General features: G+C 43.2%; 1 protein-coding gene across 1 annotated transcript; it reads right to left on the bottom strand.

Moving 5' to 3' along the window:
- Positions 1-14,139: 14,139 nt before the first annotated feature.
- LOC144591111 (bifunctional 3'-phosphoadenosine 5'-phosphosulfate synthase 1-like) lies at positions 14,140-63,964 on the bottom strand (the record flags this gene model as incomplete). Its single annotated transcript, XM_078395428.1, has 10 exons — positions 63,902-63,964; positions 61,910-62,024; positions 57,907-58,142; positions 55,786-55,924; positions 51,421-51,539; positions 46,025-46,138; positions 41,021-41,132; positions 40,273-40,478; positions 34,036-34,171; positions 14,140-14,408 (listed from the first exon to the last, which is right to left on the bottom strand). Coding segments are annotated over exons 1-10 (1,509 nt in total), but the record flags the coding sequence as incomplete, so codon positions are not given.
- Between the last annotated feature and the right edge of the window lie 4,444 nt (positions 63,965-68,408).

Here is a 68,408-nt window from a genome sequence, read left to right as displayed (position 1 = left end):
TACTTAAATATTGTCGCTCTGACTCAACCACTCCCTCAAAACATGCATTCCACTTTCCAACCTTCAGCAGGGTGCAATAAAATCCTTTCTCAAATTCCCTCTCGATCGCCCACTCCTTACCTCAACTTTATGCCCCCTGATTTTTGATACCTCGGCCATGGGTAAGTTTCTTCCTATTTACCCTATCTCTACCCTTCATCATTTTGCATCTCTCAATCTGGTCTCCCTTCAGCCTCCTCTGCTCCAAGAAAAGCAGCTTATATAGTCTCCCGTTATAAGTGAAACACTGCAATCCATGCAAGTCTGGTGAATCTCCTCTGCACCCTCTCTAATACAACTGACGTCCTTCCTATGGAGTGGTGCCCAGTGCTGTACACAGTATTCCAGATTTAATATCACCAATTATTATGCAATCTGCAAACCTCCTAATGATACCTCTTACATTCACATTTAACACACATCAGGGTCCAAGCACTGATCCCTGTGGTACACCATTGACCATGTGCTTCAAATCACAAAAATAACCCTTCACCTATTATCAAGCCAATTTTGGATCCAATTTGCCAACTTGCCCTGTATCCTAAGGGCTCTAACTCTCTGGATCAATCTCTTATGTTAACATTTATGTAGACATCATGAACTGGAATACACTCATCAATACACTTTGATATGTCTTGGAAAAACACAATTAAGTTGTCACAATAGAGTTTTTCCTGAACAAAATCATGCCAAATACTTTTGATTAGGCATTGCCTGTCCAAGTGCAGAGTATTCTTGTTCCTTTTCCAACAACTTCCCCATGTTATATTCACAGGCCTGAAAGTACTTGGCTTATCCTTGCTGCACTTCTTAAAAATAGGAATCACATTTGCTGTTCTCCCATTATTTGGCACCTCTCCCTGTGGCCAGCAAAGCTTTAAAAACTTGCCCAAGGCTCATCAATATCTTCCCTAATCCTCCATAGTGACCTAGAACACTTCTCATCAGACTCTGGCATTTATCCACCTTTAAGCTCATTAAGACATGACACAACTTATTTTTAAAGGTAACTTCTGGGGCGGCAAAGCAGTGCAGCTATAGAGTTGTTGCCTTACAGCTCCTGAGACCCGAGTTGGATCCTGATTACAAGTGCTGTCTGTATGGAGTTTGGATGTTTTCCCTTTGATTGCATGGGTATTCTCTGGGTGCTCCGGTTTCCTTCCACATTCCAAAGATGTGCGAGTTAATTGGCTTCTGTAAATTGTCCATCGTGTGTAGGATACAATTAGTGTACGGGTGATCGTTGGTCAGCATGAACTTGGTGCGCTGAAGGGCATGTTTCACACTGTATCTCTAAATCAAACTAAACCTAGAATTTCACTTTCTTCCTCCCTAAATTCTCCAATTGCAATGTCCTGCTCCTTAGTCAAATAACGATGAGTATTGATTGGACTTCATCAGTCAGAGTATTGAGCACCGAAGTTGAGAGGTTATGTTACAGTTGTAAAATACATTGGTGAGGCCAAATTAGAGTATTGTGTTCAGTTTTGGTCACCCTTTTGTAGGAAAGATGTTGTTAAGCTGGAAAGATGGCAGAGAAGATTTACGAGGATGTTGCCAGGACTCTAGGGCCTGAGCTAAAGGGAAAGGTTGGGCACACTAGGGCTTTATTCCTTGGAGCGCAAGAGGATGAGGAGTGATCTTATAGAGGTGTATAAGATCATGAGGGGAATAGATAGGGTATAAGAACAAAGACTTTTACCCAGAGTAGGGGAATCAAGTACCAGAGGACATGGGTTTAAGGTGAGGGTAGAAAGATGAGGGTAGAAGGAACCTGAAAATGATATGGGTCAAATGCAGGCAGGTGGGACCTAACATCGCCCGGTGCGGCTCGGCCGCTGGACTTAACAGTGCCCGGTGCGGCTTGGCCGCGGGGCCTTCCATCGCCCAGTGCGGCTCGGCCGCGGGACCTAACATCGCCCGGCGCGGTTCGGCCGCGGGACTTAGCTGCACACGGCTCGGCCGCGGGGCCTTCCATCGCCCGGCTCGGCCGCGAGACGTTTCAGCGCCCGGTGCGGCTCGGCCGTGGGGACATCCATCCCCTTGCGGGGACTGTGCGGGTCGGTCGGGGACGAGCTGTCTGTCCGTGGGCGTGGGGAAGAGAGTGGAAGTTTTGTTGCCTCCATCACAGTGAGGGGGTGTTTGGAGTCACTGTGATGGACGTTTGTGTTGGGGTCATGTTCTTTTTTTTTGTGTGACTGCTATGTAATTTCGTTCGGTACCTTGGTACCGAATGACAAATAAAGCTCTGTTGACTGTTGACAAGTGTTATTGGGGCATGTTGGTTGGCGTGGGGAAGATGGGCTGAATGACCTGTTTCCACACTAGCCTGTTTCCACACTCTAGTTAAGCACCCATCTGGCTCCATGCCCAGACTATACCTTTGTTCCCCACTAGGCACTCTTGCCCTCAGTGTACTTATAAAATGCTTTGAAATTTTTCTTAATCTTTTCTACCAGTGGTGTTTCATGCCCCATCTTTGCCCTTCTAATTTATTTTCCTTAAGTGCCCTACCTTATAGAGTAATAGTGTGGAAACAGGCCCTTCGGTCCAACTTGCCCACACTGGCCAACATGTTCCAGCTACACTAGTCCTACCTGCCTGCACTTGGTCCATATCCCTCCAAACCTGTCCTATCCATATACGTGTCTAACTGTTTTTTAAACGATAGGATAGCCCCAGCCTCAACTACCTCATCTGGCAGCTTGTTCCATAAACGCACTATCCTTTGTATGAAAAAGTTACCCCTCAGATTCCTATTAAATCTTTTCCCCTTCACCTTGAACCTATGTCCTCTGGTCCTCGGTTCCCCTAATCTGGGCAAGAGACTCTGTGTATATACCCGATCTATTCCTCTCATGATTTTGTACACCTCTATAAGATCACCCCTCATCCTCCTGCGCTCCAAAGAATAGAGACCCAGCCTACTCAACCTTTCCCTATAGCTCACATCCTCTAGTCCTGGCAACATCCTCGTAAATCTTTTCTGAACCCTTTCAAGCTTAACAATATCTGTCCTATAACATGGTGTCCAGGACTGAACACAATATTCTAAATGCGGTCTCACCAATCAATGTCTTATACAACTGCAACATGGTCTCCCAACTTCCAGACTCAATACTCTGACTGATGAAGGCCAATGAGCCAAAAGCCTTTTTGACCACCTTTCTATCTGCGACTCGACCTTCAAGGAACCATGCACCTGCACTCCTAGATCCCTCTGCTCTACAACACTCCCCAGAGGCCTTCCATTTACTGTGTAGGCTCTGCCCTTGTTAGATATCCCAAAATGCAACACCTCACACTTCTCTGTATTAAATTCCATCAACCATTCCTCAGCCCACCTGGCCAATCGATCCAGATCTTGCTGCAATCTTTCACAGCCATCTTCACTATCTGCAAAACTACTCACTTTTGTATCATCAACAAACTTGCTAATCTTGCCCTGTATGTTCTCATCCAAATCATTGATGTAAAATACAAACAGTAATGGGCCTGGCCCCGTACCCTGAGGCGCACCACTAGTCACAGGCCTCCAGCTGGGAAGCAACCTTCCACCATCATCCTCTGCTTCCTTCCATGGAACCAATTTACTATCCATTCAGCTATCTCTCCTTGGATCCCATACAATCTAACCTTCCAGAGCAGCCTACCATGCGGAACCTTGTCGAATGCCAAACTGAATTCCATGTACACAACATCTACAGTTCTGCTCTCATCGACCTTTTTGGTCACGTCTTCAAAAAAATCAATCAGATTTGTGAGACACGACCTCCCACGTACAAAACTATGCTGACTATCCCTAATCAGCTCTTGCCCATCCAAATGCCTGTATAACCTATCACTCAGAATACTCTCTAGTAACTTTCCAACTACAGATGTTAAGCTCACCGACCTATAATTCCCCACATTTTCTCCACAAGGGCCTCTCCTATTATCTTTACTCTTAAGCCTACCTTTGCTCTTTTCAGATCTCCATCACTGCCCAACAGAGCTGACATGGTGTAACATGGCCTCAGTGCTGGAAATACTGGCGAGATTACAATGACGTTAGTTTGTTTACTATTCAAGTGAATTAGAAGTATTCTGCACAGCAAGCATCAGCAGTATATTTTATGCCTAGTGGTGCCTCGTAGTCCAGGAAAGCAAGGATCACTGCGACCCAGAAAATGCAGATGCTGGTTTACACGAAACGGTACAAATTGTTGGAGTAACTCAGCAGGTCTGGCAGCATCTCTGGAAAACGTTCAAGAGTCTGACCCGAAACATCAGAACCATGCTCTCCAGAGATGCTGCCTGACCCGGTGAGTTACTGCAGCATTTTTTGTCTATATTTGCCAGAAAGGTTTACATGACCGATATCTGGAATAGAAGGTATACTGAACAGGAAGAAATTGGGTTGACTGAACTAGTATTGATTGGAGAAATGGCAGCAAATCTAGTTGAAAGATTCAAAATGCCTGACCCACTGTGTTACTCTAGTAATTTGTGCCCAGTCTTATTTGATGCAAGTCTTCACCAAGATCAGCTCTACGTAATTGTGTCTTGTATGCCATCGTGATGCAAACCCAAGATAGAAATTCTAGTCTGAATTAGTTGATGGAATCAAAAGGTTGAAAAAAAAGCCATGGGACAGAATTTACACTGTGGTTCAGAGAGCAGCTGTGAAGTCACTCACTAGGACATTGATACAATTGAACAGGTGCCAGTGCCAGAGCAGGAGAGTTGCTACAAGGTCTTGTGCTTGTCCCTTTCTCAAAACAGGATGTTTGTTAAGGAAATGCTGTACCTCAAGCATTTAGTCCAGAGGAGGGCCCTAGAAAAGTTCCCCTTCTCCTTCCTTGCCAGTCATGGTTTGCCAGAGATATGCTTCTCCAGGAAACGTCCTCCTCTAGGATTATTTTCCAAGGTCGGAGATATAGTCCTCCTTAGTGTCAATGGAAGTGTTGGGGCCTATACACCGATGTCCGCAGTATGATGGTTTTGAGGTAGAATGGACAAAAGGGCATAAGGTGCTCAATTGTTCTGCGAGATGTTGAACTAACTCATTCTTAATGGCAAAGCTCACTCCGCAAAGTTAGTGTTCCTCTTCCTGTTTACTCCATTAGCTCCTTAAATTGTCCATCTCTTGTGCGTCATGCCTCGTTTGGGATGATAATGCAGTTGTTAAAGGATCCGAGTTCTCAAGCTATGACAGAACAGCATGCAGTTCTGTCACTGCTGGGAATGTCCACGAGAGCCCTGAGGTTCTGAGGAGATGCAACAGACTACAGTTGCTGGAATCTTGAACAAAAAGCAAAGTGGCTGAGGAACTCAGCATATCATACAGCATCTGTGGAGGAAATGGGCAGACAAAGTTTTGGGTCGGGACCCCTTTTTCTGGCTGACTTTCTTTTTATTTCAGGTTTTGATGTTTATGCTGTGAAGAGGAAAGTTTATTGTGCATGGTTTCTGTTAACATGGGTAGCCATTTGCCCAAGGTACCACACAGACCTAACAGAGTGCGGTCTTGATCCAGTGGCAAGCCCAAGGCGACTGGAGGCCAATCTCTGTTGCATGGATATTAATGCTCACAGGCCTAAGTGTGATGTGGATAATACATACACATACATCAAAGGTTATGGGGAGAAGGCAGCAATATGTGGAGAAGAAAAGATAGATCAGCAGTGATGGAATGGCAGAGTAGACTCCATGGTCCGAATGGCCCAATTCTGCTCCTATGACCTATGCACTTACACTGTCTCGCATGTCCTCTCAGTCAGACACACCAACTCCTGGCCAAATTTCTTGTCCATGGGTTCCAATCCTGGCTGAATGTTTAGCACCATTCCCCAGTCCTTGACTGCACATCTACCCACGTTCCCAAGTCCCAGTGGTGTTCATACACCACCTTGCCAATATTCCTGCCTACGACTACCTATGCCACCATTGAATGGATTTACAGGAGTCGCTGCCTCAAAAAGGCAGCCATCATCAATAGAGACCCACACCACCCTGACCACACACTCATTTCACCCATGTCATCGGGTTGAAGGTACAGGAGCCTGAAAACTGTAACGTCTAGGTTCAGGAACAGCTTCTTCCATACAGCCATCGGGCTATTAAACACTACAACCTCAAATAAGCTCTGAACTACATAGACTTGGGGGCATTGGTTTTGTCTTTTTGCACTATTATTGTTTGTTTTGTTATGCCGACATCGGGAGCTCCGGCAGCGGCAGCTTGTTCGCCCGCCCCGGATCGCGGGGCTTGGACATTTCACCGTCCGGCGCGGCCTAAAATATGCCGCGGGATTTTTCTCTGCTGGGCGGGGGCTTGAATGTCGGGAGCCACGACCGCCCCGACGTGCAGCAACAGCAGCAGCGTGTTCGCCCGCCCGGATCGGACTTATCATCGGCGGAACCGGCCGTCTTCGGAGGCTGCGGGAGCGGCTGGGACTCGCCATGGGCCGGCCCGCTGCGGACCGTCCGGCGCGGCCTGCAACCACAACAACCTGACTGCGGGAGAGGACGGCAGGAGAAGGGAAAAGACATTGTGGCCTTCCATCACAGTGAGGAGAGGACTGGAGGAGACTCACTGTGATGGATGTTTCTTTGGTGGATGTTTCTTTTTTTGTGTGTTTTTGGGGTTGTGTAATTTTAATGCCTATTTAATGCTTTTATTGTTGGACTGTGGGTGACTGAATTTCGTCCAATATTGGATGACAAATAAAGCTATCTTGAATCTTGAATGTGAGCATGTGTGTGTGTGTATATACATATAAACATAGCACAAAAAGTAAGGAAATTTGTGTTTGGTAGATTATTTCTTTGTTGTAACAATGCTTCTTGGCAATAAATCTTATACCGTTGGAAAGCCTGTTTATTTCCCTTTTAAATGGTGCCACATTTGTAAGGAACATGCATTTGTGGGATGAGCAGCAGAGCTGAGTATATGGGTTGCGCCCATGAAAAATTTGCCAAATCTTCTCTGTCAATGCCAAACAGCTTATTCTGCTGTTGCTATTGACTCTTATTTTGAGCTTCTGGTACCCCCAGGTGCTGACAATCAGGTGCCTGATTGGCAGCATCTGTGAGCATGGGCCCTGCTACAGTGGTCAGTAGGTGTCTGCTCCAAGAATCGGCATGCCACATTTGACTGATCTGGATAGGGCCCGTGCGATAGGGCAACTTCAAACTGGTGTTCCGCAAAACCAAGTTGCGGCATTATTTGGAGTGAGCCCTAGTACCATCTCCAAAGTGAAGGCCAAGTTCCATATAACGGGGGATGTCAGAGACAGGCCGCTAAGTGGGCGTCCCAAGAAGACGACACCCGAAGAAGACCGTTTCCTCACCCTGTCAGCACTTAGGAACCGTAGGCTGTCTTCTACAGATTTGCAGTCAAGGTTTGCAGGACGATATGGCCGACGGCTCTCTGCCCAGACAATTCGGAACAGACTGCACGCAGCTGATCCGGTCTCAAAGGGCTGCCAGAAGGCCTGCCATGACTGCCCTTCACAGTCAGGACCGTTTGCGCTGGTGTCGGCAACACGTGCACTGGAACCTGAACATGTGGAGGAACGTTATGTTCAGCGATGAGTCCAGATTCTGCCTACGGCAGTTGGATCATAGGGTCAAAGTGTGGAGAAGACGCGGAGAACGCTATGCTGATTGCTGCACCGATAGAATAACATCTTTTGGTGGAGGCAGTGTGATGGTGTGGGGCGACATCTCCCTCATTGGAAAAACGAGGCTTGTCATCATTGGAGGCAATCTCAATGCAGAGAGATATCGAGATGGGATTCTGCAACCAGTGGCAATCCCACATCTCCACAGTCTGGGACCGAACTCTATCCTCCAAGATGACAATGCTCGCCCCCACAGAGCAGGGTTTCTCAGAGACTACCTCCAGAATTTGGGAATGGAGAGGATGGAATGGCCTGCCAGCAGTCCTGACCTCAACCCCATTGAACACTTGTGGGATCAGCTTGGGCGTGCTGTTCGTGCCAGAGTGACCAACACAACCACGTTGGCTGACTTGCGACAAATGCTGGTTGAAGAATGGGATGCCATCCCACAACAGTGTGTGACCAGGCTGGTGACCAGTATTAGGAGGAGGTGCCAGGCTGTTGTGGCTGTGTATGGTTCTTCCACACGCTACTGAGGCTCCTGTTTATTAAATGAATAAATTGTTAAATTGCCAATATGTCTTGTTTCTTCAGACAATCCACCAAACAACACCGAACAAGAGTCAATGGCAGAATAAGCTGTTTGGCATTGGCAGAGAAGATTTGGCAGGTTTTTCATGGGCGCAACCCACATACTCAGCTCTGCTGCTCATCCCACAAATGCATGTTCCCTACAAATGCGGCACCATTTAAAAGGGAAATAAACAGGCTTTCCAACGGTATAAGATTTATTGCCAAGAAGCATTGTTACAACAAAGAAATAATCTACCAAACACAAATTTCCTTACTTTTTGTGCTATGTTTATATATATATGTATGTGTGTGCATGTGTGCGTTATATATGTATGTACGTATACATGTGTACATGTGTATATACACACAGAACTTATTTTTCTCATTTATTATATTGTTTACGGTGTATTATCTTTACATATTCAATTGTGCTGCTGCAAGTAAGAATTTCATTGTTCTATCTGGGACATATAACAATAACTCTTGACTTTTGACGACTACAAACATCAGCTCCTGATTAAATTAAATCTTTATATGCCTAGTCACCTTCCCCTAACTAACAATGATCTATTCTACATTTTCCCTGACCTGCGTCCTTTTTGATATCTTGTTTTCACACCTTACCCTTCCATATCTCTGTGTCTCCCTCTCCCCTGACTCAAAGTCTGAAGAAGGGTCCTGACTGGAAACATTACCCATTCCTTCCATCTAGAGATGCTGGCAGCCAACCGTGGGAGCCTGCGGACTTTAACATCGTGGAGCTCACGGTCCCTAGATAGGGACCCATTTTGGGAGCTCCAAGCCGCAGGAGCTTCGACCACCCTGATCGCGGGGGCTTCGATCGCAGGCTGCGGGAGCTTCGATCGGCCCGACTGCGGATGGTTCGACTGCCCCGACCGCGGGAGAATAAAGAGGGAAGAAGCTTAGACTTTATTGCCTTCCATCACAGTGAGGAATGTGGGGAATCCACTGTGGTGGGTGTTTATGTTAAATTTTAAGTAGTTATGTCTTGTTGCTTTTTTGTAGTATGGCTGTATGGTAAATCGAATATCACCGTACCTTAATTGGTACATGTGACAATAAAAGATCTTTGAACCTTTGATCATTGGCATAAAAATGTTTTTTTCAGATCTAGAGTTTGAGATAGATGCATGCTCAATCCTGTAAGTTCTGTCTCATATATAAACTTACTACAGTTTGTGCAATGTATTAAAATAGGCAAGTGCCAGCTTTTACCCAATACTTCCCAAGGCTTCACTAATTATTTCTGTAGTATGGATGTTTTGCATAATTACCACCACAACAACATGTGCATTTATACATAAGGATGCATTTTTCCAAAGCTCTCTCAAGAACTGGAAGGTTAACTTCCTACAGTATTGCACTCTCGGTGTGAAATGCCCTGCTCTCACTATGCTGTTTTGTTGCTACAAATGTCAAGCACACCAAAACCAATTTCCCATCTGTGCAGACTAGCAACACAGGATGTGGCAATTGCCATATCCACAAATATGGCAGCATAAAGAAGGCTCTACCACAAACTACTCTGGAAATGAGATAATATGGGTGGATTCAAGAACAACAAAAAAGGCAGCACATTGGCTTGATTAGTTTTTTTTGTGCATGGATACAGCAACAACATGAAGTTTCTAAGTCCAACAGAATAGGAAGTCACACTTGTAACCGTTTGCAGCAGCCTCTTGTCTGTTTTACAGCCTCGCTATTCAATCTGGCATTTTATTCCAACAGGAAAATCACATTTGTGATATTGATCTGAGAAACCACCAAACGTTCACAGGTGATCTCAACAAGTGTGCTGTTATATTGGCGTCTTTACGCTGAGAGGGTACTCAGTGTTGTGGAAATGATAAACCACTGTTGAAAACACTGAGAAAAACAACTATCCTTTCCAACATGTTTCTAGTAATTCATATATAGATTTCCCACCATTTCATTAGAGATCATAAATTTAAAGTTAATCCTATTAAAGAGTTACTATTCGATTAGACAAAAAACATTAGGTAAATCTACTTTTGGCTTGATATCCTTTGTACAAAAGTGTACAGGATGAACACCCAAGGACTGCAGTGAAGGTATTATTTCATACATTAGTTGTAAAAACATAAATTGGAGCAGAGATAGGCTAATCAAAGGAGCTGTTTCCTTGCATTATGACACTATCAATCAATCTTTTCTGCACAGCCTCCAAAAGAAGTTAAATATGGAGAGAAAAGTGTACACAGAACTGTAAATGTGGTCTCACCGGTGCCCTATAAAGTTGCATCAAAATATTACTACTTTTACACTCCACATTCCTTGCAATAAATCCATTGATCTTCCTAATTACTCACTGTACCTGCATGCTGACTTTATGTGTTTCCTGTTCTAGGTCTCACAGACTCCTTTGTATTGAAAGATTTTACAATTTCACTCTATTGAAAGTGTAATTTGCTTTTTCATTCTTATTTCCAAAATGGATAACCTCACATTTCCAAAAGAGATAACCACATTATACTCCTTCAGTTTTTACTAATTTCGGGAATTCCTAATGATTTTTTAGTGTTAGCAAAGTTACATTTGCCCAACAGTGTGAGACAGATAGATTCCCATTAAGATAATAACATTCAAATATATGAAATCAGGACAAAAAAGACTTTAAAAGAAGTAAAAATGTATAATTCCATGCCCAATCTCCCATCTTCTAACCCCACTTCATTTGGATTCAGGCTCGTAATAGGATGGAGCCATTAAGCTTCTGCACATCTTGGCAACTCTTTTCCCTCAATCTTGTAAGTTAATTGTTTCTCTCCAGAATAGACATGGCATACCTTGCAATTATATTCAGGACCAGAGAACAGTAATTGCAGAGGAAACTCCACCTATGAATTATACACAAAGTGCTAGAGTAGCTCAGCGGGTCAGACAGCATCTCTCTAGGATGTGGATAGGCAACGTTTTGGGTTGAGACCCGAAACGTCGCCTATCCATGTCCTCCAGAGATGCTGCCTGACCCGTTGAGTTACTCCAGCACTTTGTATATTTTCTTGTATGAACCAACATCTGCAGTTCCCTGTATCTACTCTCGATGAATTAGAGAGACACAAAGCATCAATCTATAATAAACAAATCAAATAGATTACCATATGCCTTTGGGCTGCAGCTGAACTGGAAGAGTGACAATTGAAAACAGTATTTCCATTGTTCACAGATTAAATCATTCATTTAGCTACTATGTTGCCTTCCCGCACCCCCCCCCTTTCCTTTGGTAATCACTCAGTGTGTGTTTTTAAATATATTTGAAGTTGTTTACTCAGAACATCAGATATTTCAATCAAAATATTGAATGACTAGCTATCTTGGCGGGTGAGACCCACCAAATTTTAAAACTATTTGACAATAGTTTGGCAAGGGTTGCTCTGAGATTTTATATTGAACGCTTAAAATAAACAGCAAAACTCCATTGGCACATATCTGGTTAGCCTCATGCTGTCAGGAGTAGTCTGGTTAATGCTATAGTCAGTGAGATCTTTGAATACTTTTCCATTCTTTTTCTAGAAACTTCTAATTACTGATGTCATAACACCAATTATTATGAACAATCTGAGGAAAAATTACAAAAGTATGATGAATACTAAATGGTGCAGATTGCTCTCTCAATGGACACCTGCTAAATTGGACTCAACATTGGATTGTGCAAAGTTGCTTAAAAACAACTCACGTGAGGCGGCTCACGTGTGGCGGCGCCTAACGGCTGCGGCTCGCTGGCAATCTGTTTGTCTTTTTTCCTTTTTTTTTTGTTATGTGTCGGTGTTGGGATGGTTTTTGTTTTTGTTTTTTGGCTGTGTATGTGTGGGGGGTGGGGTGGGGGGTGTTGGGGGAAACCTTTCCTTTTTAGGTCTCTTCCTCACGGCGCGGGGCGCGGCTCGGCCGCGGGCCTTCCATCACCCGCAGAGCCGTCCATCGCCCGGTGCGGCTCGGCCGCTGGACTTTACATCGCTGGAGCGGCTCGGCCGCGGGACCTAACATCGCCCGGCGCGGCCGTGGGACGGTTCAGCGCCAGGTGCGGCTCGGCCGCGGGGCCTTCCATCGCCCGGCGCGGCTCGGCCGCGGGACTTTACATCGCTGGTGCGGCTCGGCCGCGGGACCTAGCATCGCCTGGCGCGGCTCGGCCGCGGGACCTAACATCGCCCGGCGCGGCTCGGCCGCGGGACTTTGCAGTGCACGGTACGGCCGCGGGGCCTTCCATCGCCCGGCTCGGTCACGGGACGTTTCAGCACCCGGTACGGCTCAGCCGCGGGGCCTTCAATTGCCCGGCTCGGCCGCGGGACTTTTCAGCGCCCGGTGCGGCTCGGCCGCGGGGACATCCATCCCCTTGCGGGGACTGTGCGGGTCGGTCGGGGACGAGCTGTCTGTCCGTGGGCGTGGGGAAGAGAGTGGAAGTTTTGTTGCCTCCATCACAGTGAGGGGGTATTTGGAGTCACTGTGATGGATGTTTGTGTTGGGGTCATGTGTCTTGTGTTCTTTTTTTTTTTGTGTGACTGCTGGAAAGTAATTTTGTTCGGTACCTCGGTACCGAATGACAAATAAAGCTCTGTATTCTGTATAACTCCTTCAATTTAAAGAAACCAAGAAACATAGAAACACCCCAGAGAGTTGTGAATTTGTGTAATTCTCTGCCACAGAAGGCAGTGGAGGCCAATTTACTGGATGAATTTAAAAGAGAGTTAGATAGAGCTCTTAGGGCTAGCGGAATCAAGGGGTATGGGGAGAAAGCAGGCAAGGGTTACTGATTGTGGATGATCAGGCATGATCTCAATGAATGGCGGTGCTGGCTCGAAGGGCCGAATGGCCCCTCTTGCACCTATTTCTATGTTTCTATGAGTTCCTTGTGTCTCCAACTCACCTTATTCACTGGTGATTCCATGATAATTCAATGATAGTTTATTGTCACAAGTCTCCAGGTACAGTGAAATTCTTTGTTCTCAGTGGCCCCCCACGCCGGGTCCCTGTTTGTTCTCAATGGTGCGGCTCGACCTCCTCTCCACGTCCCGACCGCCGAGACCCTGTGGCCCGTCCTCCTCAGCCCTACTGCCTCTCTGCGGCCCGTCCTCATGGACCTGTCCTCGGCCTGACCAACTGTGCAGCCCTATGTCCATCGTTGCCGGTGCTCCTCAGCACTTCGGGATGAACGAGTTTGGTGGCGATTCCACTCGACAGGCTGGGGAAGTCCTAAAGGCGTCTGGCCGCACGGCCCGCTGGTCCTAGAGCGTCCAGCCGTGCGACCCGTTGGACCTAGCAATTATTGTTCCTCGTTTTAACGACGACCGTCGTGGAATCAAATGTACAACTAGGAAGCTCATTGTCTCAGGTCGAACAAGAGCTGCCTTAAGTAACACCAGCTGCCAGCACCAAATCCATAATCCTGTAAATTACTACTCTTCAAGTAGAGATCCAAGTATTTTTTAAGGGGGATGGTAGTATCTGTCTCCACCACTGTTTATTCTAATGCAGATGGAAATATTTTGCTTCATCTTCCCACTACTTTTGGGAATTGTTACCACTTTGACAACGGGTAATTGGATTCCTATCACACTTTAGGGTAAAGGAGAAAGAACAGGTTGGTGTGTGTAATTTGATCACTCTAACAGTGATCCGATCCAGGGACACGCATCAAATGGCTACTGTGCTGTAAGAATCCATGGCGACCGCATATAAGTGAATTTCCTTGTCCTTGGCATTGTGTTTGGGACCAAAGAGAATCTTACGGCAGAGGACATCATATTTGTGGATTTGGCAAACCTATCCATTTGAAAAAGGGCAGTAAATGTCAAATAAAAGGCAGACCATTAATGTGATCTTAGACCTGTTAATGCAGAAGAAGATTAATTAGTACAAACCAAAAATATGGGAGAAGAAATTACCTCTGTTGGTCCAGCATACATCATTGGAGAAGGGAAGATGGCCACAACGGTAGATTCTTGTTTAAGAACTCCCTCCTCCAATACAGCAGTATGTTGTTTCATTCTCCACTTTAAAGGTACATCGTCATCTTTCGTCCAACCGCCTAGTGGATGAAGAAGAAGAACTGGACGCCTGTAGCCACGGTCAATCAATTGCTGAAAAGTATCTTGCATCAGGAGAGCATGCCCATTGTGCACGGGGTTGCGTAATTGAAATGCAAAGACAGCATCTGGAGGGTGGAAACAATTAGCACATATTTATCTCACTGGAAAAGATCCATTTTAGAAATATTTTAATTACCATCGCTGCCACTCATTGGAAAAAGTCTCCAGGGTGGTCCGCAACTCAAACCAGTGAAGGTCTCTGTACCATGTGCAATGCACATCATGCACTAAAATCTTGAGTTTCTATTCAACTGCTTTATTTATAAAATACGGCACAAAAGACTATCAGTACAAATAATTACAGTGTTTTAAGCCCAAACTGCATTTAGCACAACTCAAGTTTCTGTAGCCTTTAGCAATGATTTTTAAAGCCTGATCCATCCATAAAACCAACCACGGCCAAATAATCACTGCTGGGAATTTCCACAAATTATACTTGCTGTAAACTTAGAGGTGGGTTCCAAAATTCAGCTAGCTATTTAAGACACACATTTATAATAGATTATGTTCCAAATTATTTTAATTTGGCTCCTATATATAAAAAATAATATCCACACCCCATCTAACTAGAGAGTGACACAAGCGCTGGAGTAACTGAGCAGGTCAGGCAGCATCTCTGGAGAACATGGATAGGTGTGCTTCAGGTCAGAGTCCTCCTTCAGGCTGATTGCAGGGGGGGCAGGAAAGACATCTGGAACAGAGATGGGGTGGGGCAGAGCATGGCCATTAATAGGTGAACATGGGCAAGGAGGTTTTAAGTAGAGTGATGTCGATACCTTATTGAAGTAATTTTGCGTCATTTAAATTCTCACGTTGGGCAGATTGTCACTATGAGTTTAAGTACTTTGTGATTATCTCATTTTCAGCTGTATTAAGTAAATTTTTGCCATATAATTTTAAAATAATTAAGTTATATTATTCAAAACATTTTTAACATTAAATAAATTATTTTATAATGCTCTCCATTTGCTTTTGTTCATGGCAGATAGTGTTCAGTTAAATGCAACTGAGTTTTGAGCAATTGATGGCAAAATACTTTGAAGCAGGTAGAATCACCAACTTTATGCAAAGCAGCTTCTGGTACACCTTAAGAGTTTGCATGCATGCTATAACATAAGTGCAACTGCAATATAAACAGAGCACAAAAAGTAAGGAAATTTGTGTTTGGTAGATTATTTCTTTGTTGTAACAATGCTTCTTGGCAATAAATCTTATACCGTTGGAAAGCCTGTTTATTTCCCTTTTAAATGGTGCCACATTTGTAAGGAACATGCATTTGTGGGATGAGCAGCAGAGCTGAGTATGTGGGTTGCACCCATGAAAAATCTGCCAAATCTTCTCTGCCAATGCCAAACAGCTTATTCTGCCATTGACTCTTGTTCGGTGTTGTTTGGTGGATTGGATGATTGAAGTCTGAAGAAACAAGACATATTGGCAATTTAACAATTTATTCATTTAATAAACAGGAGCCTCAGTAGCGTGTGGAAGAACCATACACAGCCACAACAGCCTGGCACCTCCTCCTCATGCTGGTCACCAGCCTGGTCACACACTGTTGTGGGATGGCATCCCACTCTTCAACCAGCATTTGTCGCAAGTCAGCCAACGTGGTTGTGTTGGTCACTCTGGCACGAACAGCACGCCCAAGCTGATCCCACAAGTGTTCAATGGGGTTGAGGTCAGGACTGCTGGCAGGCCATTCCATCCTCTCCACTCCCAAATTCTGGAGGTAGTCTCTGAGAAACCCTGCTCTGTGGGGGCGAGCATTGTCATCTTGGAGGATAGAGTTCGGTCCCAGACTGTGGAGATATGGGATTGCCACTGGTTGCAGAATCTCATCTCGATATCTTTCTGCATTGAGATTGCCTCCAATGATGACAAGCCTCGTTTTTCTAGTGAGGGAGATGCTGCCCCACACCATCACACTGCCTCCACCAAAAGATGTTATTCTATCGGTGCAGCAATCAGCATAGCGTTCTCCGCGTCTTCTCCACACTTTGACCCTATGATCCAACTGCCGTAGGCAGAATCTGGACTCATCGCTGAACATAACGTTTCTCCACATGTTCAGGTTCCAGTGCACGTGTTGCCGACACCAGCGCAAACGGGCCTGACGGCGAAGGGCAGTCATGGCAGGCCTCCTGGCAGCCCTACGAGACCGGAGATCGGCTGCCTGCAGTCTGTTCCGAATTGTCTGGGCAGAGAGCCATCGGCCATATCGTCCTGCAAACCTTGACTGCAAATCTGTAGAAGACAGCCTACGGTTCCTAAGTGCTGACAGGGTGAGGAAACGGTCTTCTTCGGGTGTCGTCTTCTTGGGACGCCCACTTCGCGGCCTGTCTCTGACATCCCCCGTTATATGGAACTTGGCCTTCACTTTGGAGATGGTACTAGGGCTCACTCCCAAATAATGCCGCAACTTGGTTTTGCGGAACACCAGCTTGAAGTTGCCCTATCGCACGGGCCCTATCCAGATCAGTCAAACGTGGCATGCCGATTCTTGGAGCAGACACCTACTGACCACTGTAGCAGGGCCCATGCTCACAGATGCTGCCAATCAGGCACCTGACTGTCAGCACCTGGGGGTACCAGAAGCTCAAAACAAGAGTCAATAGCAACAGCAGAATAAGCTGTTTGGCATTGGCAGAGAAGATTTGGCAAATTTTTCATGGGCGCAACCCATATACTCAGCTCTGCTGCTCATCCCACAAATGCATGTTCCTTACAAACGTGGCACAATTTAAAAGGGAAATAAACAGGCTTTCCAACGGTATAAGATTTATTGCCAAGAAGCATTGTTACAACAAAGAAATAATCTACCAAACACAAATTTCCTTACTTTTTGTGCTATGTTTATAACAAATCATTCTTTAACATTATTCTATTTTGCTTGGTTTTCCAGTGGACAGATTACGTCCACTTTTGTTCTTTAAAAAGTGATCTTTGCTGAGTTTGCTGTCAGAGTAATCTCTGGCCTGGGAAGAGCAGTTTAATGAAAAATAATGAGGTGGAAATGGGAGCCTCCATCACATTCAGCAGGAGAAAAGGACACAAAATGCTGGACTCCGATTCTGAAGATGGATCCAGACTCTAAACGTCATCTGTCCGTGTTCTTCTGAGATGCGGCCTGATCCCCTGTGTTACTCCAGCACCTTGTGTCCTTTTGTGCAAACCAGCATCTGCAGTTCCTTGTTTTTTTCATGCAATGAGACTGCAGGATCCAAACAGTCTGTCAACACATGGACTGTACCAGGTGCTGCCACCTCTAGCCATGGCCTACACTCACTGTGCTAGAATGCAGCTGTGAACCTCACATCTCAGTGAATCTCAGTGGCTGACTGTAACAGGCAATATCTCCATACCAGGCCATGGGCGATTCAATACAACAAGCCTGCAAGAACACCAGGGGAGGGCAGGGATTCACACCATGCCCCTGGCAAAACAGTGCACAGTTGGTGGGCATTTGCTCCAGATTCTTTCCAGCAGCCAGAATTTTTGAGTATCTCAAAAATCAAATATTATAAATCCTTTTAGCATTGGTATCATTAGCATTAATTCCTGGGAATGCATTCAGAGCACTGAGCAAGATGCTAATGTATTTTACTCATGTACAGTGGCTATGCCTCTTTGCAGTTTCCAAATCTCTCAAAATGATGTAAATGCTATTTCTATTTATTCAGAACATTGTTACAGATATTGAAGGCTGTGTGAAGAATTGTCTAAATTCTATAGTACAGTTCTAGCAGAGTGGATTACCACTTAAAGGATAGAGACAGCGCATGGAACAATAGACCAGTTAGCCTGACATCAGTACACAATTACACAGTGATAGAGAAAATGCTGGAATCTATTTTGCAGGAAGCAGTAACTTGAAAAATAATAATAGGGCTGGGCAGAATCATCATGGACTTATTAAAGGAAAATTGTGTTGACAAATATGTTAAGTTTTTTTGAGGTTGTGGTTCGTATAACAGATTAGGGGGTGGGTTGACATGATATTTTTGGACATTCTTTGGCTTGTCAGTAAGGGCCACACCAAAGATTATTAAACAAAACTGAAGTGTAGAGCTTTGGAGGAAATGCACTGGCACTAATTGAAGATAGAAAATGGAGAGTAAGAATAAGATGTCCACACACTTGCATGGGTTTTCTCCAGGTGCTCTGGTTTCCTCCCACTCTCCAAAGATGTGCAGGTTTATAGGTTAATTGGCATTGGTAAAATTGTAAATTGTCCCTAGTGTGTAGGATAGTGCCAGTGTACGGGGTGATCGCTGATCAGTATGGACTCGATGAGCTGAAGGGCCAGTTTCCATGCTGCATCTCCAAATTCCAAAGTCATTTTCTGCAGCCTTCTTTGCGCTTGAGCATTCAAATTTCTGAACCAGGTCGTGATGCGATAAGTATGTTCTCTGCCACACTATTGTCGAAAGTCGATAGAGTATTCGGTAACATGCCAAATCTCTATCAAACTTGAGGAAGTAGAGGCGTTGGAGTGCTTTCTTTGTGATTGCTTCAATGTGCCGGGCCCAGGACAGATCAGTGGAGATGTGTACACTGTTAACTCTCTCCAGTGTCGTCCCACTAATGAAGACACGTGCATGGATGTACTTGTTATGGAGGGAGTGCAGCAAAGACTAGCCAGGTGGGGAGTATTTGAGGAGATATTTAATAAAAGGCCTATGCTCTGTAGATTGTAGAAGAATAAGAAATAATTTAATTGAAACCTATTATATTCTTCTAGGGCTTGAATAGGTAGTCGCAGAGCGTTGCTGCCAGAGGCTGAGTTGACTAGAACCATGTGCCACAGTTTCAAGGGTTAGAAATTCAGGGCAGATGAAGCGAAGTGTCTTTACCAAGATGTTAATAAACCTTTGGAGTTCTCTACCCAAGAGAACTGTGGGAACTCAAGTCACCAAGCAATATCAAGAGGAGGATAGATTTTTGGATCATGTGGCATTCACAGGGTATGGAGTTAGTGCAGAAAGACAGCACTATGGTAAATGATCAGATAGCTCAGGGAACAATAAACCAGTTAGCTTGACATTAGTACATGATGAGACACAAAATGCCAGAGTAACTCAGCAGGCCAAGCAGCATCTCTGGAGAAAAGGACCCTTCTACAAACCCAAAACGTCACCTATTACTTTTCTCCAGAGATGCTGTCTGACCCACTGAGTTACTCCAGCATTTTTTGTCTATCTTCGGTGGAAACTAGCATCCGCAGTTTCCTCCAACACATTAGTATCTAAAGATGGGTCCCGACCCGCTGAGTTACTCTAGCACTTTGTGTCCTTTTTTTTTATCAGTACACAATAACACAGTTATAGAGAAAAGGCTGGAATCTATTATGCAGGAAGTGATAACGAAAAATAATAATAGGACTTGGCAGAACCATCATGAATTTATTAAAGAAAAATTGTGTTTGACAAATATGTTAGAGTTCCCTTTGAGGTTGTGGTGAACATTATAGATAAGAGGATGGATTTACATGGCAGTTTTGGACATTTTTGGCTTGTCAGTAAGGGCTGCACCAAAGATTATTAAACAAAACTGAGCTTTGGAAGGCAATATACTGGCATTAATTGAAGATTGATTAATGGATTGAAAACAAGTAAGAATAAAATGTCCACCACTTTCTGCAGTCTTCATTCTTGAGCATTCAAATTGGCCATGATGCAATCAGTCAGTATATTCTCCACCACAAATTTGTCGAAGGTAGAGTATTCGGTGATATGCCAAATCTCCGTCAAACTTGAGGAAGTAGAGGAATTGGTGAGCTTTCTTTGTGATTGCATCAATGTGCTGGGCCCAGCATAAATCGGGGGAGATATGTACACGTTGGAATATGAAGCTGTTAACTCTCCCCACTATCCCACTTATGAAGACAGGTGCATGGATATACTTGTTATAGAGGGAGTGCAACAAAGATTGCCTGGATGGTGGGTTTGTTATTTGAGGAGGTAATTAATAAATTGGCCTTTTTTTCCTCTAGATTTAGAAGCGTAAGCGGTAAGCTCGTTGAAACTTATTATTTTTTCTTGAATAGGTAGTTGCAGAGCATTACTGCCAGAGGCCGACGTGATGAGAACTGGGTGTCACAGTCTCAAGATAAGGGTTAGTCATTCAGGACAGATGAAGAGAATTGCCTTCTGCAAGATGTTAATGAATCTCTGGATTCCTCTACCCAACAGAACCGTGGAAACTCATTCACCAAACAAAATCAAGAAAGAGGATAGATTTTTGAATCATGTGGCATTCACAAGGTATGAAGTTAGTGCAGGAAAGCAGCGCCAAGATAAATGATCAGAGACAGCACAAGGAACAATAGACCGGTTAGCCTTATATCAGCAGATAAGAGCGTAATAACAGAGAAATACTGCTACACGGGTGGGTTCAAACTAAAAAGTGGGGGGGTGGAGTCAACATCGTGGACACATATCCGTGCAGCTAACGGGAAAGAGAGTGTAGGAAAGCTCACGTTTAAACTAACAGGGCAGGGGGATGGGAACCAATGCAAGAAGACAGAGGGCCATAAAAGGAGGACAGAAGCAAAAGGTAGAAGGGAGATAAGAAAAACCTGAAAGCTCTGTGCCTTAACACGAGAAGCATTCGAAATAAGGTAGATGAATTGAAGTTAGTAGCTAAGGGAAATGATATAGTTGAAATTAGACATGGCTCCAGGGCGAACAAGCCTGGGAGCTAAACATGCAGGTGCATTCAATATTCAGGAAGGATAGACAGAAAGGAAGAGAAGGTGGAGTGACATGGCTGGTTGAAGAGATTAATGCAATAGCAACGAGAGACATTAGCTAGGATGCTGTAGAATCGGTATGGGTAGAACTGTGAAATAGCCACGGGCAGAAAACACTTGTTGGAGTGGTATACAGAACACCAAACAGCAGTAGGGAGGTAGGGGATAGCATCAAGCAGGAAATTAGGGATGAGTGTAGCAAAGGTACAGCGGTTATCATGGGTGACTTTAATCTACATATAGATTGGGCCAACCAAATTGGTAACAGTGCTGAGGAGGAGGATTTCCTGGAATATATACCGGATGGGTTTTTAAACGAATATGTAGAGGAACCGACTAGAGGGCAGGCCATCCTCGACTGGGTATTGTGTAATGAGGAAGGATTAGTTGGCGATCTTGTTGTGCAAGGCCCCTTGGGCAACAGTGACCATAATGTGGTGGAATTCTGCATTAGGATGGAGAGTGACACGGTTAATTCAGAGACTAGGGTTCTGAACTTGAATAAAGGAGACTTTGAAGGTATGAGATGGGAATTGGCTAGGATAGACTGGAAAATTATACCTAAAGGGTCGACAGTGGAGATGCAATGGCGAAGATTTAAAGACTGCATGGATGAACTCCAGAAAATTTTCGTCCCTGTCTGGCGAAAAAATAAAACTGGGAAGGCGGCTCAACCGTAATTAACGAGGGAAGTCAAGGATAGTGTTGAAGCCAAGGAAGAGGCATATAAATTGACCAGAGGAAGCGGCAAACCAGAGGACTGGGGAAAATTTAGAACTCAACAGAGGAGGACAAAGGGGTTAATTAAGAGGGGGGAAAAGAGCACGAAAGAAAGCTTGCAGGGAATATAAAAACTGACTGTAAAGGGTTCTTTAGATATGTAAAAAGGAAAAGATTAGTGAAGACGAATGTAGGTCCCTTACAGTCAGAGACATGAGAATTTATATTGGGAAACAAGAAAATGGCAGAACAGTTAAACGTATACTTTGGTTCTGTCTTCACTAAGGAAGACACAAGCAATCTCCCGAAAATACTGGGAGACCGAGGATCTAGTGGGAGGGAGGAACTGAAGGGAATCCACATTAGTCAGAAAATGGTGTTAGGCAAACTGTTGGGACTGAAGGCACATAAATCCCTAGGGCCTGATGGTCTGCATCCCAGCGTACTCAAGGAGGCAGCCCTACATATCGCGGATGCATTGGGGATCATTTTCCAAAGTTCTATAGACTCTGGATCAGTTCCTGGGGACTGGAGGGTAGCTAACGTAACTCCACTTTTTAAGAAAGGAGGGAGACAGAAAATGGGGAATTATAGACCAGTTAGTCTTACATTGGTAGTGGGGAAGATGCTGGAGTCGATTATTAAAGATGTTGTAGCAGCGCATTTGGAAAGCAGTGACGGGATCGGTCAAAGTCAGCATGGAATTATGAAGGGGAAATCATGCTTGACTAATCTTTTGGAATTTTTTGAGCATGTAACAAGTAGAATGGATAAGCGAGAGCCAGTGGATTTAATATATTAGCATGAATTCAGGATTGAATAATGGTTAGAAAACAGAGTATATTAAGTCAGTGAAGTAAATCGCTAACTTAGCAATTCCAGTCTTGCTATTAAGAACACCCTTTCTCCATTTGAAGTAAATAAAACACTAGGCTAGGGGTGGTACAGTGGCACAGCTGTGAGAGCTGCTGCCTCACAACGCCAGAAACCCAGGGGTTTGGTAGTCACTGCTTCTCAAAAGGCAATGAGGGATAGGTAGTAAATGTTGGCCTTGCAATTAATACCTAGATCCTGAATAAATTGCTCATGAAGAGCATGTTGGTTGCCCCATACACACCTTTGTATCGTGGGGAACACAGGTTTATCATGATCTCGGGTGATGACTGTGTGGAGTTTGCACGATTTCCCTGTGACCGCATGCGTTTCCACCAGGCGCTCGTTTCCTCCCGCATCCCGAAGGTATTTTTTTAAAAATAGAGATACAGCACGGAAACAGGCCCTTCGGCCCACCGGGTCCGCGCCGCCCAGCGATCCCCACAACATTAACACTATCCTACACCCTAGGGACAATTTTTACATTTGCCCAGCCAATTAACCTACATATCTGTACGTCTTTGGAGTGTGGGAGGAAACCGAAGATCTCGGAGAAAACCCACGCAGGTCACGGGGAGAACGTACAAACTCCGTACAGACGGCGCCCGTGGTCAGGATCGAACCTGTGTCTCCGGCGCTGCATTCGCTGTAAGGCAGCAACTCTACCGCTGCGCCACCGTGCCGCACATGTGGGTTTGTACGTTAATTTCCCTATGAAAATTGGCCCAAGTGTGTAGGGAGTGGATGAGAAAGTAATAATACAGAATTTGTGTGAACTGGTGATCGATGGTCAGTGTGGACTCAGTGGGCCGATGGGCCTGTTTCCGTGCTATATCTTTCAATCAATCCATGAATTTCTCACCATTTCCCCAAATTCATTTTGAATCTCCACTATTTGGAGCTTAAACAATAATTTTTCAGATTCTACTGTGCTGGAATTGTGAGGATTTGATGAACATGGTCATTTCTTTTTCAGAGGATTTGAATATCAATCTATTTCACAACGTGATCGAAGCCACGAAAAGCCATGATTATATCTGGTCAACCTGTTTTCCCCACGATACAAAGGTGTGTATGGGGCAACCAACATGCTCTTCATGAGCAATTTATTCAGGATCTGGGTATTAATTGCAAGGCCAACATTTACTACCTATCCCTCATTGCCTTTTGAGAAGCAGTGACCACTAAATTGCCCGTTAGGCCATTGTAAGAACCAAGAATGTGGGGAGAGTCATACTTCATATATTGGACAGACTGCGTACAGATGGTAAATTTTCTTCCCTGGAAAACATTAGTATTCCAGATGGGCTGTTACGACATCCCTTTAGTCTTTGTGGTCGTTATTACTAAGACCAGTGGCTGCTGTTCCAAATTCTAGATTATTAATTAAATTTAAATTCCACAGACGTCATGACAGAATATGGTCTCCAGATTGTTAGTCCAGCCCCTGGATTACTGGTTCCGTAACTTAAAAGCTACATCAGCATCGTATGCCAAAGCAAAATAGTAGAGATATTAGAAATCTGATATAATACAGTGAAATGCCGCAGCACGTTAGGGAGAATCGTAGGCGGGACAAACAGAGTCAACGTTTCAGCCCAAAGATATTTCGCAAGAGCTGATTCAATTTACAACTAAATATCACAGGATTGCAAAACTTTGTCATGAGTTGGCAGTGGAGTCTCTTACCTTATCTACTTTCACCATTTAGTATACAAGCAGCTTTTGTAAGTTAATATTTCACTTTTAGCTGTGTCTGCCTTTGCTCCCAGCATGACCCTCTGCACTCCTCACTGAACCAGTGGATGCCCCATCTGGGTTACAGAGCTAGATCAGGGGAGAAAGTGGGCCACAAGGTTACAGATTGTGGCAGTGTGCATCTCTGCTGCTGCTCATAGTCCACAGCAGCTCATGGATGCCCCGTTTAGAGTTGTTAGATCTGTTCCAAGTCTATCCCTTAAGCGCATTGGTGCTGTCAAACACAATGGCGCTGGGTGTCGCTCTGGGAAGATAGGACCTCGTCTGTATTGTCACTGCATTTGTCTTTCCTGCCAATGCTGTCAATGATCAGATGCACCTACAACAGGTAGAATAGTGAGGAAGAGATTTAGGATTTTCCCCTCACGTTGGCCTACACCGTGCTGTCATACAAATGGTGCGGCAGCCAAATCCTTCAAGACCTCACCAGCTCACTCATCGGTGGTGATACTATCTAGTTTCTATTAGTGATGAACAATGAAGTCCTCTTCCACGAGTACATTCTACATCCTTTCCACTATAAATAGTTTATCCAGTGTTGTTTGTCCATGCCAATTCAGGAGGCAGGGAGATTTTCTTGCCCATGTTTGACCTGACATCCAAACACCTAATAGCATCTGAAATCAATACAGAGAAAGCCTGGGGAAACTCCCTCCTGCCTATGTACCAGTGTGCTGCCTCTTCTGTACTGCTGGTGAGACAGGACATTGGCAGGGATGGTGATGGAGGTGTCTAGCACCTTCTCTGGAAAGTATGATTCTGTGAGGATGACAATGTCAGACTGTTGCTCGACTATACTGAGATAGTTCTCCTAATTTAAACACCAGCTCCTAGATTATCGTGGGGTGGACTTTACAAGATGAATGGGCCTAGAGCATGCTTGACATGCCCTGTTTCAGTGTCTAAGGTGGACGTTAGATGATCCTTTTAGTTTTCTCATTTACCCGTTTTTAAATGGTAATTTCGACTAAACAAAGTTTGGCGCAAAGGTAGAGCTGTTGCCTTACAGCGCCAGAGGCCTGGGTTTGATCCTGACTGCGCCTGCTGTCTGTATGGAGTTTGTACTTTTAAGAGGCAAACCTATCGCTTTCACATTGGGAGTCATATAGGGCAGACCTGGCAAGTATGGCACATTTATTTCCTCCCCTGAAGATGGCCATCACTATTTAAACTAACCTTTTGTTTCATTTTCAATTCCAGATTATTAACTTAATTCAAATTTAAAATCATGTCTCTGGATTGGTAGTCTAGACTAGTTCAGGAAGTTAACCGCTACACCAGCACTATACCCTGTTTCTGTTCCACTAGAATTAAAATAACCTGTAACTTTTGGTCAAATTGAAAACCCTGTTCACTTTCTTTTTATCTCTTGGTTGGTGTTTTCAAAAAGTGCAACTGCTCTTCAAACTATTTCTTTTCAGGCACTCTAAATAGATCCTTAATCTATTCTCTCACATTTCCATTATTATCCTGAATTACTTCCCCACTTTCAATGCCACCCCTCACAAGAGTAAAATATTTGTACAGAAGCTGTCATCCTCTCTGCCAGTCAGAAATACAAAATCTTCACAACACCACTGGCTCAATGACAAATTATGCTGCCACTTCTAGTCCAAATGGCCATCTGTTTCTGATCATTACAACAGATGTTGGCGGAAAACAAACAAATGGAAAGCTACAAACTAAAACAATGCAAAAGAAAGGATTGTTCTAGGATGTTCCAAGGCAACAAACATGGCTCACAACATGGCCGGAGCTCCTGGTGCAGTCTTGCATCTCTGCGAATATCCAGAATAAGAACCATGTCACAAGACATATGGCTGCCAGGTGAATGCTCCTATTAAATGTGAAACTTCAGCAAGATCAGAACAATGTAACCTGATTTGCTTAGAAAATGAACTTTCTAATTGCATAAACAATATGCTCTAGAGAGGAATGCTTCTAAGTGAACTAAACATGCAATTATTTTGTTGAATGGACGCGCATGAATTAAGAGGTCTTGGAGGATCCCAATATGCAATCTACTTTCAATAACTATGCAGAATAAGCAGATGAACAATGTTACACTGTATTGCTACACCATGAAGAGGTAAGATGATGAAAAGGAGGCAAATGATAAGAGAAAGTTTACATAATTGAGTTCAATGATTTATGAACCAAGTTCCAACTGGATTAAGAATGTGACTAATTTTGTAGCAAGATAATTCACAGTGCTTTCTTGGGAGGTTCTACCGAATCTGAGGGAGTAATGCAATTGAAATCTATTCATCCCATTTTGGCTTCATTCTTCACCTTTGGAAATCTATGGGTTATTAAACCAATTGTAGCTAAAATCCACAAATCCACTTTGTGTAAATATAGCTACACTGAGATTCTGTTTGATGCTTCCCAGTTTATAGGCTCAAGAGGGAAATCAAATCAAGCATAAATAGTGCTGGTTATTGTGGTTCAACTGTAGATAAGAGCTTCTTTGTAAATGAAAGTTGTCAGTTCATTTTTAAGTATGTGGTTAGTTGCCCCAGCATGTTTGTGAGGAACATCATTTCAGCATGATTATATGGCTGAATGACTCCAGTATGTTTTTTCTCACATACCATCACAATAAAGCTTGCAACTCAAACTAAATAAATACTAAATGACGTCAAGATGTGGAGCAAGTAGTCTGGTGGACAGAAGATAGACACAAAAAGCTGGAGTAACTCAGCGGGACAGGCAGCATTTCTGGAGAGAAGGAATGGGTGATGTTTTGGGTCGAGACCCTTCTTCAGACTGGTGGACAGATACTGAACTAAAGTGGAACTTGGGCATTCTGTATTGTTGCACTCGTTAACTACTCAGCACTCAAAGGGCAACAACAATTTGATACAGAGCAGAATTACTGACAATGGAACGAAAACAATATAACTGCATTAGTGCAAAAATATGCCATTTTCAAACAAGAGACACAAAACATTCTCCACAATAATTCTTAACAGTGGCACCCTGCAAGGCTGCATTCTCAACCCGACTATAATTCCTAGACATTCATCGACTTCAAGATGCAGCGTGGAGTACCAGTCTGTTTAACTGGTAATGAAGTATTGATAGTCGTAGAATCATAGAAGCATGGAAGCAGGCTCTTCGGCCCAACTGCCCATGCCAACCAAGATGCCTCGTCTACACTAGTCCTTCCTGCCCATATCCATCTAAACCTTTCCTATCCATGTCCAAATGTCTGTGAAATGTTGCTAAAGTACTTGCCTCTGTACTACCTGTTCTGACTGCTTATTCCATGGTTGAAAGCTTCAAGTCCTTAGCAGGACATATCATAGTCATAGAGTGATACAGTGTGGAAACAGGCCCTTCGGCCCAACTTGCTCACACCGGCCAACATGTCCCGGTTACACTAGTCCCACCTGCCTGCGTTTTGTCCATATCCCTCCAAACATGTCCTATCCATGTACCTGTCTAACTGCATCTTAAATGTTGAGATAGTCCCTGCCTCAACTACCTCCTCTGGCATCTTGTTCCATATGCCCACCATCTTTTCCTCTTCACTTTAAGCCTATGTCCTCTGGTCCTCAATTCACCTACTCTAGGCAAGAGACTCTGTGCATCTACCTGATCTAGCCCTCTCATGATTTTATACACCTCAATAAGATCACCTCTCATCCTTCTGCACTCCTAGGAATAGCGTCCCAGCCTACTCAACCTCTCCCTATAGCTCACACCCTCTAGTCTTGGCAACATCCTTGTAAATCTTGTAACATCCTTGTAACTTCCTTATAATATCACTAACAATTCAAACAAAACACGGAGGACAGGCTTGGATAGAGCAGATGTGGAGATGATGTTTCCACTATTGGGCGACTCTAGAACTAGAGGTCATAGCCTCAGAATTAAAGAACGTTCCTTTAGGAAGGAGATGAGGAATTTCTTTAGTCACGAGGGTGGTGAATCTGTGGAATTCTATCCCACAGAAGGCCGTGGAGGTCGTCAATGGATATTTTTAAGGCAGAGATAGATAGATTCTTGATGTCCAGGGTTAGAGGGAGAAGGGAGGAGAATAGGGTTAGGTGTGAGAGATAGATCAGCAATGAATGAATGATGGAGTAGACTTGATGGGCCGAATTGCCGAATTATGCTCATTTTTCTACTTATGACTTTATGACAGAAAACACGACGAGTCTCTAATAACTTATCAATTTCCAAAGATGCACCATAGAAAGCATTCCATCCGAATGCATCAAGGCTTGGTATGCTAATCCCTCTCTCTAACACCACTAGAAATTGCGGAGAATTGTGAACACAGCCATCATACAAACCAGCTTCCTCTCTCATTGACCCCCTGCCTCTTGCTGCCATGGGAAAGCAGCCAACATAATCAAGGACCACTAACACCCCAGTCATTTCCTCTGCTTCCCTTTCCCCTCGGACAGATACAAAGGCTTGAAAACATGTGCCACCATATTGAAGAACAGCTTCTTCCCCACTGTTATTAGATTCTTAACAAACCTCTCATATGCCACGGATGAATTCATGATTTTCCAATTTACCTCGTGTCCATTGAAGTTTAGTTTTATCTGCACGTACTCTGTCCTATAACACAATATTCTTCACTCTGTTCATTTTCTTTTATGCACTACCTAATAGAGTCAGAGTCATACAATGTGAAAACAGTCCCTTCGGCCCAACTTGCCCACAGCAACCAACATGTCCCATCTGCACTAGTTCCACCTGCCTGTATTTGGTCTATATCCCTCTAAACCTGTCCTATCCATGTACTTGTCTAATTGCTTCTTCAACGTTGCGGCATTCCCTGCCTCAACTACCTCCTCCGGCAGCTCGTTCCATACACCCACCACCCTTTGTGTGTAAAAGTTACCCTTCAGGTTCCTATAAAATCTTTCCCCCTTCATCTTAAACCTATGCCCTCTGCTTCTCGATACCCCTACTCCGGGCAAGAGACTCTGTGTGTCTACTCGATCTATGTACTCATGTATGAAATGATTTGATATGATATGATATGACTTGCCTGAAGTGCACTCAGAATGTTTTTCACTGCACATGTCTTAATATAAACCAATACTAATACTAAGTGCAGAAGAGCAGTCCAGGTTCTTGTGTTTTGCTTCCACCTTGTGGAGAACTGACCGACTCCAATTTGATTATTTGTAAGGAGGGTACTTGGAAGTAATAATTAACTTTGAGGGGCAATACTTTTGGGATGAAGCAACCGGGGTTTTATAATGTTATGTTTCTTCTTTAATTGTCGTCCTCAAAGCATGGACAATTTTGGAAGAAAGCCCATTCTTTCGTAAGTGGGATAATTCCAGTTTGTTTTCTACAATGGTATAAAATGGAGAATTCCGGGAAATTTACGTAGCAATAATCAAGGGACGTTGGTATTGTTGGAATCGGGATAGCTAAAGATGCGGAAGATATGCAACCATACCATTGGGTTGACTCAGGTTTTAGTCACAAGAGTTTGGAAGTTTGAAAAGGGACTTTATAATCTACATAATTATAACAGATTAGATACAGAAGGATGTTCCTGATGACTTGGGAGTCCAGGACTATGAGTCACGGTCTAGGGATAAGGTGTAACCTATTTACAACTGAAATAATGCAAAATGTATTCTTCTAGAGAGCAGTGAACCTGTGGGTTTCCACATAAAATAATTGAAACCACTAAATCTATTCAAGAGAAATAGATCGGATAGATGCACAGAACCTCTTGCCCAGAGTAGGTGAATCAAGGACCAGAGAACATAGGTTTAAGGTGAAGGGGAAAAGATTTAATAGGAATCTGACGGTTAACCTTTTCACACAAAGGGTGGTGGGTGTATGGAACAAACTGTCACAGGTGGTAGTTGAGGCAGGGACTACCCCAACATTTATGAAGCATTTAGTCTGGCACATGGATAGGACAAGTTTGGAGGGATATGGGCCAAATGTGGGCAGGTGGGACTAGTGTAATTGGGGCATGTTGGTCGGTATGGGCAAGTTGGGCTGAAGGGCCTGTTTCTACGCTGTATCACTCTATTACTCCATAAAAACCTGGGGATTAAGAGATATGGAGAGAAAGCTGGAACAGGGTTTTGAATTTGGATAATCAGCCATGATCACCTTGAATGGTGGAAAGGCTTGAAGGGCCAAAGAGCCTACTACAGTACCTATTTTCCTGCCTTCCTATTATTCTTCGCTTTCTGCCATGGAACTGGAAGTGCACTCAAGGTAAGCTCAGTGAATTGCTGCATTTAATCCTGCTAATAGCAGCCAGAGTAGATGAACTGTTTCAACTGATGAAGTAATTTTCTCTGCCATGCCTAAATTAACTATTCTAAATGAACAAACATCTTTTTTGCCGGTGGCAATGCTGCTACATTTCAAACAGCTTTCTATGTCATCCCATGCAAATGGGTGGAAGAATCCGTAAGTTAACGCTGTGGACGTGAATTCAACAATCTCAAGGCACTTTAATGTTGGTGTTGTGTCAGGTTATCATCCCCAAACAGCAATGCTGCTCCTACTTGTCAGCTATCAATCAAAAGTAACATCACCAAGACTGCCAGTGATTCTGACAATACACCATTGACAAAGTAGTTCAGAGATACAGCGTGGAAACACACATTTCGGCCCACCAGACAGGGTTTTCATTGTGAATGGCACAGCCCCGGGGGAATGTTGTAAAGCAGAGGCATCAAGATGTGCAGGTACATAGTTCCTTTAAATGGTGTCACTGGTTGATAGGGTGGTCAAGAAGGCTTTCTGTACATTGCCCTTCATCAGTCAGAGTAGTGAGTATAGAATGCGGGATGTAATGTTACAGTTGTACACATTGGTGAGGCTGCATTTGGTGTATTGTGTTTTGTTTTGGTCATCCTGCTATAGGGAGGCTACACTCGTCCCCCTGCAGGACCTATATATCAGGAGGTGCAGATCCAGAGCAAGCAAGATCATGAGGGACCCCTGCCACCCCAGTAACGGACTGTTCCAGATGCTACGATCAGGCAAACGCCTCCGCTGTCACGCTGTAAAAACGGAGAGGATGAGACGGAGTTTCTTCCCACAGGCCATCAGGACTGTCAACTTTTATAACCCCAGAGACTAAATTTTTGTCTACACTATAGTAACTTATTAACTTTATTTATATGCTGTAACTGTAATTCTTTTTTGTGTACAATCCGCAGGCATTGCCACTTTTATTTCACTGCACATCGTGTATGTGTATGTGACAAATAAATTTGACTTGACTTGACTTGACTAGCTAAGCTGGAAAGATGCAGAGAAGATTTATGAGGATGTTGCCAGGACTTGAGAGCCTAAGCTATCGGGAGAAGCAGGACAAGCTATGACTTTATTCCTTGAAGTGCAGGAGGCTGAGGGGTGATCTTATAGAGGTGTATAAAATCACAGTGCTGTAAGGTAGAAACTATACCACTGCGCCACCGTGCTGCCCAGTGAATTAAAAATTAGTATAAGTAGAAAGGACACAAGACTACCAAGTAGAAGGACATAAAGTGTTGGGAGTAACTCAGCGGGTCAGGCAGCATCTCCACAGAACATGCAACGGTGGAGTTTTGTATTGGGACCCTTCTTCAGACTGAGTCCTTGACTAAGTAGAAATCCATTACTACCCAAAAATCAGTACATTGATGAGCTGCTGAAGATGCAAGCTCACATGTATGAAGTATCAAGCTGGTGCATTACCGCCACTGCACCATCAGATCATCTTCAAATACAGAAATAAAAACCTAAGCTGGAACTCCTCTGAGGTACTGAGAAATTGTTGGAGGTGGCAATTTTCAGATAAAAAAGTGATGAACTAAAGACCTATTTGCTCTCACAAATAGATGCAAAAAGATTCCAGGCCGTTGTTACAATGAGCATGCAGTTCTCATTAGTGCTCGGGAAGTATTTATTCTTGATCAACATCACTCAAGACAGATTGTATGAATATCATCACACTTTAGTTTGTGGAAGCTTACTGTGCACATAATGATTGCCACGATTCTACAACATATCATTGTGTAGGTTTGTAAACCACTTGTGTAGGAAAATAACTGCAGATACTGGTACAAATTGAAGGTATCACAAAAAGCTGGAGTAACTCAGCGGGTCAGGCAGCATCGCAAGAAAGAAGGAATGGGTAACGTTTCGGATCGAGACCATTCTTCAGGCTGAAGAAGGGTCTCGACCCGATATGTCATCCATTCCTTCTCTCCTGAGATGCTGCCTGACCCACTGAGTTACTCCAGCTTTTTGTAAACCACTTTGTAGTTTCCTTACCTGTGTTGTGGACAATGGATAGGTTACAGCTTTGGAAGCTGACAAAGGGCAATGTCATTAATTCATTCTAGATCAGCCTTGGCAATCCTCAAAGGTCATGCATATTTTGACGTTTAGCTTGACTACTAAGTTTAAATGATTTTGTAGATGCTTCAAATATAATTGATCTTCCAATACCAGAGTAGATTAATTGAGGACCAGAGGACATAAGTTTAAGGTGAAGGGGAAAATATAAATAGGAAACTGAGGGGTAACTTTTTCACACAAAGGATGGTGGGTGTATGGAACCAGCTGCCAGAGGAGGTAGTTGAGGCTGGGACTATCCCAACATTTAAGAAACAGTTAAGATAGGTACTTGGATAGGACAGGCTTGGAGGGATATGGACCAAACGCAGGCAGGTGGGACTAGTGTAGCTGGGACATGTTGACCGGTGTGGGCAAGTTGGGCTTTGGGGCCTGTTTCAACACTGCATCACTCTATGACTATGACATTGTTAGTTTAGTTTAGAGAAAGGATGGAAGCAGGTACTTTGGCCCACCGAGACCGTGCCAACCAGCAATCACCCATACACTATTCCTATTCTATACAATAGGGACAATTTTCAGAAGCCAATTAACCTACAAACCCGCATATCTTCGGAATATGAGATGAAAGCAGAGCACCCAGAGAAAGCCCACGCAGTCACAGAGAGAACGTACAAACTCCATACAGTCAACACGCATAGTCAGGATCGAACCCGGGTCTCTGGTGTTGTAAGGCAGCAACTCTACCACTGTGCCGCCCTGCTAATGGAATAGTGGGAAGAAGGGAATGAAAGAATCTATATTTTGTTGGCTTGAAGGAGCAGATGTCGTTTTGCTTGTGGTTCCATTGTAACTTTCATGCATTTAACCTTACTTTGTGGTCACTTGCGTAATCCACAATAATATTTTGCAACCTCTGGGTCCAGAGGAAAAAATGCTGGCAGGTTGAGCCAAGCAGAAACAGCAAACCACATGAATGGTAAGGGATTGGAATGGCAAGTCTGAACAAAAGGTTGCTAACTTTTAAAACCAATTAGCCATCACAAAGGAACTGGCAGTTTCCCAAGTTTAATGTTCATCATCAAACAACCTACAAAAGCTTAAGTCTCTATGACATTTGTTTTCAAGCGACCATACTGTAAATAATATAAGAAAATAACTGCAGATGCTGGTACAAATCGAAGGTATTTATTCACAAAATGCTGGAGTAACTGTAAATAATGATTATGTTTATGAATTTGAACCATCATACAGAGTATGGAAACAGTCAGACAAAGAAATATATTGAGACTCACCGGCGTTCATTGCTTTAAATTTCTGCTTTAGTTCCCGTGGTGTGAGGCGATATTGATCGAGTCCATCATTCCAATAAACACGGTCAAGAACTTGCAAATCTCCACCGACCAACCATTTGCCACTCTGCATCACCATCTGTTGGTTCCATAAGGGTAGAGAAATCAATCACTGTTACGTTTCAAAACAGCCAAGCAATAACAAACTATAAGCAGGTGAAACTCAAAAAGACTCTAGATGCTGGGTCGACACAAAATGCTGGAGTAACTCAGCGGGACAGGCCAGCATCTCTGGAGAGAAGGAATGGGTGACGTTTTGGGTCGAGACCCTTCTTCAGACTGATGTCAGGGGAGTGGGCGGGACAGAGATAGAATGTAGTCAGAGACAGTAAGACTGGTGGGAGAACTGGGAAGGGGTAGGGGATGGAGAGAGAGGGAAAGCAAGGGATATTTGAAGTTAGAGAAGTCAATATTCATACCACTGGGTGTCAGCTACGCAAGCAAAATATGAGGTGCTGTTCCTCCAATTTGCACTGGGCCTCACTCTGACAATGGAGGAGGCCAAGGACAGAAAGGTCAAATTGGGAATGGGAGGGGGAGTTAAAGTGCTGAGCAACCAGGAGATCTGGTAGGTTAAGGCAGACTGAGCGGAGGTGTTCAGCGAAACGATCGCCGAGCCTGCGCTTGGTCTCGCTGATATACAGGAGTTGACACCTGGAACAGCGGATACAGTAGATGAGGTTGGAGAAGGTGCAAACGCTCAGTCCGCCTTAACCTACCTGATCTCCCTATCGAGACCCTTTTTCAGACTGATGTCGGGGGGGGGGGGGGGAATAGGTAGATAAGAAAGTGAGAAGGTGTGAAAACAGGACATAGGGAATGGAGATCAAGGAAGATGTAGAATAGATCATTGTTAGCTGGGAAAAGGTAATAAAGCAAACATGTACACTACATGCCGACGACATTATATCTCTATTTGCTTTGTTGTTACCTTCTCCCAGCTAACAATGATCTGTTCTACATTTTCCTTGATCTCCATTCCCTTTGCCCTGTTTTTACACCTTCACATTTCCTTATCTATCTATCTCCCTCCCCCGACGTCAGTCTGAAGAAGGTTCTCGACCCGAAACGACACCCATTCTTTCTCTCCAGAGATGCTGCTTGTCCCTCTGAGTTACTCCAACATTTTGTGTCTATCGTAGGTATGCAGGCAGTTCTGTTGTGCTGCTGCAAGTAAGAATTTCATTGTTCTATCTGGGACATATGACAAGAAAACACTCTGAACATAGTTCCTTGAAAGTATCGTCACAGATTGATATGGTGGGCAATAGAGTGGTTGAGGGATAAATAAGATCTCTGATACAACTTAAGTCTTTGATCAAATTTTTGGACATCAGCATTCAGGAATCGCTTCTTCCCTTTTGTTATCAGACTTCGAAACTTTCCTTTCATAAGGTAGGGTGCAGTCCGGATTCTGCAGACATTGGACATTTTCTCTGGAACAGTTATGCTATGATGCTGAGAACTATATTCTGCACTCCGATATCTTTCTCTTCATTCTAAATTTTGTACTTGTGGCTGGCTTGATTGGTTCATGAACTGTATTATCTGATCTGCTTGGATAGTGTGCAAACAAAAGCTTTTCACTGTACCTCAGTACATGTGTCAAAAATAAACCTAAACCTCTTGTAACTAAGTAGATTTTATTTGAAAATGTACGTGTGAAGTGTCTAGATTAGTTAATTTTGTATATGGCTTTGAGAGATATTTTGTGGCTTTGTGTGATACTCGTCGACTCCAGTAGTACATTGTGGACTGACCAAATCTCATTGCTGCATTCACATTTACTACAGAAACCTAACTAGTGCATACTGCTGAGGGATAAATAATGTTTCAATTCAACATCCCCAATCACCACTTATTCAGATGTCACTCACTCATGTGGCCAATTCAAATTCCTGCATTTCTTACATGAAGCATACGCAGTCACAAGTTATAGGAGTAGAGTTAGGCCATTCGGCCCATCGCGTCTACTCCGCCATTCAATCATGGCTGATCTCTGCCACCTAATCCCATTTTCCTGTCTTCTCCCCATAACGACACCCATTCTAATCAAGAACTTGTCTATCTCTGCCTTAAAAATATCCATTGATGGTTTCCACAGCCCTCTGTGGAAATGAGTTCCAGATTAACTACTAGACTGTGGGCCGAGGTGCCTTTTTGTTTCATGTCATGACCCACATCCCATATAGACCTGTATTTATAACATATTGTGTAAAATATTATAGAAATTATATCTGAAACTCGTCAAGAACAAAACCTGCACATATTTTTAAAATAGGGAAAAAACCTCCAAAATCTTGTCAATTTTCCAAGTAGTAATTGACCAATCAAAGCACATTTGCCATTGAGTCGGACGCTAATTGACCAATCATGTGCTACGTTTCAGGCTAGCTAGGCAGGGAGCCCACTGAGATCATGACGGAGAGTATTTTGTCTATCTTCGGTTTAAACCAGCATCTGCAGTTCCTTCCTACGCACTAGCACAAAGGAAGATGGTTGTGGTGACTGGAGGTCATCTCAGCCACAGAACATCTCTGCAGGAGTTCCTCAGCTTCGTGTCCAGGGCTCAGCCACATTCAGCTGCTTCATCAATTACCTTTCTTTAGTCGTAAGGTCAGAAGGAGGGATGTGCGCTGATGATTGCACAATGTTCAGCACCATTTATGACTCCACAGATACTGAAGCTATTCTACGTCCAAATGCCGAAAGACCTGAGCCATGTCTGACAATAGGCTGATGGCGGCAAGTAAGATTCACCCACACAAGTGCTAGGCTGTGACAATAACAAACAAGAAAATCCAACTATCATCTCCTGAGGTTCACTGGGATTTACTTAACCGAATCCGCAATATAGATATCTGGGGATTATCATTAACCAGAAACTGAACTAGATTACTCTTTACACAAAGTGGCTAAAAAAGCAGGTTGGGGGCTAGTAATCTTGCAGCAAGCAGGGTGGCATGGTTGCGCAGCAGTAGTGTTGCTGCCTTACAGCACTTACACTGCCAGAGACCCAGGTTCAATCCCGACTATGGGTACTGTCTGTAGGGGGTTTGTACGTTCCCCCCGTGACCTGCGTGGGTTTTCTCCGAGATCTTTGGTTCCTTCACACACTCCAAAGACGTAGAGGTTTGTGGGTTAATTGGCTTGGTATAAATGTAAATTGTCCCTAGTGTGTGTAGGAATAGTGTTAATGGTTTGGTATAAAAGTAAATTGTCCCTCGTGTGTGTAGGATGGTGTTGAGGAGCGGGGTTCGCTGGTTGGTGCGGACTCTGTGGGCCGAAGAGCCTGTTTCCACACTGCAACTCTAAACTAAACTAAAGCAAGCAACTCCCCTCCTAACTCCCCAAAACCTGTCCCCCATCGACAAAGTTCAAGTCAGGAGCGTGGTGGAATACTCTCCATTTGTCCAGATAGACAATAGACAATAGACAATAGGTGCAGGAGTAGGCCATTCAGCCCTTCGAGCCAGCACCGCCATTCAATGCGATCATGGCTGATCACTCTCAATCAGTACCCCGTTCCTGCCTTCTCCCCATACCCCCTCACTCCGCTATCCTTAAGAGCTCTATCCAGCTCTCTCTTGAAAGCATCCAACGAACTGGCCTCCACTGCCTTCTGAGGCAGAGAATTCCACACCTTCACCACCCTCTGACTGAAAAAGTTCTTCCTCATCTCCGTTCTAAATGGCCTACCCCTTATTCTCAAACTGTGGCCCCTTGTTCTGGACTCCCCCAACATTGGGAACATGTTATCTGCCTCTAATGTGTCCAATCCCCTAATTATCTTATATGTTTCAATAAGATCCCCCCTCATCCTTCTAAATTCCAGTGTATACAAGCCCAATCGCTCCAGCCTTTCAACATACGACAGTCCCGCCATTCCGGGAATTAACCTAGTGAACCTACGCTGCACGCCCTCCATAGCAAGAATATCCTTCCTCAAATTTGGAGACCAAAACTGCACACAGTACTCCAGGTGCAGTCTCACCAGGGCCCGGTACAACTGTAGAAGGACCTCTTTGCTCCTATACTCAACTCCTCTTGTTACGAAGGCCAACATTCCATTGGCTTTCTTCACTGCCTGCTGAACCTGCATGCTTCCTTTCATTGACTGATGCACTAGGACACCCAGATCTCGTTGAACTCCCCCTCCTCCTAACTTGACACCATTCAGATAATAATCTGCCTTTCTATTCTTACTTCCAAAGTGAATAACCTCACACTTACCTACATTAAACTGCATCTGCCATGTATCCGCCCACTCACACAACCTGTCCAAGTCACCCTGCAGCCTTATTGCATCTTCCTCACAATTCACACTACCCCCCAACTTAGTATCATCTGCAAATTTGCTAATGGTACTTTTAATCCCTTCGTCTAAGTCATTAATGTATATTGTAAATAGCTGGGGTCCCAGCACCGAACCTTGCGGTACCCCACTGGTCACTGCCTGCCATTCCGAAAGGGACCCATTTATCCCCACTCTTTGCTTTCTGTCTGTCAACCAATTTTCTATCCATGTCAGTACCCTACCCCCAATACCATGTGCCCTAATTTTGCCCACTAATCTCCTATGTGGGACCTTGTCGAAGGCTTTCTGAAAGTCGAGGTACACCACATCCACTGACTCTCCCTTGTCAATTTTCCTAGTTACATCCTCAAAAAATTCCAGTAGATTTGTCAAGCATGATTTCCCCTTCGTAAATCCATGCTGACTCGGAATGATCCCGTTACTGCTATCCAAATGCTCAGCAATTTCGTCTTTTATAATTGACTCCAGCATCTTCCCCACCACTGATGTCAGACTAACTGGTCTATAATTACCCGTTTTCTCTCTCCCTCCTTTCTTAAAAAGTGGGATAACATTTGCTATCCTCCAATCCACAGGAACTGATCCTGAATCTATAGAACATTGAAAAATGATCTCCAATGCTTCCACTATTTCTAGAGCCACCTCCTTAAGTACTCTGGGATGCAGACCATCAGGCCCTGGGGATTTATCAGCCTTCAGTCCCATCAGTCTACCCAAAACCATTTCCTGCCTAATGTGGATTTCCTTCAGTTCCTCCATCATCCTAGGTTCTCCGGCCCCTAGAACATTTGAGCACATCTTCAACGATACTCAAGAACCTTGATACCAAACAGGGCACAGTGGTCCTCTTAATTGATACCCATTCACATTCATCCACTCACCCCACCCCTGACACAGAGTGGCAGCAGTTTGCACCATCTACAGGATGCTCTGGAGCAAGTCATTGAAACTCTTGAGAAGGCACCTTCCAAATCCATAAGAAGGACTAGGGCAGCCAAAGCATGGAGACACCACCACCAGGAAGTTGCCCTGCTAGACAGACACCATCCCCACTTGGAAACGTGTCCCTGTTCCTTCACTGTTGATGGGTCAAAGTCCTGGAACTCACTCACTCACGAACAACACAAGGATTGCAGCGATTCAAGAAGGCAGCTCACCTGCACCTTCTCAAGAGCATCTAGACATGAGTAATTCAATGCTGGCACAGCCTGTGATGCTCACATCCCTTGAATGAATGTTTTAAATAAAGAGTGCATTCATCGATACCAATTTAAGAACGGGAATTCACAGATTAAGAAGTTCTCTGTCCAATTTAGTTTTCATATCAACACAAACAGAATATCTCTGCAGTAAATCCTGGCAAAACCCCGCAGTTCGTGTTCAGAATTCTCTCTCTGAGCTCCCGGAAAGCCGTGGAAAAACCAGGACTGGAGCAGGCCAGAGCGGGGTCTCGTGGATCGACAGAGCCCGCGGCTGACTTTTTCTAATTAGCTTAATTAATTAATGTGCAACTTTTTGCACTGACGAGTGATGAATTCCTTCTCAATGATTTTTTTACCTAAATCTGTGCCAGATTTCAAGTAGGTACCAGCGATGGGGCACAAAAGTCATAATCTAGACACATTTTCAATGTTCGGCCCGCCTCACCTTGGAGCTCACCTTTTTAAAAGAACACCCTTTAATTCTGAGACTAATACCTCTGGTCCTAGTCTCTCCCACCATTGGAAACATCCTTTCCACATACACTATCTATGCCTATAACTTTGCCTATGCCTATACTATCTGCATTATATCAACAGTTATCTTAACCTGAATGTCATACAGATCAAAAGATAGGAATAAAATCTTATATTTAGCAGAACCTTAATGTAAGGGTGTTCTTTGCAGGTTGTGCCCCACTGACGGGCACAGCGCTCCTCATTCCTGTGCTCGTAGAATTCCGGGTTTCGAAGGATAGCCACTCGGCGCCCATCATACACCAACGCAAAGGCAGTACAACCATCCAACCGTTCTTTGTCTTCGTCCATCACTGTCAGGACAATGGGCACTGACAGGTTAATGAGACCTCCTGTCAAGGAGCAGAAGAGAGCATTAGCTATAAGGAGGTTGCACAAACTATGATTGTTTTCTATGAACTTCAGAGGTTAAAGGGGAGACCTGATAGAAGCTTATAAAATTATGAAACATGGAAAAATAGGTGCAGGAGTAGGCCATTCGGCCTGTCGAGCCAGCGCCGCCATTCATCATCTAAAACCAGTACCCGTTCCTGCATTTTCCCCATATCCCTTGATTCCAAATATGAATTCCATTTCTCTCTGCATAGCTGATATAGCTGTTGCCTCACAGCGACAGAGACATGACCTCCGATGCTGTCTGTGTGGAGTTTGCACATAAAGTTGGATGAGTACAGGAATATAGTGAATGGTTACATCTGCATTTATAGCAGCTGACATTTTATTAAACTTCTACAAGCAACATTCACAGTTTCTCACTCCATGAAATTTACAACTGCCACAATAAGAATGTGTAAACTTACATGTAAGGGAAAGGTATTCGTTGTCTGCAATATGATTTGAGCTTTAAACTCACACCTAACGAATGAAATCTTACCATCCAACAAGCAGCCAAAATGAAGACACTGCAAAAATTCTCGCTCTCGCATGAAGCCATTGAGTGGGGTAGCCCAACCCTCAGCCAGAACCTGCACCCACTGCATATCCACCTGGAACAGAAAAAGAGAAGTTGCAGAGGATTTATTTTCAAAATAATTGTGATCAGCTTTTGTCAGAACAAAACCGTGCAAAATAATATCTACCGTGGTCCTGAACATGTAGGGGAATGATTCTAATAAATTACTTGGTCCAGATCCAAAAGATAGCCTATCCATCTTCTCTGGAGATGTTGCATGACCTGTTGAGTTGCTTCAGCACTATGTATCCTTTTTATCACACAGGAATAGGCCTTTTGGTCCACAATGTCCATGCTGAACATGGTGCCAAATTAAACTAATCTCTTCCTGCAAGTATTCCATATCCTTCCATGCTCTCCACATGCTTAACTAAAAGCTTCTTAAATGCTACCGTCGTGTCTGATTCCACCACCACCCCTGGCAGCGCATTCCAGGCACCCACCACCCTCTGAGTGGGGGAAAAAAAACACCTTTATGTATCAGGCTCTCCCACTAGTGAAAACGCCTCAGCATTTAACCTGTCAAGCTCTTTAGGATCTTATATGTTTGAATAAGGTTGCCTTATTCTTCTAAACTCCAAGAGATACAGGGCCAAACCGTTTAGTCTCTCTCAGTAGGACAACCTCTCACCTTCAAATTAGCCCAGTGATTCTCTTTTGTACTGCTTTTTTTTGTACTATCTTTTTTTAAGGCAAGGAGTTCAAAACTGTAAGAAATATCACAGGCAAAGCCTCACCAAAACCCTGTATTATTGCAACAAAACCTTTCTATTTTTAAACTCCAACTTCTTGGCAACAAGAAGTTCTTGGCAACGTCAAATTTTTAAGCAGAAAACAAGGTGCTGGAGGAACTCAGTGAATCCAACTGAACCATTCCCTCCACAGATGCTGCCTGACCAGCTAAGTTTCTCCAGCACTGTATTTTTCACTCAGGATCCAGGATGGTTTTTTAAACCAATATATAGAGGAATCGACTAGAGGGCAGGCCATCCTAGACTGGGTATTGTGTAATGAGGAAGGAGTAGTTGCCGATCAATGTCGTGCAAAGCCGCTTGGGCAACAGTGCACATAATATGGTGGAATTCTGCATTAGGATGGAGAGTGACACAGTTAATTCAGAGACTAGGGTCCTGAACTTGAATAAAGGAGACTTTCAAGATATGAGACAGGAATTGGCTAGGATAGATTGGCAAATTATACTTAAAGGGTTGACGGTGGAGATGCAATGGCAAAGATTTAAAGACCGCATGGATGAACTGCAAAATTCGTTCATCCCTGTCTGGCAAAAAAAAAACGGGGAAGGCGGCTCAACCGTGGCTAACGAGGGAAGTCAAGGATAGCGTTAAATCCAAGGAAGAGGCATATAAATTGGCCAGAGGAAGCAGCAAGCGGACTGGGAGAAATTTAGAACTCAACAGAGGAGGACAAATGGGTTAATTAAGGGGGGGGGAGGAAGGCATGAAAGAAAGCTTATGGGGAATATAAAAACTGACTCTAAAAGCTTCTTCAGATATGTAAAAAGGAAAAGATTAGTGAAGACCAATGTAGGTCACTTACAATCAGAGACAGTTGAATTTATAGTGGGAAACAACAAAATGGTAGAACAGTTAAACGAGTACTTTGGTTCTGTCTTCACTAAGGAAGACACAAACAATCTCCCAGAAATACTAGGGGACCGAGGATCTAGTGGGAGGGAGGAAGAAGGGAATCCACATTAGGCAGGAAATGGTGTTAGGTAAACTGTTGGGACTGAAGGCAGATAAACCCCCAGGGCCTGATGGTCTGCATCCCAGAGTCCTCAAGGAGATGCATTGGTGATCATTTTCCAATGTTCTATAGACTCTCGATAAGTTCCTGCGGGCTGGAGGGTAGCTAACATAACTCAATTTTTTAAGAAAGAAGGGAGACAAAAAACAGGGAATTATAGACCAGTTAGCCTTACATCGGTAGTGGGGAAGATGCTTAAGTCGATTATTAGATGTTATAGCAGCGCATTTACAAAACAATGACAGGATCGGTCAAAGTCAGCATGGATTTATGAAGGGGAAATCATGCTTGATTAATCTTCTGGAATTTTTTGAGGATGTAACAAGTAGAATGGATAAGGGAGAGCCAGTGGATGTGGTGTATCTGGACTTTCAAACAGCCTTTGACAAGGTCCCGCAAGGGATTAGTGTGCAAAATTAGACCACATGGTATTGGGGGTAGGGTATTGACATGGATAGAGAACTGGTTGGCAGACAGGAAGCAAAGAGTAGGAATTAACGGGTCGTTTTCAGAATGGCAGGCAGCGACTAGTGGGGTGCCGCAAGGCTCGGTGCTGGGATCCCAGTTATTTACAATATATATTAACGATTTAGACAAGGGAATTAATTGTAACATCTCCAAGTTTGCGGATGACGCAAAGCTGGGTGGCAGTGTGAGCTGCGAGGATGCTATGAGGCTGCAGGGTGAATTGGATAGGTTGGGTGAGTGAGCAGTTGCATGGGAGATGCAGTACAATGTGGATCAATGTGAGGTTATCCACTTTGGTGGCAAAAACAGGAAGGAAGATTATTATCTGAATGGTGTCAGATTAGGAAAAGGGGAGGTGCAACGAGACCTGGAAGTGCTTGTACATCAGTCACTGAAAGTAAGCATGCAGGTACAGCAGGCAATGAAGCAAGGAGGTCCTACTGCAGTTGTACAGGGCCCTGGTGAGACCGCACCTGGAGTATTGTGTGCAATTTTGGTCTCCTAATTTGAGGGAGGACATTATTGCTATTGAGGGACCGCAGCGTAGGTTCACCAGGTTAATTCCCGGGATAGCGGGACTGACATATGATGAAAGAATGGGTCGACTGGGGTTGCATTCACTGGAATTAGAAGGATGAGAGGGGATCTTATAGAAACATATAAAATTCTTAAAGGATTGGACAGGCTAGATGCAGGAAAAACGTTCCCGATGTTGGGGGAGTCCAGAACCAGGGGTCACAGTTTAAGAATAAGGGCCAGGCCATTTAAGACTGAGATGAGGAAAAACGTTTTCACCCAGAGAGTTGTGAATCTGGAATTTTCTGCCACAGAAGGCAGTGGAGGCCAATTCACGGGATGTTTTCAAGCGTTAGATTTAGCTCTTAAGGCTAAAGGAATCAAGGGATATGGGGAAAAAGCAGGAACGGGGTAGTGATTTTAGATGATCAGCCATGATCATATTGAATGGCGGTGCTGGCTCGAAGGGCCAAATGGCCTACTCCTGCACCTATTTTTCTGTTTCTATGATTCAAGTATCTGCAGTTTCTTGTGTTGCCAAAATTTCAAGATTTCTTAACTATTTGCCAGACCTGCCTGCTAGCTTTTTGTGACTCATGCACTCGAACACCTAGATCCCTCTGTACTTGACTCACTTGCCATCTCATTTCAATAATAATCTTCCTTTTGAATTCTCTTATCAAAGTGCATGGCCTCACCCTTCCCCACATTGAACTCCATTTCCCCTTCTTTTTACCCACTAGCTCAATCTGTATCCTGAGGCAGAATCACATATAGTTTTTTCAGCTGACTGGATAGCATGCAACAAAAAGCATTTCACTATACTTCAGTACATGCGATAATAATAAACTAAACTAAACAATATCCTTGTCACAACATGCCCTTCCACCTAGATACAAGGAACTGCAGATGCTGGTTTACAAAAAACACATAAAGTGTTAGAGTAACTCAGCAAGTCGGATACCATCTCTGGAGAGCATTTGACGAAGGGTTCCATTTTGGGTTGGAACCCTTCTTCAAATTTGGAAACCTTACATACTGTTTCTTCCTCCACATCATTAATGTAAATATTGAACAAATGCTGGCCATTGTTCAATAATTGAAATACTGATCTCTGTGCTATTTCACTAATTACTTCCATGCTGTCTGATAAAGGTCCATTTACTCCAACTCTCTTTTCTATGAGACGAACAGTTTTCAATCCATTCTAATGTACTTACTCCAAAACTATGGGCTTTTAAATTTATGCACCAGCCTCCCAAGCGGCACCTTCTCAAATGCCTTTTGGAAATCAAAATACACTACATCTACAGGTTCCCCTTTAACAACTCTCCCTGTTAATCCTCAAAGAAATCAAGCAAATTTGTCAGACATTATTTACCTTTCAAAAAATTCACGTTGGCTTGGTTTAATTATGTTCAGCTTTCCTAAATGATTACACTTAATTTCTCTTTGATTATTGACTCTAGCATCTTGCCAATTATAGCTCTTAAACTATTGTAGTTCCCTGCCTTTTGCGTTTTTGAACAAGGGCTTCACTTTGGTTGGATTCCAATCTTCTGGTACTCTCTTCTCCCGAGGTAACTAGGTAATCTATTTTGTGCATGTTTTGCTTCTGGTATTTTTATAAGAATACTAAGGGAACTGGTTCAATGAATCCTAAAACCAATGCATCAAAAATGCATCAAATCCTTAAATTGTTCTTCCCAAAGAACAATCCTCTTTCTAGGGATTAAGTGTTAGTCACAGAGGCAACACAACAAATTATATTTGGCAAACTAACAGAATAAGAAGGTAAAGTGTTAGCGGCTTTGGAATAGAAGGTACTGAGGGAATTGCATCGGTCGAGAGGAACAAAAATCTTCACTGAAATAATCAGTCTTCATACAATAACTAATCATATCAAAAGGTGTAAGGTACGACATGAGATGCTTTAATGCTTATGATGCATGTTAAACACTAATCCCCACATCTACCAATTTCTATCTTGGGATCTTTAACATCCACCTCCACCTGGTTTAGCAGCTCAGTTGAAGGTACGGGTCCAACACAGATGATAGCCTAGGTTACAGGTTCAACTTCTGGTACAGGGATTGAACTTATCATCTTCTCTGAGGCAAGAGGGCCACCACCACCAGCTGGACCTGTGAAAAGTGGTACGAAGAATGCTCCTACCTTCCCGATTTCCAGGGCTGGCAAGGTGTCTGCATCGGCTCTAGCGAGGTCAATCTTGTTTTCTGGGACAAACAGTTCCTTTATTTCGGCATAAGAGTCTACAGGAACAATGTCCTATTTGAAACATTAAAAAAAAACAATACCATGTTAGTAGCAACACTGGATAACTTAACAGCCTGTCCCACTTAGGCAATTTTTTTGGCGACTGCCGGCGACTGTCAAAGTCGTAGCAGATCGCTGAACCTTTCTTTTACCCGACGACAATGACCACGACAATGCCGATTCAGGTCGAGATTACAGCTTCTTCTGAAACACTGCGAAAATTCCCACGCTGTCAATGCTTCTCCGGCGTCCTGGTTTTCGTCGAAATCACTGACAAGTCGGTAAGTACTTGAGAGTTTTGAACTATAACACCTTGTATGGGTTACTTAAAAACCAAGCTTCACTGTAACAAGGAATAAAATGGATTTACCTCCAGTTTACTAATAGCTGTATTAAAAAAAAAAAAGTGGTTCAGTGGATTTTTGTGAAAAGTGTGTGGGCATTCTTTGAAAATATAAGGGAGATGCATATCTGGTTTCTGGGTTGAATATCTGGGTTTGGAGCCCACTTTAAATGTAATGGCTGAGGCCAAAAACATCGCAAAAATTCCCACGCTTACCTGACCGTCAAACTGTCGCCTCCAATCTACCTGTCAAATGTCCTGACAGTAAATAAACCCGTTAAACACAAGCATTTAATGGTATTTTGTAATGACTTTGCTTATTTTAATATTATATGCTTCTAAATGCATCTTAAGAGAACCGATCAAACCTGGGGACAGCATGCGACAGCGACCGCAATAAGCTACGATACCTGGCGACAAGCCAGCTGTCGCCGAGAAATTTCAAACTGTTTGATTTCTCAGCGATGCGCCGAGATCCACTACGATCCACTACGATCTTTGGAAGACTCCTCACGATCATGCCCGCGACACCCTGGCGAACTGTCGGCGACAGCCTAGTCGCCGGCAGTCGCCTTAAAATCGCCCAAATGGGACAGGCCGTTTAAGCTAATTTCTACAGCACAAAAATACTGGAAGTTTTGGGCCTATAGTGCCATCCTGTGCTCACAGGCAGTATAACAGGTTGTTAATAAAAGCAAATCAACAAATTACAGACTTATTAAACCACTGTCACAAATACGTCATTTACAGGTCCATGGAGCAGACGATATTTCATAAAGATCCGTGACTTCAATCTACAAGTACGGCGACTTTACAAAGATGAGTACAGGGAAAGCAACAGCCAAAATCATGGTCAACCTCGAAGGAAAGGTGAAAATTCTCCATCACAGAGACATCCAACAAGACATTGACTTAAATCCGCTTCATGCTAGGGGCTAGAGGGTGTGGCTGGGTGGTAAGCCACAACATTACATCACTTTGACTACCTCGTTAACTTACAAGTGCATCAAAACAGATGTATACTGAAGGATAAACACATTAAATGCAGAATTCACTCTTTTTTAAAAGTCAAATCTTTAGATTGTTCTCCCACCACTTCCCCAATGAACACCCTGTTCTCCATGAGAAGATGCAGTGCAGGAGTAACTCAGCGGGTCAGGCAGCATCTCTGCCCCAGTACTTTGTGTCCTCTTTTGTAAACCAGCATCTATAGTTCCTTGTTTCTACCCTATTCTCCATGGATTGGTATTAGACATCAAGATGAGAAACTGATAAGTAGGTTAGATTTATGCCATGCTACTCAAGAAGTTGCATTGCAAGAGCAACTGCAAAATATTCTGCTTATTAGAAAAATATTAAGTAAAACAAAGTGTTGGTCTGCAAAGAAATGAGCAGATTTAGCATTGATGGAAAAAAACAGAGTGTTGTTCCTGGAGAAGAGAAATAAAAGCAAAAAATACTGCAAATGTTCAGGATATCAGGCAGCAAAAAATACTGCAAATGTTCAGGATGTCAGGCAGCAAAAAATACTGCAAATGTTCAGGATGTCAGGCAGCACTGTGATGCACTTTGGAAAGTGGACATCCTTCATCGGAACCCAGGAAACAAAACAAGTCACTTTTAAGTTGCAGCAAGGGTGGTGGAGGTTTGGATACGACAAAGAGAATTTCTGAACTTTCAGCAAAAATGGGAAAAGTGAAAGATACAATGAAAAAATCAGGGAAAAAGGTGGCATCAGGAACAGTAAGGATAGTCTGCGCGGTAGGCAGGATAGACTAAGTGTCAAAAAAGAATGTGAAAGGGAGACAGATATACTTACATTATTATATTGATTGCCGTGTACTATCTTTACATATTCTGTGGTGGTGCTGCTGCAAATAAGAATTTAATTGGTCTATCTGGGATATATGACAATAAAATACTCTTGATTCTTGATACTAGAACAAAAAGCAAATCAATAGATAATTCTGCCTTATGTTATTCACTACTTCATTTTCTCCTGCGTTCTATCCTATCACACAGTGTAAGTCTTTTATTCTCTCTGCAACTGAGCACCAACTCTCCCTTTACCTTTAACTACAGGGTGGCACAGTGGCGCAGCGGTGGAGTTGCTGCCTTACAGCACTCACAGTGTCGAAAACTCGGGTTCGATCCCGACTACGGGTGCTGTCAGTTTGTACGTTCTCCCCGTGACCGAGTGAGTTTACGCCGAGATCCTCAGTTTCCTCCCACACTCCAAAGACGGCCAGTTGTGTAGGTAAGATAATGTTAATGTGCCGCAATCGTGTCCGACCCGGTGCGGACCCGGTGGGCCAAAGGGCCCGGTTCCACACTGTATCTCTAAACTAAACTAAACTATATTTAAAACTGTGTTTATCTTTATCTTTTCTCAGCTATGAATAAAACTTATCATCTCGAAATACCAATGTTGTTTCACTCTCTAAAGCTGCCGCCAGACTTAAGTATTTCCAGCAATGTACTTTCTTTCAGATTTCTGTAGGTCCAGAGGTTGGTACAATCAGGGAAGGAACACTTCAACATGACCTCCCCCGAATTCTGGGCTGTGAGCTGGGTTTGCAGGAGCCATTATAAATTTTCACTGTCTACTAATTGATTCAAATTTAGCAAAATAAAGCTAGAAACTAACAATATGAATATTCATTGTGCTTTTCTTTGCTCCAATAAAACACACTTAAATTAGCTAGAAGCCTCTGAACTAAATTGAAAATCTGAAAACCGCATTATGAATGTGGTACGAAGCAGGCTTGCTGTCAACAAGGGCATTCCTACACATTAATAATCCCCCCATGAATAGAGCGCAACATGCTGCTCATAAATCTAAAACGGCAGTTCTCTGCTTCAATAGAAAAAAATAACTTCCATTTAATCTGCTGTTTGGGTGGTAAACCACACTTTGGCATCTTTTTAACTGTGACTCTCAAGTTCCAGACACATGACTTCCTCCTTTCTGGAATGACATTGTTGTTAATTGTTACCAAAATAAATCACAGAGATCTTTTTTCTCCTTGTGGGAAAGAACAAAACTAGAAATCATAAATGTAAAATGATCTCCAGGAAATGAAACAGGAAATTGAGAGGGGGCTTTACACAGAGAGCAATAAGAACGGGGAACTCATTATGCACAATGTAGCCGAGGTGGACGGATGAACTGAAGGGCAAGCTGGATTGGTACATAGTGGGAAAGGGAATAGGAGTTTCCAATGATCCACTTATTGGAAAGGTGGTGGGGACTTGTGGTAAATATAAACACAGCATGTACTGGGTGGATTGAATGACCATTGTCAATGCTAGTTATCCTATCTAAATCTACCTCCACAAGTGATCCCTACCTTTCTCACCTAACTATAGCGGCATAAGGGTCTACTCCCTCATGTTCCCATCCGCCTTCCCTCTCAATGCATTTACACTGTTTACCTTTAGTTCATTATGTGGTAATGAGTTCCACATTCTCACCACTCAGTGATCATCTTACATTGATGGTCTCAACTTGTGTTCTTTCCCACAAGGACAAACATCCTTATTTGTTTTGGTAAACCAGAGTGACTCTAGGATGGAGAAAGTCCTGTGTCTGGAGTCAAAGAAAAGCCAACGTGTGGTTTACCTCCCAAGAAGTGGATCAGTTACATCCCCCTCCTCCCCCTAAAGCAGAACATTATCATTAAATTCTGGCTGCAGCAAATTTGCTGCCTAAACATTCGCTTTTATAAAATCACATTTGAGTTGGCAGTAAAATGTCCTTTTTTAAATCAGATCTCTGGGGTCATGCAGAAGAGTTACAGAAAAACCTCTGGAAAAGTAGAATGAAAACTCTCTATTAGTAAAACGGCTTGGCAATTTAAAAATAAATGCACTATCACTGGTCAACTGTTTCTGCATGTTTAGTAGGTTAAGCAGTGATCTAAACGAGGTGGTTAAAATGAAGTTACCTAGGATCGAAATGAGCAAATTTCTCAGAAGCGATAATGCACAAAACAAGGAGACAAGCACTTTTTCATTCAAAGGTAATTGGAAACCTGAAACTCATTTCCGCCAAAAAGGTTATGACTGCTGGGTTAATTTAAATTTTCAACATATCTAAGTATATCAAGTAATATGGATGAAAGCCACAGGAGTTGAACAAGAGATCAACCGTGATCTAATGGCAAAACTGAGTTAAAGGGTTGAATCTCATGTTCGCTGGTCTCCTAATGCTGATGGGTAATAAAGATGATGCTGATAAAGATCCTCAAGGTACATGGTGCTACTCAGCTTTGGGTAGCATCACTGGGAAGGGTGTGTGAAAGAGGTGATTGGTTCAAGAGTCTGATCACAGTGGGGAAGAAGTGGGAAGTCTGGATATCTAGGCTTTCAAGATCCTGTATCTTCTCTCAGAAGACAGGAGACAAAACAGAATGGCCAGGCATGGTTGCAAATACTTCCAGCCTTCCTGATGCAATACACTGTGACGATGGACTGGATGGAATATAGTGACGAGCTTCTGATGGGCTAGGCTGGGCAGATTCAGATGGTCAAGAGCAGAGATGCTTCGATAGAAGCCTGAAAGCATCCTAGTGGACATGTCAAATGTCCTCAGGCTCCTAAGAAAGTAAATAGGTCTTTGCACTTTCTCGATCGCCACATCAGTGTGAAGTGATCAGGGTAGATTGCTGGTAATATGTATGCCAAGGAACCTGAAGCTCTCAACCATTTTTACAGCAGCTCCATTGATGAGGACCGGGTTGTGTTCACCTCTTGCTTCTTTCGGTCAACAGCTAATTCTTTCATTTTGCTGGCGTTAAGGGGAAGGTTATTGTCCTGACACCATGACACAAGGTTCTCGATCTCTTTCCTGTAACTTGGTTTCATCTTTGTTGTGGATACAGCCAACAACAATGGTATCATAAGACTCACTTTAAAATTCAGTCGTTCAAAGGCACAGCTACATCCTTACCCTCTCCTGAAGAAGTTCAATCACTTGCTGGATACATTCATTGACAGAGCAAACATCAGTCTTCAGAACCAGCTCAGGAGCTTCTGGTTTCTCATACTCTGAGTCAATACCAGTGAACCCTGCAAGAAATCAACATTAGATCACAGTTCCACGGCTAGTGACTAACTTTTCAATTTAATAAAAAGAGTTATGCCACTTCAATACAATAGTGCTGAGAAAGTATACATCCATATTATGGACTTGGCAAACTGGGAGCTTCGGTTTTTAAGTTAACCATTTCCCGTTGGAACACAAGGAACCCGGAGACACATAAGTGATTAGTTATTGGCTGCTTAACCCACGTCTTACTGCGTCCCATTTCACCTTGTTCACTCGCTCTTCTTCCCTCTCCCATCAGGCATGAGGTACAGAAGTTTGAAAACACACCCCTTCAGATTCAGGGACAGTTTCTTCCCAGCTGTTATCAAACAACTGAATGGTCCTCTCATCAGCTAGAGTTTGGTCCTGACCTCCTATCTACCTCATTGGAGACCTTTGAAATATCCTTTATCCTTTATCTGTACACTGTGGATGACTTAATTGTCATCATGTATAGTTTTTCTTTTGACTGGGTAGCACGCAAACAAAAGTTTTTCACTGTATCTCGGTACACGTGACAATAACGTAAACTAAACCGATCGCATGGAAACCTGCACGGTCACAGGGAGAGGGGAAGAGAGAGGGGAGAGAAGATGGAGAAGTGGCAGTGGAGGGAGAATTAGCTTCATAAAGACAACTGGATTTGTATTTATGAAGTAAAATTCCATAAAACTATGGGAAACAAGTGACCCGAATTAAAGATCTGGTTTAAATGAAGCAGGCTTTACTCAACTTGGGAAAGACAGGAAAGTGGAGCTGCCAATTCCTAAGTGAAACTTGCTGGTATATGGATGCAAGAATATTAGATGAGATTAGAATCCAAATTTTCTTAAAAAACCCAGAGCCATGTAAACAAAACATTACTCTAACAAAAGTCTAGTCAGTCTGAAGAAGGGTCACAACCCGAAATGTCACCCATCCTTTTTCTCCATAAATGCTGCCTGGCAAGCTGAATACTCCAGTGTCTATTTTTGGTATAAACCAGCATCTGCATTCTTTGCTTCTGCATCAAAAGAGTTGCGCAATAAAATTGAACTATCACTATTGGTTAGTTTGCCACTCTAAAATTGTGTCTTACTTTTCACTACCTTTCATACCTTCAGTAATATTCATAAATGTCAAAGATCATTCAATCTCACACAAATTTACATTTCGAATCACCCCCATCACTGCAATCCTACAAGTGATGTTCACCAAATTTTGCTGAACAATTTTCCCACGCAAATAGTTTGTTCATAAATAAAACCAATTTGCCAGATGCTTTCCATAACACATGCATAGGCACATAAAAACCGACAAGAAACAAGTTGTTATACTATAATATCTTGCTTACACAACATCCATTTTTTAGTTCCTTCAGCAGATGATTATTGTGCCCCACAATGAAACAGAGAAAATAATAAAATAGGATACTCCAAATGAGGCCATTTTATGCATTTCCTACCAAGTACAAGGTAATGGGAGAGTTTGAAACACAGTGTCGGTAGTCTGTTCCATGTCAGGGAATGTAATGAGAGGGGGCCAGAATTAAAAGTAAAGGATACAGCACGTTAAAGATTGATAGCTTTATGTTTTTCAGAACAGTAGTTTTTACTGTTGCTCGTAAATCATCTACTGTTACTACATGTACAGTGCCCTCCATAATGTTTGGGACAAAGACCCATCATTTATTTATTTGCCTCTGTACTCCACAATTTGAGATTCGTAGTAGAAAAATCACATGTAGTTAAAGTGCACATTGTCAGATTTTAATAAAGGCAATTTTTATCCATTTTGGTTTCACCATGTAGAAATTACAGCAGTGCTATGCGGTCATAGGGAGAATGTACAAACTCCGCACACACAGCACCTGAGGTGCACATACAGCACCTGAGGTGCGCATACAGCACATGTTGAACACCGGTCTCCGGCGCTGTGAGGCAGCAGCTCTACTGGTCTAAATGTTGTTGTAGTATCAGAGAAGATTTGTGGGGATCAGAGAAAGCCTCTATCGATGTATAAAGTGTGTAGAGGTTTAGGCAAGTTTCTTAATAAATACTTCCATTGTGGGATGATGTAGTTTGGGAGGAAGTGAAAAATATTAGATCGCATAAAAGTGATAAAATGTTATTCAGGGCTTTAGCATCCATGAAAGTGGATACATCACTAAGGTCAATGTGATAAATCCGAGGTAATTAAAAGCAGCAAGGGAGAATATTGTTGAGGCTCTTGCTGCTTTTTTTAGTCCTTCTTGGCTGCAGTGGAGGTTCCAGAGGATTGAAGGACAACGAACATTATGCAATTGTTTGGACGGGAAAGGAGGAATAAACGCTACGTAAGTGAAGGATAATAGTCAGCTTTTGTGATCAGTAGGGTTCCAAATTACTCATTAATTACTCCCATGCTTTTTGTTAGATATATTACTGAACTAACCTTCGATGTTTAGGAAGGAGCTGTCGATGCTGGTTTAAACTGTAGACACAAAAAGCTGGAGTAACTGGAGAATGGATGACGTTTCGGGTCAAGACACTTCTTCAGTCTGAAGAAGGGTCTCGACCCGAAACGTCATCCATTCTCCAGCTTTTTGTGTCTATCTTCAGTTTAAGCCAGCATCTGCAGTTCCTTCCTAAACATTGCAGGTTAGTTCATTAATATATCTAACTAAATCTATATTCAGTCTGATGAAGGGTCTCGACACGAAACGTCACTCATTCCTTCTCTCCAGAGATGCTGCATGTTCTGCTGAGTTACTCCAGCTTTTTGTTTTTAACCTTCAATGCTATTAAATTTGCAGATGATACAGAAATTGGCCACATGGCTGACTATGAGGTATCTTCACACTGCATAGAATTATAGATGGTACAATTAATTGAACAGAAAAGTGGCAAATGAAATTTAACCTGGAGACGTGTGACGTAATACATTTAATGAATAGGACAAGGCAAGAAAATATAAAATAACTGAGAGGATATTGAATAATGTGAGGAAGAAAGGGTCCACAGATCCTTAAAAATAGCACAACAGATCAGCGATGATTTAGAAGGCACATTATTAGCCACGGTATAGTCTATAAAAGTGGGGAAGTTAAGATAGAACTGTTTATGACACTAGTTAGACCACAACTTCATATCTGCATACTGTTCCGATCACCAGATATTGCCAGGGCTGGAAAAATGGACTAAGAGGAAAGACTAGATAAGCTAGGGTTTTCTTCTGTGGATGACGGTCACTGATATGTGCATAAATACAAGAGCCTATTTCCAGGCAACTAGCAATTGAGACAGAAGAGATCACAGATGCTGGTATCTTGAGCAAAAAACAAACTGCAGATCAGGCAGAATCTATGAAAGGAAATAGACGTTTTGGGTTGGGACCCTGTTTAGAACTGATGAACAATTAATGGAGATTCAATTAGCTAATACATTTCGAATCCCACTGTCTACAACTTTCTTAGTCAATGATACTTTCAAATACCACCAATGTTTGTCAACTGTCACAAACCACTTGACCATCAAAAAACTGAATGATTTTTAAACGTTTGTCTCAAAAGTGTTCTCCTGTCATATTTATCGGGACAATTAAATTCTTGCAGCAGTAGCGCAACAGGTTTGTAAACACAAACTTCAAATCTCTTCAAGTTAGCAATGCTGATCACATCTTAAGGACAGAGGAGTTCAGGGAAATTAAATGGAAATATTCAAAGATTTTGAAAGTGTTTGAGAGAAATGCAGGAGAAACCATTGCCACTGCCAGGAAGGCGAAATGCCAGAGCACCTAAATTGAAAAATGAATAGGAAAGGGAGCTGCAGAAGATTCTATTAATTTTATTTTTTTAAAATTTGTTGGGAATTGGAATACACTATGAAAGGTTGATAGACGTAGATTAAATTGTAATCTGGAAAGGAACTTTATATATACACGTGAAAAATTGAAGGATTATAAGAAGAGGGATGCAACTACTCGGATAGTTTTTTCAAAGAGCTGACAAAGTCACATTGAATTGATTAACTTCTTTCTTTAGCGTGAGATTCTATGCAAAGGTTCACAGCTTTGAAAGATGAAACAATGGGTGGAGGTAGAAAAGAGTGAATGGTGATCATTAGCTGTTTTTTAAATTAGGTATTTTTCAGTATAAAGATTTTATTTTCTACAAATCAAAGTTAAGTAAACAAATTAAAATTACACATCAGTGCAAGCCCATCACCTATAAGCTTGCCCATTTTCTGCTTGTATTGTTCTGATACGTACCTTTTATCTCACCAGCTCTGGCTTTTTTGTAAAGTCCCTTCACGTCCCTGCTCTCACAGACATACAGTGGAGCATCAACAAATATCTCAAAAAAAGGCAGACCAGCAGTTTCGTGTATGCTTCTGCTATTTTTCCGATCCTGGCAAATAGAAGATTACACCATTTACAAGATGAGAAACATTGAAGATTCTGACATCATTTTATAAGGCAATAGTTTTTAGTGAAATAATAGTTTTCCATTGTACATGAAATAAATTTGTTTTAACCATACCTTGGGTTTACCTGGGTTCATTAATTTCTATTTTGTGTTACGAGAGATCATTTTATTTTTTTAACCATAAATCAGGGTTTACCTGGGTTGATTAACTTCCATTTTGTGTTACGTGAGAGACAATTTTATTTATTTTAACCATGCTTTTGGTTTACCTGGGTTCATTCATTTCCATTTTATGTTCTGTGAGAAGCAATCTTTTTTTTAACCATGTGTTGGGTTTACCTTGGTTCAATCTTTCCACTTAGAGAAACAGAAACACGTACAGGCACACACGCACCTCCATAAGATTGCATAAAGTACATTCAAATGCTCGATGGAAGGGGAAGGAAGGAATGCAGACAGAAGACAGAAGAAGAAATGGTGCAGTGGGGGCAGGCAGAGGGGTGGGTAGGGTGTGGGGGAATTTGCAGAGAACGTGTTTCGATTCATGTCTTATGGAAGGGAGAGCAAATTCATAATAGTGATAGTTGTGGGATAGAAACTTTCTGTAAGGCAGATTAGGTTGAACTGCAATTTAAATACTTTATAATACCAAGATGTAGTTCAAACAATGGTGCTCAAAATTAATGACAAACATAAGCTTTGTGCAATAAACATGCCAATTCAATTTAGAATAACTGTTTCCAAAGGCTCCATCTACTGCTCATAATTGTAATTACATTGTTATCAGCAAGTAAATGTGGAGTTTGCATTCTAAATGCATACCATGAGACCATAAAACATAGGAGCAGAATTAGACCCATCGAATAATCCACGATGCAAGTCGAATCGGTAGTAAAGAAGGGTAATGCAATGCTAGCATTTATTTCGGGAATACTAGAATACATAAATAGGGGATGTAATGCTGAGGCTTTATAAGGCGCTGGTCAGACCGCATTTGGAGTATTGTGAGCAATCTTGGGCCCCATATCTGAGGAAGGATGTGCTGGCGCTGGAGTGGGTCCAGATGATCACGAGACTGATCCCAGGAAGGAATGGGTTAACAAATGATGAGCGTTTGATGGCACTGGGCCTCTACTCGCTGGAGTTTAGAAGGATGAGGGGGGACCTCATGGAAACTTACTGAATAGTGAAAGGCCTGGATAGAGCGGATGTATAGATGAGAGTGGAGAGTCTAGGCTGGAGATTCTAGCCTCAGAATAAAAGGATGTTCCTTTAGGAAGAAGCTGAGGATGAATTTCTTTAGTCAGAGGGCGGTGAATCTATGGAAGGGGTTATGGGGAGAAGGCAGGAGAATAGGGTTAAGAGGGGAAGATAAATCAGCCATGATTGAATGGCAGAGTAGACTTGATGGGCCGAATAGCCTAATTCTGCTCCTATCACTTATGAAGTTATGAGTCTGCTCCGTCATTCGATCATGACTGATCTATTTTTCTCTCTGAACCCCATTCCCCTGCCTTTTCCTGTAACCTTTGACGCGCAAGAAGCTGTCACTCTCCGCTTTAAAAATACCCAATGACTTGGCTTCCACAGCATCACCTCCCTCTGGCTAAATTCCACTGATTGTGAATGATCCATGATCATATAGAGTGGCGGTGCTGGGTCGATGGGCCGAATGGCCTACTCCTGCACCTATTGTCTATTGTCTATAGTACGGGTGTCAGGGGTTTATGGGGAGAAGATTGGGGTTGAGAAGGAAAGATAGATCAGCTATAATGGAATAGCGGAGTAGACTCGATGGGCCGAATGGCCTAATTCTGCTCCTATAACTTATGAACTTATTAAGGAGGCAAATGTGAATGATATTGCAAACACGAATTAAACAGTGAAATGTTTATGTGGTGAAGATTAAATGAATAATAACTGTAAGAAAAAAAATTCTTGAAGGTATACAAATGGAGCAGTACCTTTGCATAGGGAGAAATAAAACTGGCAAGGCACACAAGTCCAGCATCTGCAAATAGTCTGGCTACTTCAGCAATACGTCGAATGTTCTCTTCACGGTCCCCTGGGCTAAAGCCCAGGTTTTTGTTCAGACCTTGTCTAATGTTGTCACCATCCAATGTGTAGCAAGGTATCCCATGGCAAACCAAGTACTCTTCCAGTGCCATGCTGACTGTTGTCTTACCAGCTCCAGACAAGCCTATCAAATAGAACCAAAATTATAAATAAACTAAGCACACTTAATAAAAATATCTTCTGCAAACAATGTTACAAAACACATCCTCAGGACATTCCAAAGCATTTCAGCGTTAACAGATGACTGATCGAAAAGAAAACTGAAAATGCTAGAAATAGTCAGCAGTTCAGGCAGCACAGAAGTGAAAAAAGAAAACCATTTTATGCCATTAGCCCATAAAAATCATTCATTGAAACATTAACTGTTATTCTTAGAGATGTTACTTGATGGGCTAAATATTTCCAGCATTTGTTTTTTTTAAATTGGAGATTTCAAATATTCAAAGATCAACACTTCTGATTACTTTATTAAATATTGATGGCCATGCTTAGCTGACGACGCCACTATCATTGGATTATGTAACTACTAGAAAAGTTCTACCAGCTGTGCCACTGTTCACAAAGACATTGCAATGTTTCTGAAGTACTGAAAATGATACGCCAAGGCAAAAGGAAGCAAAGATAATCCAAGAGGCAGCACAGTGGTGCAGCTGGTGGAGTTGCTGGCTCACAGTGTCAATGTGATTCTAACCACAGTGCTGTCTGTGTGAAGGTTCCACGTTCTCTCTGTAACCACGTGCAATTCCTCCAGAATTGCGGTTTAATTGGTTAATTGGCCTCTTGTAAAATTCCCTTTAATGTGTTCGGTGTGGTTGAAAAAAATGGGATCATATAGAACAAGTGTGGTTGATGGTCAACAAGACTCAGTGGCTCATAAGGCCTGTTTCCCCGTTGTATCCCGAAATAAAACTAAACATGAACAAACAGGACCGAGACTGGGACTGACTTTGAACCAGGACTTGTTGACATTTACTTGATGTTTAGTTAGGATGTGAATAGAAGCTTGGCAGGAAATACAGTGCCCTCCATAATGTTTGGGACAAAGACCCATCATTTATTTGCCTCCGTACTCCACAATTTGAGATTTGTAATAGAAAAAAATCACATGTTGTTAAAGTGCACATTGTCAGATTTTAATAAAGGCCATTTCTATACATTTTGGTTTCACCATGTAGAAATTACAGCAGTGTTTTTACATAGTCCCCCATTTCAGGGCACCATAATGTTTGGAATACAGCAATGTCATGTAAATGAAAGTAGTCATGTTTAGTATTTCGTTGCATATCCTTTGCATGCAATGACTGCTTGAAGTCTGCGATTCGTGGACATCACCAGTTGCTGGGTGTCTTCTCTGGTGATGCTCTGCCAGGCCTGTATAGCAGCCATCTTTAGCTTATGCTTGTTTTGGGGGCTAGTCCCCTTCAGTTTTCTCTTCAGCATATAAAAGGCATGCTCAAATGGGTTCAGATCGGGTGATTGACTTGACCACTCAAGAATTGACCATTTTTTATCTTTGATAAACTCCTTTGTTGCTTTAGCAGTATGTTTGGGATCATCGTCTTGCCGTAGAATGATCAGCCGGCCAATGAGTTTTGAGGCATTTGTTTGAATTTGGATGAATAGGATGTGCCTATGCACTACAGAATTTATTATGCTAATACCATCAGCAGTTGTATCATTAACGAAGATAAGTGAGCCAGTACCTTCAGCAGCCATACATGCCCAGGCCATAACACCCCCACCACCATATTTCACAAATGAGGTGGTATGCTTTGGATCTTGGGTAGTTCCTTCTCTCCTCCATACTTTGCTCTTGCCATCACTCTAATATAAGTTAATCTTCGTCTTATCTGTCCACAAGAACTTTTTCCAGAACTGTAGTTGCTCTTTTAAGTATTTCTTGGCCAACTGTAACCTGACCATTCTATTTTTTGCAGCTAACCAGTGGTTTGTATCTTGCAGTGTAGCCTCTGTATTTCTATTCATGAAGTGACAGAAATGCTTCATGTCATGTTTCTGAAGTACTGAAAATGATACGCCAAGGCAAAAGGAAGCAAAGATAATCCAAGAGGCAGCACAGTGGTGCAGCTGGTGGAGTTGCTGGCTCACAGTGTCAATGTGATTCTAACCACAGTGCTGTCTGTGAAGGTTCCACGTTCTCTCTGTAACCACGTGCAATTCCTCCAGAATTGCGGTTTAATTGGTTAATTGGCCTCTGTAAAATTCCCTTTACTGTGTTCGGTGTGGTTGAAAAAAATGGGATCATATAGAACAAGTGTGGTTGATGGTCAACAAAACTCAGTGGCTCATAAGGCCTGTTTCCCCGTTGTATCCCGAAATAAAACTAAACATGAACAAACAGGACCGAGACTGGGACTGACTTTGAACCAGGACTTGTTGACATTTACTTGATGTTTAGTTAGGATGTGAATAGAAGCTTGGCAGGAAATACAGTGCCCTCCATAATGTTTGGGACAAAGACCCATCATTTATTTGCCTCCGTACTCCACAATTTGAGATTTGTAATAGAAAAAAATCACATGTTGTTAAAGTGCACATTGTCAGATTTTAATAAAGGCCATTTCTATACATTTTGGTTTCACCATGTAGAAATTACAGCAGTGTTTTTACATAGTCCCCCATTTCAGGGCACCATAATGTTTGGAATACAGCAATGTCATGTAAATGAAAGTAGTCATGTTTAGTATTTCGTTGCATATCCTTTGCATGCAATGACTGCTTGAAGTCTGCGATTCGTGGACATCACCAGTTGCTGGGTGTCTTCTCTGGTGATGCTCTGCCAGGCCTGTATAGCAGCCATCTTTAGCTTATGCTTGTTTTGGGGGCTAGTCCCCTTCAGTTTTCTCTTCAGCATATAAAAGGCATGCTCAAATGGGTTCAGATCGGGTGATTGACTTGACCACTCAAGAATTGACCATTTTTTATCTTTGATAAACTCCTTTGTTGCTTTAGCAGTATGTTTGGGATCATCGTCTTGCCGTAGAATGATCAGCCGGCCAATGAGTTTTGAGGCATTTGTTTGAATTTGGATGCAATGACTGCTTGAAGTCTGCGATTCGTGGACATCACCCGTTGCTGGGTGTCTTCTCTGGTGATGCTCTGCCAAGCCAGCAGACAGTGGTCATTGACAAATCCACACCTGACTCCTGAAGAGTGTTTCTGATCTGTCGGACAGGTGGTTGGGGATTTTTCTTTATTATAGAGAGAATTCTTCTGTCATCAGCTGTGGAGGTCTTCCATGACCTGACAGTCCCTTTGCGATTAGTAAGTTCACCAGTGCTCTCTTTCTTCTTAATGTTGTTCCAAACAGTTGATTTTGGTAAGCCTAAGGTTTGGCTGATGTCTCTAACAGTTTTATTCTTGTTTCTCAGTCACATAACGGCTTCTTTGACTTTCATGGGCACAACTTTGGTCCTCATGTTAATAAACGGCAATAAAAGTTTCCAAAAGTGATGAAAGACTGGAGGAAAGACTGGGTGCTGAGAGCTCTCTTATGCCTGCATTAAGGAGGCAATTAAACACACCTGAGCAATTACAAACGCCTGCGTCGCCATGTGTCCCAAACATTATGGTACCCTGAAATGGGGGGACTATGCATAAACATAGCTGGGTTTCCACATGGTGAAACTAAAATGTATAAAAATGGCCTTTATTAAAATCTGACAATGTGATTTTTTCTATTACAAATCTCAAATTGTGGAGTGCAAAGGCAAATAAATAAATGGTGGGTCTTTGTCCCAAACATTATGGAGGGCACTGGATATCTAGACTTTTGATTGCTTTGAGAGCTAAACAGGGAAGAGGTGGGCAATATTGCAGAATTTAACAGAACTCCTGGCAGCATTTGTAGACAGAACAGGGAAACGTTACCTGTAAGCCATACTGTGCACCCACGAAAGCCACCTCTGGTTCCTACAACTTGTCCACGCTTGTTCCTGCTGACATGATGAGCCTGAAAGGTGACATTGGTTGCTCTCTGTTTACCCTGTAAGATTGCAATAATGGGAAATTAATGCCAAGTACAATATGATTAAAGTTATTTCTTATGGAAAAAAAACCAATGCACAACTCTTTACTGATAGCTGGAAGACTGATAAAAGCACATAAATAGAAAGCACATAAATACTCACCAGCAAATCAATTAGGGAAGTTGCACTGAACTTCTCTAAGAATGCAGAACTTAATGGCCAACAGCAAACTCCATTTCCAGACAATTATCTTGAAAAACTCTAAATACCCTTTTTTAAGCTAAAGTTAAAGTTGTGCAGAAACCACAATATCCTTTCAGTTATCAAGAAGCCAGCACAAAAATGGCAAGGTCACCTAATGATTGAAGAATAGGGACGAGAATCTTAAATTTGACGCGGTGAGGAAATGGGTTTGAACGGAAGGTGAATGTGATGGGGCAGGGCCACCATAATGCTGAGATGGACTGAAGGGTGCAAAATTTGATTTGGTTAAAAAGGCATGGGAATTGCCAAATCAATAATTGCGAATTGGGCAGTGAGGGTTTTGGTGGTTGATCGCGATGTTAAGGAGGTGAATGAAGTTGGAAGCTCAACTTTGGGTTAAATGGGAAGCATTGATTGCAAGTTGTCATATTTCTCTTGAGTTGATATTTAGGGACAAGGAACATGTAGTGAGGAAATGGAGTTTGTGGCGAGGTTAGGGAAGACAGTGGGTTTAGCCTGCCTAGTGTAGAAATGAAATGAACAATGGATAAGGGCGACACGGTGGCGCAGCGGTAGAGTTGCTGCCTTACAGCGAATGCAGCGCCGGAGACTCAGGTTCGATCCTGACTACGGGCGCCGTCTGTATGGAGTTTGTACGTTCTCCCCGTGACCTGCGTGGGTTTTCTCCGAGATCTTCGGTTTCCTCCCACACTCCAAAGACGTACAGATATGTAGGTTAATTGACTGGGTAAATGTAAAAATTGTCCCTAGTGTGTGTAGGATAGTGATAATGTGCGGGGATCGTTGGGCGGCGCGGACAAGGTGGGCCGAAGGGCCTGTTTCCGCGCTGTATCTCTAAATCTAAATCTAAAAAAAAAATCCAAGCCTGGCTATAAATCGTAAGTATGTATCAGAGCTATATTCCGTGCCCAACTCAGTTCTTGGCTCAGTGAAAAACTTTTGACATTAGATGACAAAATACCCTGGACAATTGTGCAACACTTTACGGGATAGGAGTTAAAAAAAAGAAAGTCATGGGGCAAAAGTTTACTCCGTGAAAAATGTTTGGTCTATTGCCTCTAGAATGTTCAGTCTGTTGCTTGGGACAGCAAGATAACAATTACTAAGATTTACACGGGGGGGCGGGGTGGAGGGGAGTACATTAAAGTTGCTAAGAAACAGTAGCTCGCAAAACAACAAGAAAACAATAGTGGGAGAGGAGTAATCTAAAACTGCATGTTCAAGTAACTAATGCAACAAAACTAATCTCACCAGAAATCAACAGAACATCATGACATGATATGTCTTGAGCCACAACTTCCAGTTGTTCCAATCTACACTCAAAAGACCACAAAATCACCCTTCTAATTAAGACTGCAATGCATGCCTAAACTGGTGATGTAGCGATTGTGGGGGTGGAGATGGGAGGGGAGGGGGAGGTGATTCTGTATTTATGCTGAATAATGCAGAGCTGTGGAATGTTGTCCATGCAACTGTGTAGCACAAGTTGAACTGAAGGAAGCATTGTGGGTCAGTGGGAGGCAGAATCTGAAAGGAATGTGCCTTTCCTCCTCTGCAGTAAGCTGATCAGACGGGCCAGAGAAATTACTACAATGGAAATAAACTTCCTTCTTCGGTTTCATAGCTTCAATCATCTCAAAATAAATTCACAAACTCTTTTGACATTTACACTGAAACTGTTGACCAAAGCAACAACACTCAATTTGTTTTCAGGTGGAGATTCATTACACATTTAGATCTCATGGGAAATGTATAAAAACCTGATGTTTTATTTTTGACATAGGAGTACCAAAAATATTAAATCCCTGGTCTCCTGTCCTGATGTAGCTTGCTGTCAGATAGTTAACCAGGTGCCAGACATCTGCATATATGCATATAAACAACTTTGTGTGGCTAATTCCACCCTCCCTCACCCCAGTTTTACTGTCGTCCTGTTGAGTTCCTCTGTTTACTCGTCGTTACCTATCCCAAACCAAATAATGCCCCGAAGAAGAGTCTTGACCCGAAACGTCACCCATTCCTTCTCTCCAGAGATGCTGCCTGTCCCGTTGAGTTACTCCAGCTTTGTGTGTCTATCTTCGGATTAAACCAGCATCTGCAGTTTCTTCGAAGCAATGCCCCATATTTCCTTGATTATTGGTGCTTTTTGCATATCTTTCATTCATTTCTGCTAAGTACCATCTATATCTCTTGTTCCCCTTTCCCGTGACTCAGTCTGAAGGGTCTCGACCGGAAACATCACCTATTCCTTCTCTCCAGAGATGCTGCCTGACCCGCTGAGTTACTCTAGCTTTTTGTGTCAATCTTCGGATTAAATCAGCATTTGCAGTTCCACTCTCCACAATAATAGTGGCAGCCTTGTGGGATCAAAGAAAACACCTAATGTCCACAGGCAGTTCACAGTTTTAGAACTCAATTGTAAATTGTCTCCACACTGTCCTGACTCACCTGGAGAGACAGGGCACGTACGTGAGGATGCTATTCATTGACTATAGCTCTGCCTTCAACACGGTCATCCCCACCAAGCTCATCACCAAACTCCACCAGCTAGGCCTCAGCTCGTCGTTATGCGACTAGATCCTGGACTTCTTGATGGAGCGACCGCAGGCAGTGAGAATGGGCCCACACCTGTCCTCCACTATCACCCTGAGTACCGGCACACCACAGGGCTGTGTTTTGAGCCCCATGCTCTACTCCCTATTCACACACGACTGTGTTCCTGCATTCAACACCAACACCATTGTCAAGTTTGCAGACGACACAACGGTGATCGGGCTGATCACCAACGGTGATGAAACAAACTACAGAGTGGAGGTGCAGAACCTGGCGGACTGGTGTTCAGATAACAACCTGTCCCTAAACACCTCCAAGACAAAGGATCTGATCATCAACTTCCGTAAGTCACACAACGGGGAATACGCTCCGATCTTTATCAACGGGGACAGTGTGAAGAGAGTGTCCAGCTTCAAGTTTCTGGGCACTCACATTTCGGAGGATCTCACATGGTCTACTAACACTGCTGCGCTGGTCAAGAAGGCAAAGCAACGACTGTTCTACCTAAGAACACTGAAAAAGTCTGGTCTACCCCAACAGCTGCTAACGACCTTCTACCGCTGCACCATAGAGAGCATCCTAACGCATGGCATCCCTGTGTAGTATCTCAGCTGCACGGAGGCAGAGAGGAGAGCTCTTCAGCGGGTAGTCTATAGAGCTCAGAAGACTTATCGGAACACAGCTACCAGCCTTGGAGGGCATCTACAACACACGATGCCTCAGAAAAGCCACCAGCATTCACAAAGACTCCTCACACCCCTGCAATAGTCTGTTCTAACTTCTACCTCACTAGGGTCTCGATATCCCACAGCTCCGCTCTTGCTCCCCCTCCATCCAATTGTAACAGGGACAGACCCCCCCCCCCCCCACCTACCCCATCAGCCATTGCAAACAGCACATAATCCTCCAACATTTTCGACATCTTCCCATCTCCAGCGATCATCCCATACACTAGCACTATCCTACATACTAGGGACAATTTACAATTTTACTGAAGCCAATTAACCTATATACCTGAGACAGACACAAAAGCTGGAGTAATTCAACGCGCCAGGCAGCATCTCTGGAGAAAAGGAATCGGTGACGTTTCGGGTCGAGACCCGTCTTCAAAAGTCACCTATTCCTTTTATCTCCAGAGATGCTGCCTGACCCGCTGCCTGACTACAGCTTTTTGTGTCTGTCTTCGGTTTAACCAGCATCTGAAATTAAATTATTTGATTTTGTTTTATTGGTCAAAATAAATGAAATTTAAATATTTGAAAGAGATGCCATGAGAAACTACTCTGAAATTCAATAAACTTCAAACATCAATCTTTGGTCAAAATGTCCAAAATTTACTTTATTCGAACAAATAAAATTCTTATAAAAGGTGGATCAGCACCGGCGACAACCAAATTCACCTGGCGACAACCTACGACAGCGCCCACGACAGGATACGACAAGCTACCATCATTGGCGTCAAGCCAGCTGTCGCCGAAAAATTTCGAACAGAATAAAATTTCCGCGACGAGCCGAGATCTGCTACGACTCATTGGAGACGACTCACGACCATGCCCGCGACACCCCGGCGACCGTGCGGTGACAGCCTAGTCGCCGGCAGTTGCCTTAAAAATCGCCTAACTGGGACAGGCCCTTAACTCGTTCCTTCCCACCCAAACCACACCCTCCCAGGTACTTTCACCCCATCAGCAATCGCAGGAGATGCAACACCTGTCCCTATACCTCCTCCCTCGACTCCGTCCAAGGATTCGGAGTCTTTTCAGGTGAGGCAGAGGTTCAATTGTACCTCCTCCAAACTCATCCACTGTATCCGCTGTTCAAGTTGTGAACTCCTATATCTCGACGAGACCAAGCGCAGGCTCGGCGATCGTTTTGCTGAACACCTCTGCTAAGCCTACCTGATCTCACGTTTGATAAACACTAACTCCCCCTCCCATTCCCACACTGACCTTTCTGTCCTGGGCCTTCTCCATTGTCTTATTGAGGCCCAGCACAAATTAGAGGAACACCTCATATTCCGCTTGGGCAGTTTACACCCCTGCGGTATGAATATTGACTTCAAGTAACCCATGGCTTCACTCACTCTCGATCCCTCCCCCCTTCCCAGTTCTCCGACTAGTCTGACTGTCCTCATTTACATTTTATCTATTTGCTTTGTTGTTACCTTATCCTGGCTAACAATGATCTATTCTACATTTCCCTTGATCTCCATTCGGTTTATCTCGTTTTCCCACCTTACACTTCCTTATCTCTGTATCTCCCTCTCCCTTCACTCATTCCTTCTATCCAGAGATGCTGCCTGTCCCTTCTGGGTTACTCCAGCAATTTGTGTCTATCAAGTGTTACCTGAAGTTAGAGAAGCCAATATTCAGACCGCTGAGGTGTAAGCTGCCCAAGCAAAATATGAGGTGTAGTCCCTCCAATTTGTGCTGCTCCTCACTCTGACAATGGAAGAGGCCCAGGCCAGAAAAGTCCCTAGTGAGGGCCTCATCTCTGATGGAAGAGAGGAACCCCCATTCCCTAAAGAATGAGGACATCTCAGATATTCTGGAATGGAACACCTCATCTTGGGCGCAGAAGAGGCGTAGACGGAGGAATTGGGAGTAAGGGATAGAGTCTTTGCAGGAAGCAGGGTGGGAAGAAGTGTGGTCTAGATAGCTGTGGGAGTCAGTGGGGTTATAATAAATGTCAGTCGATAGTCTACCGCCTGTGATGGAGATGGTGAGATCAAGAAACGGTTGGGAGATGTCAGAGATGGTCCAAGTAAATTTGAGCGCAGGATGGAAATTAGTGGTGAAGTTGATGAAGTCAGTGAGTTCTGCATGGGTGCAGGAGGTAACACCGATGCAGTCGGCAATCTAGCAGAGGTAGAAATTCGGGAATAGGGCCAGTGTACGCCTGGAACAGGGATTGTTTGGAGTACCCTACAAAGAGGCAGGCGTAGCTGGGGCCCATGGCCACGCCTTGGAGGAAATGGGAGGAGTCGAAGGAGAAGTTGGTAAAAGGACCAGCTCTACTAGACAGAGGAGAGAGTTGGTAGAGGGAAATTGGCTGGTTCTGCGGTCGAGGAAGAAAAGGAGGGGCTTTAAGATCTTCCTGGAGGTGTAGAGTGACTGAACATCCATAGTAAAGATTAGGGAGTGCGGGCCTGGAAAACGGAAGCAATTGATGAGACGAAGGGCTTGTGCAGATGTCTTGGACATTGGTAGGGAGGGATTGGACCAGAGGGGATAGGATGGAGTCGAGATATGGGGAAATTAATTCAGTGGGACAGGAGCAAGCAGAAACAATGGGTCTGCCAGGCTAGTTCCGTTTATGGATTTTGGGGAGAAGGTAAAACCGGGCCGTGCGGGGCTGGGGAATGATAAAGTTGGAGGCTTTGTAGGGCCAGAAGTGATGAAATCACAGCCGGAAGTGATAAAATCAGAAATGGTCTGTGAGGTTATGGCCTGGTGCTCAACTGTGGGATCATGGTCCAAGGATAAGTAGGAGGAGGTGTTCGAGAGTTGGCGCCTGGTCTCAGTGAGATAGAGGTCAGCACGCCAGACTACCACAGCACCTCTCTTGTCGGCGGGTTTGATGATAATGTCAGGGTTGCTGCAGAGTGAGCAGAGGGCTGTACA

The sequence above is a fragment of the Rhinoraja longicauda genome, unplaced genomic scaffold (assembly GCF_053455715.1).
Source record: "Rhinoraja longicauda isolate Sanriku21f unplaced genomic scaffold, sRhiLon1.1 Scf000585, whole genome shotgun sequence".
Classification (NCBI taxonomy): Eukaryota; Metazoa; Chordata; class Chondrichthyes; order Rajiformes; family Arhynchobatidae; genus Rhinoraja; species Rhinoraja longicauda.
The sequence above is the reverse complement of the archived record's forward strand: the minus strand, read 5'-3'. Positions and strand labels throughout refer to the sequence as shown.